A 71,474-nucleotide genomic window follows, 5' to 3' on the forward strand; every position below is an offset into this window, starting at 1 on the left:
GGGTCTCTCAAGCACCTCTCAGGTCGCTGTCACAGGAGGAATTTCTTCTTCTCCAGGGAGCCTCTCAGCCCAGTTCTAAGTTCTTTCCACTGATGGACTGGATCAGGTCCACCTGGGACATCCCGGATAGTCTCCTTTACCTGACATCACGGGCTTTAATCACATCTACCAAACACCGCCACAGCAATACCTAGATGAGTGTTCAGGTGAATAAGAGGACTGTGGCTTTGCCAGGTTAACAATTCAAATTGCCTTCAAGTTGTCCTTCACAGTCTTCCTTTGAAAATATGACCCCCAAATCCTGGGAGACTGAAGGTGGTGGGAAAAAATAAATATAACACATATCTGACATGTATGGATATGTAGGAGGTGCGTCTATGTAAATATATATTTATATGTAAAACATATATATACATAACATCGCCCTCCAGCCCAGATGGACCCGTTGACTCTCTTTTCTTTGGAAATCAACTCTGCATGAATGACTTAGAGGTAATTTATGTGTTCCCCTAAGTCACAAGGGTTTGCCCATATAATTAGCAATAATGATAAATAAAAATAAAATGTGGGATTGTATGTGGCCATTTATCCATAATAAAGCTGTAATTCTATCTGTGGGGATCATAAACCACTGAGCATGAGTGGGGTCTCCCGGGAGGTTAGCTCCTGTCACCAGAAATGACATGAAATGACAGCTGACCATGTAAAAATGTGACACACCTCGTGTTTGAATGATGCAGTGGCACCTGAGGTTGCAGGGAGCTGGGGCAGCCAAGCCCTCCGAGAAGGACAGGAGGCCCGGGTACCAGCACTCCTGCCACGTCCCCTGGCTTCCTCCTGCAGGCAGTGGGCACAGGCAGGTGGAGACAGTCACTCCAAGGAGCCAAGCTTTCTACATGCACCATCTCATCTAATCCTTCCAATGAACATGTCGGATGGGCACGGCCATTCCCCCATTTCACAGACCAGGCAACTGAGGCTCAGAGATGTAAGGCCATTTGTTCAAGGCCACACAGCTCACTATGGGCAGCACAAAGAGTGGGCAGGGCAGTCTGACCCTATGCTCTCAACCAACACCAGTCAGCATGCCCCAGATAGAGATCGTGTCATCAGCACTAGCATTGATACAGTGTCTCCCTGGTGCCAAGGACTCTTCATGAGACATGACCAGCTCTCCACTGTAGAAGGGAGGAAATTGAGGCTCAAAGAGTCCATGTCACTTGTCTCAAGGGTCCCAGTAAGTGAGGGTAGAGCTGGAGGGGGCACTCAGGTCTGTCTGGCAGCTGAGCTCTTAACCACATGGATAAATGGCTGCCCCTTGCCTGTCCCAGAGAGCAGCTGGCATGTCACAGGGCCCCTGGGATGCTGAGAAATGGGCCCCAAAGATATCAGGTCCCAATCCCTGGAACCTGTAAATGTGATCTTATTTGGGAAAAAAAGATATTTTCATTAATGATTAAATCAAGGCTCTTGGGATGAGGAATTTATCCAGCATCATCTGGGTGAGGACGGATAATCTCCCCTTTTTATTTTCTACGTTTTGACCCTAGCAAGCAGTTTAGATGGGCAGTGGAACGCTGCATTCCTCATTCCAGCTAAAGAGGAAAAGATCTCACAAGGAGAAGGGAGTGCCAAGAGACAGCAAGACCTACAGCCTTCCAAAGCTCCCCTAGGGCCCAAAGTCCTTTGGCCAGCTGAGTCAGTTCCTTTTGTTTTCCATTGGCAGAGGAAGGACAGGTGAGAGGAGCTGGGGGTAGTCATGAACACCAGGGTTCTGCCTTCGGCAGCTCCCCAGCTTCTTTGAGAGAGCACTGCCTCTGAGCTCCAGCAGTCTCAGCTGGTAAGACCCAGGGGTCCTGTTCTTTTCTGTAGTCCCTTGAAGATGAGGTCCAGCTAAGGTAGAGTAAGCAGTCATGCCATCTCAAGTGTCAGAACAGGGAGGCAGAGGGAGATTGGAGTCGGAGGAGGAGAGTTTGATGTGACTGCAGGGGCAGATTTGGGAGTGATGTAGCCACAAGCCACTGCAGGAAAGCCTGGAGCCACCAGAAACTGAAGAGGCAGAAAGGATCCTACCCTGGAGGTTTTGGAAGGAGCATGGCCCTGCTGCCACCTTGACTTCCACTTCTGCCTCCAGACTGTGAGAGTCAATCTGTGCTGTTTTAAGCCCCCTAGTCTCTGATCATTTGTTATGGCAGCCCCAGGAGACTGATCCAGGGTTGGTGGTGTGTGAGTGAGGCCAACCTGCTGCCCTGCCCCGCTCTCTCTCCTGTGTCATCTCCAGGGGTCCCAGGACTCCTTAAAGCATGCTGGTGCCAGACACTGTGACTCATGCCTGTAATCCCAGCACTTTGGGAGGCTGAGACTGGTGGATCACCCGAGCTCAGGAGTTCGAAACCAGCCTGGCCAACATGCTGAAACCCGTCTCTACTAAAAATACAAAAATTAGCCGGGCGTGGTAGTGGGTGCCCGTAATCCCAGCTACTTGGGAGGCTGAGGTGGGAGAACCACTTGAACCCTGTAGGCGGAGGTTGTAGTGAGCTGAGATCACGCCACTGCACTCCAGCCTGGGCAACAGAGCGAGACTCCATTTCAGGAAAAACAAAACAATACAAAACAAAACAAAAAAACAACAACAAAAAACATGCTGGAGGGCACTGTGGCTGCTATCACAAATTGTTACAAATTTCGGAGTGTGAGGCAACACAATTGTGTTACCCCACAGCTCTGGATGTCAGCATCTGTCACAGTCTCCTGGGCTAAAATCCAGGTGCCGGCCAGCCGTGTTCTCCTCAGGAAGCTCTAGGGTAGAATCCATTTCATTTCCTTGTCTGTTCCACCTTCTAGAGGCTGCTGGAAGGAGGGGTGGTGAACCTTGCCTGGTGGGGAGGCCTGAGGAGTTAAGAGATCCAGAGTCCCTGGGGAGAGACCACAGAAAGAAGCAGGAGGGAGGGGCCGAGGCCAGGGTGAGGCAGGTGATGCCATTGCCTTGGGTGCAAAATTTAAGGAAATGCTAAAAAAGCACAACTCCCAACACCCTGTAATCAAGATAGAGGATATTTTAGTGTGACTTTGAAAAAATCAAAATCAATGCAAAAAATTAATGACACACAAAATATTAAAGCTTTTTTTTCTTTTTTTCTTTTTCTTTTTGAGACAGAGTCTCACTGTGTTGCTCAGACTGGAGGGCAATGGCGGCTTGATCATGGCTCACTGCAGCCTTGACCTCTCTGGACTCAGGTGATCCTCCTGCCGCAGCCTTCTGAGTAGCTGGGACCACAACCGTGGGTCACCACACCTGGCTAATTTTTGTATTTTTTGTAGAGATGGGGTCTCACCATGTTGCCCAGGCTGGTCTCCAACTCCTGGCCTCAAGGGATCCTCCCCGCTCAGCCTCCCAAAGTGCTGGGACTACAAGTGTGGGCCACCTGGCCTGGCTTAATATCAAAGCTTTAAACAACGACAGATAAATAACAGCTCTGGGCCCAGCCGTATTGCAGCCCTAGGCAAAAAGACACATCAGTACTACTGATCCTGACTTCATTTACAATTTTGATTATTTTGTTCTTGGATATGCTTGCATTGATTTTGAATTTTCAAAATACGATTTATCTTGAAGAACGATTTTTTGGGCTCCCCCTTGAATTTCCCACCCCGTGTCATCCCCGCTCCTGGCTGTGGCGGTGGGGGTGGGGCATCTGGCAGTGATCAGCAGTTCCGGGGGCCACTGGCGCGCGAGAGTGTAGATGCTGCGCCGTCCCGCTTCCCCGAGCCCTGTCCTCGGGACAATCCTTTGCAGGAGGTCGTTCATCAGTGTTCCTCAGCCTGCGCCAGGCCGGCCTCCCGCCTTTAAGGCGTGCATTGCTCTTCAGCCTGGCCCCTGTGAGACCCCAGTGCGTGGCCGCGGAGGGCGCTTCTCCCACCCGGTGCGGGAGCAGCGCAGAGCGGGTAGCTGAGGTCCCGCCCGGCGCCCGGTTCCTGCAACTCCAGGCGTGGCCAGCAGGGGGCGGCGAGGGCACGCTCGAGGCCCTGCCTGGGACCCGGGGCATTTCCTTCCCTCTTCCGTGGCTTTTGCCTTCCTGCAAACGACCCTGACCCGGGGACAGCCCGCGTGCTGCTCTTTAACCCCCTGCTGCTCAGGTCCGGCTCCTGGGGAGGGAGGGGCTCTGTGTTCTGGTCTTGCGGGGCAGCAGCGTGCTTTTCTTGGATCTGGATTGAGAAAACATGAGCAGACCCAGGCACTCAGTGTGTGTTGAATGTTCCCTGTATCTCCAGACTCTTCACGCAGCCTAAAGAGGCGGTCGCGCCTGTAAGTCTCACTTTGCAGATGTAGACGCAGAGGCTCAGCAGGGTAGATCTCCTCCCGAGGTCCCGGGACCATCAGGTAAAAGGTTGAGTCATGCTCAAGTCTCCCTGCTGCACATCTGAATCTGAATGCACGGCCTCTGTCACCTTGTCTTGTGAACAAGGCTGGTGTGGACCCAGGATGCAGGGTCTCCACTGAACTCCGGGGGGTTGCCGAGGTGGGAGCGTGACCAGGAGCCAGGCTGGAGTGCATGACCCTTCCCTTGGGGCCCCTGTCCTGTTTGTGGCAATGAAGAGTGAGGGAGAAATACGGAGAGAAGAGGAAGCATTTTGTGAATGGCTGCAGCAATATGAGTCTCCACTCCTAGGTCCACCTTCCAGTCTCCAGGGGGAGTCCCTAGAGAGCCTAGAACATGAATTGTCTGTGTCCCCACCTCCAAGCACAGATCCAGCACTGAACAGCACCTGCCCTGGTTCTGCCCAGTTCCCTGTACTCACCATTCCAGTCCAGACCCACATGCCAGGAAGCTAAGTTCCCCCAAGAGCAGCCCCCAGCCAATGATGGTGGGAATGGAGGATAAATACCCTAGCTCCCTTGCCCCACAGGTGAGATAACCCTGAGGGTGTCCAGCACCTCTCCTCTGGGGCCCATGTGGCAGCTGGCCTTGATGACACCTTGATTAGCCTCCTCAGTCTCCCCTGCCTACTCCTTGGATTTCCTGGGACCACCTCTCTTATAAACTACCTGCCCTCAAATCCTCACTTCAGGCCGTGCCTCTGTTAAGCAGAGACCCTTGATACCACTGTGATGGTGGTGATGTTAACATTCATTGGTGCTGTTTCTTGAACACTTACTGTATGCAGACATTGTGGAAAGGGCTTTGTGGGGTGAACTTCATCGAATCCTTGCAACAGCCCCATATTGTGATGAGGATGCTGGTGAGGTGGTCACGGGGCTGCTAGGATTCGAACCCAGGTCTGGAATGAGGGAGTGAAAAAGTGATGGGGGCCTGGATTCCTCCCAGGACAGTGGCTTAAGATGGAAACTAGACATTATGGAATGTGGGCATGTTTGGGGAAGCCAGGAGCACGTCCCAAGGCTTTCAAGAGTCACTCCCACAGAGGGCGGGTCACTTTCTCAGTCCCGGCCAAGTCTGGCAGGGGAACCCTACTTTCCTCTTTGTGTGTTTTATACCTCATTCATTTCCTACAGTAGGTAAATGTGCATTACTTTTCATAATTTGAAAAGAAAACCATAAAAAAGTAAGACTTTCCGATAAAAGCACACTTGGACATGGTAGCTGGGAAAATGTAGCTAAAGGGAGCTCCTGGCAGGATGCTTGGTCAAGGGTGGTTTCTGGGATGAAGATGCAGCCGATGACCGAAAGGCTGACTCGAGCTGATCCGTGGAGAAGCCACACCTCCCAGCCTGCACCCCGTGCGTGGCGCCACATGGTAGTGGTGGCTGAGGCTCAGCAGACTGCCTTGGTGAAGGAGATGAGACCTGTGAGAGCTGCTTAGCGATTTTTGTTGCAAACTGAGGAAGTATCTGGGGTGGATTAGGGCCCAGCACTAGGGAGGGAGCTGGGATTGCTGTACTTTCACAGAGGGTTTTCTTTCCCAGGGTATGGGGCCAAAACTTGGTCATGGGGCTTTGGTTTCTCCAGGTGTAGGGAAGGACCCTTGGCCCCTCTGTTTCAAGGCAAGCCCGTTGTGTCTGGCCCCAGGCAGCAGGGGAGGTTTCGGGCCCACTACCCTGGTGGTCCTCCCCGGGGTGAGGACAGAGGCATGAGAGTCCCCCACTTGGTGAGGGGGAAGGAGGGAATTCTGGGAGACAGGAGGGTGACAGGCCCTGGCAGGTGGGGGTCTTGGCTAGTGCCTTCCTGCCAGAACAGGATTCCACAAGCCAGACAGATGGGGGAGAAGGTGGGGGTGGGGGAAGACTGACGGCAGGTGACGGTGATGGCTGAGCTTTCTATTGGCGTCTGGCTGGTGACCTTTTGGGGGAATGGATTCAGAAGTGACTGCTATTTGTCAAGGCCCAGTTCAGAGATGCCAGAGGAGGTCACCTCCTCAGGATTAAATGTCAGGACCCTACTGTTGCTGGAAGTGGGATATACATCCCGGCAGGACACAGGCTGATTGGGGCTTGGCAGGCTCCTGAGCCCAAGCGTGTCTGCAGAAATGCAGGTGTGCCTACCTGATGTGCTGCGATGTTAATTTGTGACTTGCTCTTGTGTGTGTGTGTGTTTTTCCTTTGTCCTCTTCCCAGAAGGCAGTGGAACTCCTTCATCAGGGTTTTGTGGTATGGAGTGGGAGACTGAAATTGCCCACTCCTGGTTTTTATTTTCAAAAGGAGGATGCCTTGTGGGGGGCATGGCTGAGATAGTGCGAAAAACAGCCACCAAGCTGGGAGGGGGTCCTAGGGCTGGGGGACCACAGCCCAGCCTCACAGCTTCCTGGGCAGATGGCAGAGTCTGCACTGGTAGGGCTGCCAGGAAATTCCTGCCAGGCCAGACCCCGGATGCCCGGGCCCCTGCTTCTCCAAAGCCCCTCTGCCTCCACCTCTTGGCCTCTGCCCTCAAGAGACCCTTAGGGTCTGTGTATATCAAGGGCCTAGGGACCAGAGCCACACCTCAGGGTTTGAAGTAGGCTCAATCACTTTGCTGGTGGCCTTAGGCGAGCCTCATCTGCAATAGGAATGGTGCCCATCTGTAATCTGCAGTCAGGATTATTTAAACACATAAAGCACTTAGAGCAACGCCTGGCATACAGAAAGTGCTCAATAAATAGTTGCCCTTGCTGTTCTCGTAAGTAATGACTGACCATTGTGAACTGAGAGTTCGGGGCTTCCCCAAGAGTTTGGCTCCATGCTAGGCCTCTGGGGCTTTGAGAAGGTGCGGGTGTAACAGCAGCCTCCATTTGGCTGGAACTGAATTTCTCATCAGCCCAGTGACATGGGGGCTGGAGGCGCTTCCAGAGGGTTTGAAGAAAGTGGGGAATGAGTATCTCGAGAGCCCCAGTAATCCCCAGACTCATGACCCCCTCTCATAGGAGGCTCCTCAGATTGGGCCTGTGGTCTCCAAGGGTAATGGTGGGGACAGCTGGCATCCACTGCGAGAACCCACCCTGTGAGTCATCTGAGTGGGTCTCCCCAGGGTCTTTTGAAGTCAGCTATGAGACCCCCATTTTATAGGTCAGGGCCCCATCAGGGGCTGCCCAACACTCATGGCTGGAGAGTGGGGGACCAGGGATAGAAGTACGATCACCTCCTTCAGGGCCTCTGCACATTGGACTCAACTGCCCTTATGGGGACACTGACTTCCCAGGGGGCACGCGGGCACTGGGTCTCCGCTGTCAGGACCAGCTCTACTCAGGGCGCAAGCCAAGACCTGGTGCCCCAGTCCAGCCTAAGTAAGTGATGGAAGTGAGACCTGAACCCAAGCCAGCTCCCAGCTGGTGACTAACATAGGGAGTATCACCACCGTCCCCCTTGTCCATCCCGTCACCCAGGGACAGAACAAGTGGCCACACCAGGATGCTTCTCTCTGGACAGATGCCAACCTGGAGTATGGGCATCATCTGGGCCTCTCCTGGGTAGATGGGGCTGTGGCCCCTTCTCGAGTGATGGCTGCTGTTGGAGGAATAGGGACAAGGCACAGCTCCTACGGTGCATGCCTGCTGGGGCATAAACGCAGAGTCCATCCATGTCCTCTCCACACTACAGGGAGGACACAGACGAGGCCCTGATCCCTCAAGAGGAAACCGTTCACCTGGGATAATGGGATGGAGTGGCTACGGGTGGCCAGTGGGGACTTGAACCCATGCAGTCCGGTTCTGCCCAGTTGCCCAGCGTGCACTAGGGCTGCTGGGGGAGGTGCTCCTGTCCTGGGAATGCAGATTCTCCCTGTACTGAAGTTCAGAGAAAGAAAAGGAAGGAAAAAGGGAAATCTTCTTCCCCCCCATCCCCTCCTTTCCCCCTTTCTCGCTTGCTCTCTCTTCCTGTTCTTTCAATGTCTTCCTCCCTTTCTTTTCTTTTTCTGCCTGCCTGTATTTCTGTCTCTCTCTCTCCCTCGTTTTTGCCTCTACTTGTCTGTTTTTCTTTCCCTTCTCCTCTCTTTCTGTCTCTGTCCCTCCCTCCCTCCCTCTTTTCCTTCTCTCCTCTCTCCTCCCACACCCTGGGGCGGGGGATGGAGGTGGGGGCTGTACTTGTGCTCTGAGCCTGCCCGCTGTGGGGACCTGACCTTTTCTGCACTGAGGGGAAGGAATGGGGTAATTAGCTTATATAATCCCCGGCCTGCCTGCTGTTTGCTGTGGATGTGGACAAACTCCATGAAAATGTGGCGTTCTGGGCTGCTGCTGTGGGATCCCTTCAGAGGGCTCGGTATGCCGGCCTGGCTGGGTCCTGGGAGGGGAGCAGGGGCTCTGGAAGGCCACTCTGGGTGCGGTCCTTTCACAGCCTTTCCTGGGCTCCCTCCGAGGTGTCTGTGAACTTGTGGAGGGAGTGAGGGTATGGGGAGGGACAGCAGCTTCCCCAGGGACTCAAAAACACACCAGTGCATTCAGATTCTTTCCAAACAATTAGAGGAGCATGTGCCCTCTGCAATTACGTTTCTTTTCCCTGATTCTAAGCCTGAGAACGGCTTTGGTCTGGGCCGATGACGTTCCCATTCTCCATTTGCTTTCTCCTGAAAGAAAGGAAGGAGCTTTGTGGTTTCGAACTCTCCTCTCCTCGTGCTGTGAAGGTACAGTGACAAGCTGCACTCACACCCGCTTTAGGAGCTTGGTCTCCAGATGTGCTGGGGTAATTTCTGTTTGCACAAAAAAAGTTATAATAAACCGTTGAGATCCACGTCTGTACAACATCCCACAAACTCAACTCTCGGGCGTCTTGCAACCTGAAGCCAAGGCCTGGGCCTCCATTTCAAAGGCTTGGCAGGAAATTCAATGTATCTGATGGATTTATGCATTTATTATTTCTTTAAAAACTTCTCTAAAGCTGAAGTAATACAGGAAAGTGCATGAGCGATTGTGCAGCCCCAGGAGCGTTCACAAACTGAACACATCTGTGCCGCCGGCATCCAGATTCAGAAACAGGACGTGACCAGCACAACCCCCTTCATGCCCCTCCCAACCACCACCGCACAACGACCCCACCATCCTGGCTTCTGTAGCATTGATCAGATTTGTCTGTTTCTGCACTTTATATAAATGGAATCATACAGCCTGTTCTCTTTCGTGTCTGGCCCAACATTCTGCAGATTTATTTTTATCTCTGATCCCACCAGAGCAGTTTTCCCGAGGCTGGGAAAGATAGGCAGGTCTCCTGGGTGGGGACCGCCGGCGGAGTGACGACCAGGTGACCCGATGGGCACCGTCGTGGATGATGGAGATCTACCGCGGCAAACCGGTGCCTCAAGGGACCGTCCTGGCTCTGCACTGTGTCGAATTTCACCCGTGCAGTGGGTGAAATATATTCCAATATGTGTATCAGAAATTGGGAAAAATATGTAAAAGAATAATTTCACGCACATCACCCAGAGTTGACAACAGTCATGTTTTTTGAGGTGAAATTAACATGACATAAAATTAACCATTTTAAAGTGCACGATTCAGGGTCCTTTAGCACGTTTACAATGTCACACAGCCATCGCCTCTATCTCTCTGTCTAGCTCCTGTTCGCTTCCCAGCCCCTGACAACGGTGACTCTGCTTTCTGTTCCTAAGGATTGATTCCTTCTGGATTTATATCAACTGGACCATGCCATAGGTGACCTTTTGTGTTTTCTGGCCTCTTTTCCGAGCTTATCCACGTTGTAGTGTGTATCACGACTTCATTCCTTTTAGTGGCTTCCAGTCATTTTTGCTTCATGTCATTTTTTTTTTTTAGAAAAATAAATGAAACATTGGTAAGCTCGATGAGTCTGCTCTTCTATAGGGTCACTTGTGTTTCCCAACTTCATCTCTGGGGGAAACGACAGTCATGAAATTTGTCCTTCAGAGTGTTTTTTTGTTTCTTAAATTGGGAATTATATGACAAGATCAGAATCTGTTTCCGTCTTCTTTTGGCCAATGAGAAGGTCAGGCTGTAGTGGAGCCCCACTCCACAGCAGCCATTGGCTGCAGCTTCCTGGCCCCGCCTCTCAGGTGGGCTTGAGTTCTGCCCACGGTCCTTGTCCCACGGCCCCACGTGGCCCAATTCACTTGTCTGCCGCTTCCTTCCCAGCCTCTGAGTTTTAATCCCTAAAGGATTTCACAGTCCAGTGGTCCCCAAACACTTGTCTGTGCCCCACAGCAGCCTCTGCTGAAGTTTCCTCTTTTTGCAGATATATGAAGAAAATAAAGACATCACGTCTTTTCCATCAAGATCTGATTTAAGGGTGAGCCTCTATTCTAAGATACCATTTCTCTACCTTCTCAGTTAAAAATGTTCTTTTTTTTTTTCTTTTTCTTTTCCTTTTTTTTTTTTTTTTGAGACAGAGTCTTGCTCTGTTGCCCAGGCTGGAGTGCAGTGGCGTGATCCAGGCACACTGAAGCTTCTGCCCCCTGGGTTCAAGCAATTCTCCAGCCTCAGCTTCCCGAGTAGCTGAAATTATAGGTGCACAGCACCACGCCCAGCTAATTTTTGTATTTTTAGTAGAGACCGGATTTCGTCATGTTGTTCAGGAGAGCTCAAATGATCCGCCCCCCTTGGCCCCCCAAAGTGTTGGGATTACAGGCGTGAGCCCACCTTGCGGGGCCCAAATGTTCTTTTATGAGATAATTGTGACAGTGAATGAGTGAATCTAGGGGTGCACAAGCTTTTTCTGTAAAGGCCCAAAGTAAATATTTTCAGTTTTACAGGACCTGAAGTGTTTGTTGCAACTACTCAGCACTGCTATTGTAGCGTCGTAGTAGCCACAGACAATATACAAGTGACAGGCTGTGTGCTGGCAAACCCTAATTTACAAAGAGGTTTTGGGCCGACTGTGGCTGTTGGGCCATCGTTTGTCCGCTGTTGATCTAATAGATGGTAGTGGTGGATATATATTTTTAAGTGTTCTTTACTAGCAAAACCCAAAATTTAGCAATGGTAGAAGTTACTAGTCCCTGTGGTAGATATTACGAGTGCTGATGAAGACTTCCCATCCCCTTGAAGTTAGGCAAGGTCAGGTGACTTCCTCTGGGCTATGAGATATGAGTAGAAACAACACATGTCACCTCCAGGCTGAAGCATTTTCAGGCTGGTGTGCACTGGAAACAACAACAACATCCCCCATGGCCCACGCTGTCTGCCATCATGGCTGTCTCTACCAGAGGTGTGCATCACAGTGTCACAATGCCTGTTCTTTCACGGAGATGATGGTGCTGGCAGGGGGTGAAGCAGAGAGTTATGCTGAAGGATGGTTGGGGAGGTGGGTGGGGCAGAGGGAGCTGAGACTTGTGCGTGGGCTGGGTGTTGAATGAATGCTCCGGTCACTGACTCACCTGTGAACGTGACGAGGAGCCAGAGGTGTGCTGGAGTCCGTGTGGGGGTGGACGGGGCGGGGAGATGCCTGCTGGAATCAAGAGTTTCATTTTTGACATGTCAAGTCTCAGATGCCTTTCAGAGACCCAAGTGGAGAAGTCACAAAAGCAGTTGGAAATATGAGTTTATTTCAGAAATTATTGATTGGGGGCTGCTGGCTTATCGGGTTTAACTTGCATAGTATTTATTTATTTATTAAATAATATTTATTTATGGAGACAAGGCCTTGCTCTGTTGCCCAGGCACATGCAATGGCATGATCATAGTTCACTGTAGCCTCGACCTCCCTGGGCTCAGGCGATCCTCCCAAGCAGCTGGGATTACAGGTATGCACCACCACACCCTGCTATTTTTTTGGTATTTTTTGTGGAGATGGGGTTTCACTGTGTTGCCCAGGCTGGTCTCAAACTCCTGGGTTCAACTGATCCTCCCGCCTCAGCCTCCCAAAGTGTTAGGATTACAGGTGTGAGCCACGGCACCCGGCTTACTAATAATTAAAAACATTAAACATTTAAAAAACATTTTAAAATCAGGAGATTTTACATTTATAAAGTCCAAATTGTTCGGCTTCCTTTGGAAGCTGGAAAGATCTGGCTGTGCTGGCCCCTGCTTCCCCAGGCAGTGACCCGTGGCACTGAAGGGCAGCTGCCCTCTCAACAGGACATGGGTTCTACAGATGCCATTGTCTCTGCCACGCCCTTCAGGATCCTTGATCATGAATTTACATGTCTGTTGCCATTTATTGTTTTGTTCAGGACTCAGCTTTCTTTGTAGTAGAGAGAAATCTTGACTCTTTCTCCACACCCGTGTCTCTACTGAACGTTGGAATAAAACAGTGCAAGAGAGGCATATTTTAAAGAAAGGAGAACGGCATATACTTTTTTCTTGCACTTGCTGTGTGTTGGAGGATAACCCCTGCCGTAGCAGCCAGCAGATGAATTTGAACTGCCGCCTGAGAGTGCAGCTGCCACCTGGTCTCTGCACCCCCGAGATCGGGATGGGCCCGGCACCGTCTTAGTAGTTCTTTGGTTTTTGTTGGTGCAAGTATTGGAATGTGCTTTGTATTTTTGAATAAGTATTTTATAAAAATGAGTAGAGAAAACAAGAAATTGCTAAAACCAGAGATGATAAGTAAAGGTGTCTCACACCACTGTTGTCGTAACCACGATGAATGTCATTGTACAACATGGCACATCCGTGGCCCATGTGGAAGCTCAAGGGAGGCAAATCCAATGGCTTCCTGTTTAGTCTTCAGATTCAGCACCTCTAAAGAACAGGTGTTGAGCTGAAACATGGCACTCACTATTACATCTAAGGCAAGGGGAATGAGGAAGTTTGTAAAAATGTTTTCTCTTTATGAGAAGAGAAGCTCCCTAGTGACATATATGGGGATTGCTAGGATTTTAAACCCTTAACCTTTGTACATGTTTTTAGGACAGCATTATATTTGAACATTGGAGGTGATTGTAATTTTATCTATCTATTTATCTATCTATCTATCATCTATTATCTATCTATCTATCTATCTATCTATCTATCTATCTATCTACCTACCTACCTACCTACCTACCTACCTACCTACCTACCTATCTATCCATCTGTCTACCTACCTACCTACCTACTTATCTAATCTATTTATTTATTTATTCTTCAGACAGGGTCTTGCTCTGTTTCCTAGGCTGGTCTCAAATTCCTGAGCTCAAACCATCCTCCTGCCTCAGCCTCTCAAAGTGTTGGGGTTACAGGCGTGAGTCGTTGCGCCTGGCCTGTAATTTTATTAGAATGCGATATTGTGGAGATTCTATGGGACTGTGACTGTTTCAAGGGCTCAATGACCTGACTCCATCACCAGCAGTTTCTTCCTTCTTTTAATAAATGTTGAGCACCTATTATGGGCTGGGCATTTTCTTAGACACTGTGTATGTAATGGTGAGAAAAGTCAGACATGATACCTGGAATACTAAGTTACTAGGGGAGTCAGATATTTGTAAAAATATCACACAAAAATGCAAAAGTTTTGGGTGACAAACTATTACGAAGGAGTGGTATTTGTTGCTCCAATGGCGTGGAAGGTGTGGCAGGGCTGAAAAAGCCACTCTTAGGAAGGGCTACCAGCTGCCAGCTGGAGATGAGTGGGAGAGTGGTGGTGAAAAGGAGAAGGAACTGTTGTGGGGTCTGGGATTTCATTTTACTTTACATATAAGTTCGTTAAGTTAGAGTGCTACTGATTCATGGATGCTGGCAGAAGACATGAGACTCCTGGATCAGAGACAAAGGACTGCATGACTCACAGCACAATAAGTAGCCTGCACTTCAGCATATGTGTTCCCTTGCCCTCAAGTCCCATGGATGACATGGTGGGTTTGTGTTACAGCTGAGGAATGCGGAGCTTGGGAACCAACCATTTCATAGCAAGCAGGAAGAAGGCCTCCTCTTTGTCTGGAGGGAGACATTGCCTTGTCCCTAAAGGATGCTGGCTGCAAACACAGCCCTGAAAAGGGGCCCCAGGTGAAGAGCAGTCAGGGACTCACATCCTTGGCACCCGTGGTGCCTTTGCTGTTAGTTTTTTATTGCTGCTGTAATAAATTACTGCAAATTCAGGGGCTTAACACAGCATCCATTGATCATCTCACAGCTCCATGGGTCAGAAATCCAGATGGACCTTGCTGTTCTCTGCTTAGGCTCTTACTAGGCCACAATCAAGGTGTCAGCTGGCTTGACTTCTTAGCTGGAGTCTCTGGGGGAGAGCCCACTTCTCTCCCATTCAGGTGTTTGGCAGAACACAGCTCTGGTGGCTGCAGGATTGAGGCCCTGTTTCCTTGCTGGTTGTTGGCCAGGGGTGTTTCCAGCTTCCTGAGGCTGTGCTGCCTCCTCATGAGCTCTGCCCCAGCCTCAAAGTATCAATGACAGGTCGCACCCCTCTCATGCTTCAATGTCTCTGACTTCCCTTTCTGCCACCAGCCTGAGAAAACGCTCCACTCTTAGGAGCACATAGGATGACACTGGGTGATTGCACTTGGATAATCCAGGCTCATCTCCCTGTCTTAAGGTCAAAGATGCCACAGCCCCTAACATGACCACGGCAATGACATCTCTCCATAGTCACAGTTTCTGGGGATAATGATGTGGAATCCTGGGTGTGCAGTGGGGACACTTTTAGAACTCTACCTCCCACACCTGGCAAGAGGTGTAGGTGTGTGAGAGATCCCTGGAGGACAAAGGTGAGCTCTGGGCAGAGGGAGCAGCCTATGCCATGTCTGTGGGTGGTTCCCTGTGAACTTGTGTGATGCTCACATGGTTCTGTAGTGGCTCTGGAGTCATGCAGAGTAGGATTTGAGATCTGGCTCCACTGCTGTGTGACACTGGGCAAGTCACTTCACCTCATATAGCTTCTGTTTCTCCCCCTCAAATGGGGGCTTATACAGGATGGAGGATGCAGGGTTGCTGTGAAGGTGGAATGAGTTTAGCACAGTATCTGGCTGCTGGGAGCAGCCTGCTGGTCTGCAGATGCAGGATGGACCACCCTCCCCACAAAACCTTGTCCAATGCAGAGAGGGACGGGACGCACACCGAGAGGTAGGAAAAGTTGATTACTTGCATCATGAGGCTTCCTGGGGAGAGCGGAGCAGACTTCCCAGCAGGTTTGAAAATGGCTGGAGCGTGCAAGGAAAGGAAGCTGGTTGGGGTTTTTATGGGGGCTGAGGTGGGCCTGGAGGATGGCTGGAACGGCCCCCTCATGCCAAAGGGAAGAGCACCTGGGCTTTCTTACCACCTTCCCCAAATTTGGGGCAGACGGACAGATTTAAAAGGAGTCAGCAGGCAGATATCAAAAAGTAGGGTCAGACTCTTTAATACACTGACATGTGGTAGGACCTAATAAACGTGAGCCATTGTTTTTGTACCCTCCTCCTCAGTGGCCGTCCAGCACCAGCCCAGGTTCAGCCCTGGCCGTGCACCCCTCCTGCTGGGGACCCTACGTCCAGGCCTCTGGTGGGGCCGGCCCTGCCCCATAGCACCATGCTTCCCACGGCACGAGTGGCTCCTCCTTCACTCCTGGGTCAATACTGCCTGTGTATTCTCAAAGGACAGTTATAGTCGCACATTGAGAAGCAAGATTTACTTCCTAATTAAAAGAGAGCTTTCTGAACAGCAAATCAATCAATCATAGCCATGCACAAACACTCAGACAACAGTTGCTTACACTTGTGTTTAATTTCTCAGGGGGAGCAAGCAGCTCTCTCTGGGTGCCTGGGATTCCAGGTCTGTGGCTTACCCAAGAGCCCTCATTTGAATTTCTTCTAATCAGAATCATTACCCACCCAAGAAGAACACAGCTTATTAACCACACGATCATCGTCTAAAACTAAAGCCCTGTCAGGTCACCTCATAGTCATGCAATTAGGCTCAGCAAGCGTAAAATCCAGAAATGTTTTGGGACCCATTTTTAAAGTTTAAATGAATGGCCCCAGAAAGATATTAAATATTATTTTTTTCAGTGGGTATGAGAGAAGTTTATTTTGTGTTAGTTTGAAGGAGCACCCAGCTTTCTCTTGAGCCCTGGCAATGGCCAGATTTAAACATGGGTAGGTGCTGAAATAAATGTAGTTCACTTAATTGAAAAGCCTGCTGACGGCCTAACTCTGTGGGCAGTAGCATCATGTTCATTAACAACAACAACAAGAGCAGCAGCAATAAAAGTAGCACCAGCCAGTCTTTGTTGAACCTCTTGGCCACGCCAGATGTTTCAGCAGGTACTTTATCACCAGCGTCTCATTTGATCTTCACCCTGTTTCTGAAGAATCTCTTGCTTTGTTGCAAGAGATGAAACTAACATTGTGTCTGCATATCTGCTCTCTGCCAAGCCCTTTCCCCACGCATCCTTCCGTTACCCCCATGAGTCCCCATGTCACAGCTGGGGAAGGCAGAAGTCTGAGAAGTCCAACCACCTGCCCGAGGCCACACCCCTGGAGTGGGGAGTGTAGGGATTTGAACGCAGACCAGCCTGACTCCTGAGTCTCCTCCTCCCACCCGTTCTGCTGCCTCTGCTTTTCCGCTGACTCAAGAAAAGGCATTTCCAGCCCTTGATGGGCCTCTACAAATAATTTTTAGGTGATAACTTGGGACTAGGGATTGTGGATTATTTTTCTGGCTCTGTCCCCAAACTAAAAATGACAAATGTCACCTGGAAGGCTGATCCAGCTTCTGTAATTTTTTGAAACTTAGATAATTTTTACTGATACCTATGAGTAAAAATTGGGTCCTCATATATTGGTGGATCATGGTCTTGTCAATCCCTTGTCCTGGGAACATCTCCATTGAGCATCTCATGCTATTGCAGGTGGCTTCATCAGAGAGAGTGAGATGGTGAGAGAGAGAGAGAGTGGTGGAGAGAGAGAGAGAGAAGGAAAAGGAGAGAGAGAGAAAGAGACAGAAAGAGAGGAGCAAGCTGGCAAGATGAAAGTCAGTCTTTTGTAACCTAATCTGGGAAGTGACAACCTATCACTTTTAACATATTCTATTCATAGAAAGGAATCACTACATCCCACCCACCCTCAAGGGGCAAGGACTACCCAAGGGTGTGAATATCAGGAGGTGAGGATCCTGGGGCCATCTCAGAGGCTGCCTGCCACATTGGCCAAAGTGAATTGAAGCGATCTGATAAATATAACCACACACGAGGTCGTGAAAACTTCATTTTCAGGTTCTATAGCAGGCTTGTTTTGTTAACCGTCTTTACCATGCGGCTTCCATTCCCCCTACTTTTGGAAACCACCTTCAGGTTTCCATCTGGGGAGATGTCTTCCTCCGGTTTGACTTACGTGCCCTGTGTGCTGTGGCCCACTCCATCTCAGGGGTGGAGCCAAGGACTAAGCCAATCAGTGTACTTCGTTTCTTGGGCCACACTGATGGGTTCAGGAAGGGGTATGTTACCCAGTTGGAGTCAATGAGACTTTTGTTGGGAATCCTGGGAAACAGCCTCTGGGTGTTCTTCCTGTTCTAATTGATGCTAAAAGCAAGAGAAGTGGGGAGCTGCTGCACCTTTGTGACCACGAGACATGTGAAGTTCCGGTGGATGTTGCACTGCCTCCTACTGCAGAGTCATGATGCAGTGTGGGAAGGGGTTGGCTTGTTTGGCCCAAGGGAGATAAAGCCATGATTTACTCAGGAATGAGGATACGATACATTTCTGGCCAATGAGACCCTCTGGAAGAGTTGCAGGGATGAGTGGGAAGCCTTGCCCTCTTTCTATTGCCAGAGGTAAGCAAGAAAGCATGTGGCCTGGGCCACTGACGGTGCCCATCCTACAGCCAGGAAGAAAGCCAGCCTTTGGCGAGGCTGGCACTGGGAGTGGCATGGCTGAGAGAGGTGGTTAAAAGCATGCAAATCCTTGCTGAATTTAAGTTACTAGACTAGCCCTGGTGCTCTGCCTACCTAGGGACCCCCTGTCTGTGATCTAAGAAATGGCCTTATCATTTCAACAATGCTGAGCCATGTTACTTGCAGCTGAAAGCAGTCAGATAGACCAAACCGAAGGAAATTGGAGCAGAAAAACCCTGGGTCTTGGTGATATTGCTTGAATCCCTGATCAAGCTGTGCCTGAAACCAGACCTACTTTTGAGTTTTCCAGTTACATGAGTCAAAACATTCCTTTTGTACTTAGACTAGGGGTTGAGTTTCTTCCTCTTACAACCAAGAGAGTCCTGATCCAAGTTCATAACTAAAGGCAGATCCGAAAGAACCAACCTTACAATATTTTCTGTTGATGGCAACATTTTATGTCCAAAATCTCTTATCAGTTTCGAATTCTAAAAAGCTCTAAAACCTAGAAATACTCTTATTAGTTTGACACCAAGATTCATTTGTTGGCAGAACCTGAACCAAACTCATATGTGGCTCCTTTGAGTCTTTATTTCATTGAGTGTGAATATTCCTCAGTTTTTCTATAAAATATTAATGGATTTCATTTCAAGGGGCTGCCTCAGACCTTGCCAGAGGGGTTATATATAATATATAGCATATGCAGTTTCTAAAATACACAAAATTGTAAATTCCCCAACAATCTGGTCCCAGGCTTTGGGTACTGAAAACCCAGAGTCCATCATGGCAATGATACTCAGGTGTGGGTCGATGTGTAAGGGAAGAGTTGTGTTTTCCAGTAATTTTATTTTTTAGTTGATCATGTCATTTTCTTCTAACTCAAATTTAAGAGTTTCTAATTTGTCTTGGGCTGAAATGTGCTTGTGACAGAATCCATTCCGAGTCTCCAACCTAATTATGTTTTGCATCATTTCAGAGATGGTTCATTTTGACCGAGGCCCGTCTGGTGGTTCATTGCTGTGATGTATTTCGGCATCGTCGACGCAGGTTCACCAGCCTCATCTCGACCTTGGAAATGTTGTGGTATTTTACAGTGTGTGGTGACATTTATGGGCCCATTTGGACACCCACAAAGAGGTTGATTTCCATAGATTAAATGTCAAGTTTGAAGCCATCCAGGGTAATTGAATCCTTGAATGTTGTCCACTTCGATTCTCAGCTGGGGCCGTTGACTGGACATTTGTGGTCTGTTACAAACTCACGAGTGCAGCCCAAATTGCTTAATGCCAAAAGGTCATTCTGTGAGTCCAGGGCGATGGTGTCGGTAGGGAGGACCATGGCATTGGAATTTGATACCTGCAGAAATGTTGCCTTGTTTTTATTTCTTTAAATGCAAGCACATATGTGGTTAGTTGGTGAATACATTACTGGGGACAGAAGGAAAAAAAACCCGCCAACTAAGACTTCCTAGATGTCAGTTAGTTGAAAATATCTAACCATCTATGTATTGTCAAGAGCAAAAGTCCAAAAAAAAAAAAAAAAAACTGCACTGTAATATCTTAAGTAGGAATAGTTTTAAAGGGCATTAAACACATGTATATAAACTTGGAGTGAGCTTCATTTAAATTGAAGGGTAGCAAAAAAGCATCAAATAATTTGTGAGATATTGAAAGGTATTCACCTGCTGATTGTCCAGAGAACATGTGTGTCTTCAGACTTTGGATCTGAGTGTCTTGAATTTTTGTCCTCACAAGGAACTGGAGTTAAATGGATACAACACGGGTACACCCACACCCATTTCCTCCACTTGTACGCTGTGGCCAGGAGGCATGGGCCAGCCTCAGAGGCCTTCCTCACTGGGATTTCTGGCTTTCTGCAGGTTCAGCTGTCCACACAGTGGCATGGCTTTCTCAGGTCCACTCTGATAATTTCCACCAGAAAGATCTGCTGGTTAGTTTCCCTAAAAGTCAGGGCTGTTGGTCAACATACACTGGTTAGTGAAAACCAGGGCGAAAGTTAATTCACCCCTGAGTTTCAGTAAAAATGGACATGTTGGTTTCCTGTCCAGGCTAGGGGTCAGGACAGGTCAAGGGAGCCCACCTTTTGGGCTAAATTTTTGCTGCCACCTGTTGTGGGCATGCAGATGACATGGATGATGAATCCTAGATTTGTTTTGTGATCAAGAATTAGAACTAACAACAACCTGCCGTTGGAGGTTCATCCCCCACCAAGGTGGGTGCTGTCTCTACTCTGGCAATGGGACGGAAATGCGGCTGAGACAGAGGTCAGTACAAAGCAATCCCGCTTTCCGGCCGCTGCTTGACTGTGGTGGAGGTATCTGATCACAAGAAGAGACAAATGTTCCTCCATGGGCAGATGCTTTGCCTGCAGCAATGACTTGGATGCCAAAACATTAGGATTTAATAGGGACAGGCTTGGCCAAGCATTCAATTGTTTAGTCTACATCAGGCTAAACCTCTGGGTGATTAGAAACATCTTCGGAGTTTGAGGGGCCATGTGATCTGTCTGTTATAGACTCAGCCCGGGTCAAGACCAGTGAAAGACACATGGTCAGAGAGGGATGTTTTCTGAGTAGGGGAGGAGAGAGGAGGAGGTAACATGTGTTCAAGGCTATCTTCATTTCCTGGGGCTGCTGTACCCAGTACCCCAAATGGGGTGGCATAAAGCAATAGAAATGTGTTCTGTCACCGTCCCAGAGTCCAGAAGTCTGAAGTCAAGTCATCGGCAGGGCTAGGCTCCCTCTGAAATCTATGGGGTAGAATCCTTCCTCGCCTCTTCCTAGTTTCTCATGGTTTGCCTGCAAATGTTGGCATTCTGTGGCTGGTAGACGCATCCCTCCCATTTCTGCCTCTGGTGTGGCATGGTGCCCTCTCCTGCATGTCTATGTCTCCACATGACTGTGTCCCCGCTGCGTGTCACTCTCTCCTCTTCTCATGAGGACACCAATCGCACTGGATTAACAGTCCACCCTACTTCTATAAGACCTCATCTTCGTCTAACTAATCACATCTGCAATGACCTTATATTTCCAGGTAAGTTCACCTCCACGGGTACTGGAAGCTAGGACTTCATATCTTTCTGGGGGTCACAATTCAACCAAATACCTTGCTCCCCCTTTTCTCAGAACCTAAATAGCCGTGATGTTTCTTGATGGCCCTGGCCCCTATGCCCAGCGATGTGTGTGGGCACCATGCTCAGAGGTAATGAGAAGGCTCCTTGAAGGGCTGTTCTCTTGGGTATCAGCTCTTCTGGGTTGGGCAGCCCATGCCAATCTAGGAGTTTCCCACTTGGGTTGGAGGAGTGGTGTGGGGAGACAGAGAACCATCTAGGTGGCTGGGAGAAGGCTTCTGCTATGTGGCTCTGTTCTCAGCACTGAGTAGTTGGTGTCTGCAGCCAGACCCTTGGAAAGAGGAAGGCTGGTAGTTTTTACAGAGAACAGAGTCCCTGAATAAGAGAAGCTCTTCTGCTGGGGCTTCTGAGATTTGGGAGCTCTGAGCCCACAGCTTGCAGAGGAGGGCCCAGATTTGATAGGAATTTTGTCCCCTGATATTTAGTGACCCTCAAATCATGGAGTCCCTTTAGGAACATGCCAGAGGGGTGGCAGCCAGTGTTCAGGGCTTAGAGGACTTAGGTTCTCAGAGGCCTTAATGGAGGGATTCCTGGGTTGGCTCCAGCACACCCACCCATGGCTGGACAGGAAGGTGAACAGGACATGTTTTGGTAGCTGGGCCTTGTCAATGGTCTTACCCAATGGAAGTCCCCTCAGGCCCCAGTCAGCCAAATAAATGGAGGAATCCATCCCAGGAACAGTGAGGCCTGACCAACAAAGGGGAGGAAGGCCTGTGCTTCCATGGAGGGTGGGTAACTGAACACAGCCCCTCCTGCCCTGTCTATGCCGGGTCTGAAGAGCGTGCCAACCCCCTACTCCTTGGAAATGAAACACAAACCAGCTCCCACAGGCTGCTGCAAACTCTGCTCTCCTACTTTTTGGGGTCCAGTTCATGAGGCCTGAGGGCATGCTGGCTTTTCCTTCTGGCCAGCTGGACACTCCATGTCCCCAGCCCCCATTTGTAGGAGTAGGAGAAGAGAGACAGCTAGACAGTGTTTAGAAAGAAAATGGTAACTGTGGTGTTGATGTACTCGGGGAAGGAAAATGACCCAGTTGGGCAGCCTGGAGCTTTCTGTGCTGGACCGGGGGTGACTGGGACAGGTCAGCAGCAATGGTTTTCTTAGAGGGATTGGGAAACCCATTTTTCTCCTGTGAATCTACACCCAGTGGCAAATTTTGGACTCAGTTCTGCCTTTAAAGCTGTTAACTTATTGCAAATATCTTGAGCAAGGAGAGCCAAGGGATTCTCTAAGTGTATTATTCTTCCTGAAAAACAGGCCCAGGGATATCTGGATAGAGAACCACCTGATCAACAAGTTCATTATAAATAAGGATGGTGATAGGTGCAATGAAAAGCTACATTGAAGGACCTAGACACATATTTTTAAAATTGAATCACTTATTATTTTTTTAAAGCCCTGCATAGAAACTCCCAAGATATCAAAAACAAATGAGAGAAGCGTTATTCATTACCAAGAATGGGTGTGGACGTGAACATTCTGGAAGGGAGACGCGGATGAGTTGAGAATGTCTAAGGCACACTTTGTGTTCTTTGCAACATCCCATGAGCAAGTACGCAGGGGACTGTGTCCTCGGGATTCAGGGGAGCTCTTCCTTTCCCTGGCATGGCCCCGGGTGCCTGGTGACCGACATGCAGCACCCCTGGGCAGAGCTCCATCTGAATTCAGTGCACGCCCTGCTTGGGCCAGCACAGCTCTCGCGCAAAAGCACCTTTGCAGCTTCTGATCTCATTGTCGAGCTCCAGGCACTTGTTCAGGCCTGGCACTGCAGATCTCCAGCCGATGAAGCCCTGGGTGGTCTGTGGGACTGGAGGGGACGGAAGGACCTGAAATGGAAATGCAGGGGATTTAGTGACCTTCGGCCACAGAGACACGAGGCACCCAGCATTGGCATGTGAGGCAGGGGTGGAAAAGACAGAAAGGGAAGCCAGCCTCCCTGATGTGTACTGAAAACAAGCACATTCCAATCAGCTGGACTCAGAGGCTCTCATCTTTCCTGGAAGTGAGGAACATCAAACATGTTTCTTTATCGTGTAATGCCTAACATATTTAATTCATGACTTCCAGCAAAATAATTTTTATTTGGTAAGAAAGCAAAGAGAAAAAAAGGATGCAGAAATATCAAGTGCTACAGTTTTCACTGCCTTTTATAAAATATATGGCACTATCGTCAGATGCCATGGTGGCAGGTGTACACCACCCTGTTTTGATGAGAAGGCTGTACGAAATGCATCTGTATATACACACACACTCCAAACCGTGGAGATCACAGGAATGAAAAGCAGCTGAATTTACTTTTCAAAACCAAAAGGAACATGGGCTTCTATCTGGAATGAAAAAACACAACTTCATTTGTCAATTCCTTGGACAGATTTGACATTTTGGAAAATGAGGGTAAACGTTTAGGCAGGTTTTCCCCTTCTTTTGAAATAATCTGCTCTGCATAAGGGGATTTGAACAAAGGCAACAGTGCGGGACATTTGTTCTAGCAGAAGAACTGAGATAAAGAGGTTTAATATGCTTGGGGTTATGAGTTCACTTTTACTAATGGAACCTGCCGGTGAGGCAGTGGCAGAAGGGGATGGTCCCGAGTGGGCTGGCTGCTGCTGGTGGACGAAACCCCTTAACATATGTTCTTGATGAACTCCTAAAATTAGTCTCCTGCAAGGCTACATGTAGGGCGGGTCATCAACGAATGCCAGAGGGGCCAAAGCTTCCTTGAACCAGCTACAAGAAGAATTGTTCAGAAGGGAAGCAGCTCTCAAAGCTGTTTGTCCAGCCAGGCCTTTGGGAGCACACAGACTAACTTCCAAGTCTTTATCTATCTCGTAAAAGAAATGCAGTTGAAATCCACTGTGACACATCATGTTTCACCCAGCAGAGGGGCAAAAAGATGAAAACACCACCATTAACAAGAGCATTATAGGAGCAAGGGCGATATGGCAATTATCTTTTTTTTCTTTTTTGAGATGGAGTCTTGCTCTGTCATCCAGGCTAGAGTGCAATGGTGCAATCTCAGTTCACTGAAACCTCCGCCTCCTGGGTTCAAGTGATTCTCTTGCCTCAGCTCCCGAGTGGCTGGGATTACAGGTAAGTGCCATCATGCCCAGCTAATTTTTGTATTTTTAGTAGAGACGGGGTTTCACCATGTTGGCCAGGCTGGTCTCGAACTCTTGACCTCAGTTGATCCACCTGCCTCGGCCTCCCAAAGTGTTGGGATTATAGGTATGAGCCACCATGCCCAGCCTGGCAATTATCTTTTGAAAGTGCTGATGCAAACACCCTTTGACCCAACAATCTACTCTGAGGCATTCATTCCAAAATATCCTGATAGCTACACATGTACACACCCATGGTGGTGCAAGGGATGCCTTGCGGAGCTGTTTTTAATAGCAGACGACTGGAAATAAGCTGCATATCCACCCACGGAGGCTCATTCACTATGGCCCGTCCACACCGTGGTGTGCCTTGCAATGATTTAGAAGGATGAGATAAACTTCTAAGAGAAAAGAGGTGCACAAAACTATTCAAAGTATGGTACAAGCTGTGTAATAAGACAATGAGGCCAGAGGCCCATGGATGTCCTTGTCTATGCAAGAGTGCATGACAAGTGGGTGACAGTGGCTCCAGGGGTCAGAGGGAGGGAGGCAACTCATCAGATGCCCTTTTAGGTATCAAGGTTACCTATTAAAAATAAATATATTTTTAAAGGCTCTGGTCACCAATGAGAGGATGGGAAGGTGGAAGAAAGGTGGAAGAAGGAAACCAGTTACCTTTTTTTTTTGAGATGGAGTCTCGCTCTGTCGCCCAGGCTGGAGTGCAGTGGCGCGATCTCGGCTCACTGCAAGCTCCACCTCCCAGGTTCACGTCGTTCTCCTGCCTCAGCCTCCTGAGTAGCTGGGACTACAGGTGCCCGCCACCACGCCTGGCTAATTTTTTTATAGTTTTAGTAGAGATGGGGTTTCACCGTGTTAGCCAGGATGGTCTCAATCTCCTGACCTTGTGATCCTCCCGTTTCGGCCTCCCAAAGTGCTGGGATTACAGGCGTGAGCCACTGCGTCTGGCCACCGTTACCATTTCTTGGGCAAGAAAGGAAGTTTGGAGGGAAGCAGAGGCTGGGGACCTTTCTCGCCTGAATCAAGGTTCTTGTCCGTACCCCTGCCACCCCACGGGCTCTGTCTGCCAGCCCCCGGGCTCTGTCTGGTGAGTGTGGCTTTAAGAGCTGGCCCTTGCTCCTAGACAGGAGTCTCTCACAGGAGAAAACCATGTTTTGGTTTGTTCTGGTGCCTGGATGGTTCCTCCCTGTTTCCCATCCTCCAGGAGGGGCACCTCTCTGGTATCTAGGTGGGGGCGCTTTCTTTGGAAAGAGAATAACTGTGGTTGTGCAGAGCAGGCCCAGGGGCCCTGGTGGCAGAGGGAAAGTCCAGTCTCATGGGCAGGCAAGGGATCTGTGGGGACAGCGTGTGGGTGAGGGACATTACAGACACTAAGCAGATCCAATGCCACCGTATTCTTGGGATGGAGGCAGGTGGAGGCAGGGAGTTGGCAGAATTAAAGCCCAGCTCTGGAAAAATGTCCGACCTATATCCCAGTCTCTCTTCCTCTGTTTTCTGGCCAGCCCAGTGTTCTAGGCCACAGGAGAGCGAGCTCCTTAAATGTGTGCATTTCATCTGAACAATCACCTTTGTAGGCACTAATACCAAGAAAATTACGGACCCAGAGCAAATTGCTGCGTCTACAAGGGTGTTCCTTGCAGGGTTATTCTTCCAAATCTCATGCTGGATACAACCTCGATGGCCAGGGATAGGGGGATGGTTAAATAAATTATGACATATCCACACAGTGGAGAAAAACACAGCCATTAATATAATAGCGATTTAGAGTGCTTTTTAAACTGCATGGAAAGATGTCCAGGGTATGTTGTAGGTGGAAAAATGAGATTACAAAGCAGCCTGTGTAATTTGATTTGTAAACATATACCTAAAAAGTATGTGTGTGTGTGCACAAGTGTGTATATACATATACATGAACATACATTTGAGGAATATTTGAGGGTAACATTTAAAAGCAGGGCTCTGGAATCAGACACACTTGCTGTGTGGCCAGAGAAAGGAATTCAGCTTTTTTTAGCTTCAGCTTTCCCATCTGCAAAATCGGTTTGAGGATGATAATATCTGGGGCTGCAGTGGAATAAGATGAGTCACCCCATGTAAAGCAGTCAGCACGGTGAGCGGCTAAGAGATGATAATAAGAGCTTGAGCTGGCGGGGTGGTTACTCTTACAGGTCAACGGATGTGTAGGAAAACCTCTGGAAGGAACTCCCTCAAAATGTTAATCATGGGTAAGAGTCTATATGCGGGTTTTAATTATCTTATATTTTGCTATATTTCTAAATAATTTTTAGCAGTGACTCGATATTGCTTTATATTTGGGGGAAAAACTGTCAACATAACTCAATGGAACTCATTCATTCATTCATTCGTTGGGGCTCACAGATGCATACCCCCCAAATGCTCACTGCGTGCCAGCTACCCCATCAGACCATGAGCGTGCCAGGCAAAGGGCTGCAGCTGAACTCCCCCTGCCCTGCGGCCTTCATCTTGGGTTTTCACCTGCTATCCGCGTCCGCACGCAGAACCACCTTCTCCATAGCTCGGCAGAGGGCAGAACTCCCGGCCAAAATGACAGACCCATGAGACATATGGAGCTCAACAGTTTCTAGAGGGATCTGAGCCGTGTCCGCTGCGGTGTAGGCTTCAGGTGAGAGCATCGTCTAAGGCCTCTCTGGGTTTGGCCCGGTCACTCCTGTCCCTCTCCCCACAATCTTTTCTCCACTTAGCAACCAGAGCCATCTTTCCAATAGGCAGGTCTCACCTTCCCACGGCCCTACTTACAACCCTCCAGTGGCTTCTGCTCTAAATTGGGCTCCAATTGCAACTCCTTCTTCTAGCCTGCCCACTTCTCCACTCATATCCCTTCTCCACCCACACCTTCTCCTCCTGCCCCCACCCTCCACCCAAGCTCCCGCCACATCGCCTTGCCTTGCTGTTCCTGAAACATAGCAGCCTGTGTTCTGCCTCAGGGCTTTCGTACATGCTGGTCCCTGTGCCTAGAATACTTTTCCTAGGGCTGGTGCCTGGTCATCCTTCAGTCCTCAGCTCAAAGGGCACCTTCCCTGACCACCCTGCCCTCTCTTATCCTGTGACACACCACCAGCCTGTTTCCTCCATGGTGCTAGCACAGCGTATCCAAATGGTTTTGATTTTCTTGGTTAACGTTGGTTCTCTGGACCCAGACATGTGGGCTGGGGTCTTCTCGTTCATTACTGTTTTCCCAACCAAGCTGTGGCACCTTAGTAATAGCTGACTGTCATCGGCACTCTCTAAACATGCTGGGCAGCCCGCTGAACCCTGATGGCACTCCCTGAAGTAGGTGCTTCATTAACCCCCATTGTATAAGAGAGGCAGGGGAGACACAGAGAGGTCAAGCCACTTGCACAAGACCACACAGAAGGTGGGCAGCCTATCAGCACAGGGATCTGGTGGTTTGATTCCAGAGTCCCTGCCTGGGTCTGCCCTGCCTTCCTGCCCACATCCTGGAAATGTTTGCTGAAAGAACGCATGAAGACCCCATTTTCCTGCCTTCTCTCTGCTTCTGCAGAGCAGGAGGTCATGGCGCTCGCACGTGTAGACTTTAGCCTGGCATGTTTCCCATGGCTGGGTTTGGGAAGGGCGTGGACCTGGACTCTGCACCTGGCACCGCTGTGCTCTTACCTTCAGTGCTGGCTTTGCACATCTGGAGCCGTCAGTTTCCATTGGGGCTTATTTCTTACTTAGGAAAATGAGTATTTAAAAACAAAATTTCGAACCTTGATGTACTTCTCTACTGGGGTCACCGGCCGGATGCGGAAACGCTCAGGAAGCTCAATTTTGGGCTTTGGGGTGGGGAGGTCTTCTTCACACTTGATCAACTGAAACAGAATCCCCAGAGACGGGAAGCCTTGGGATGAAGCTGGGGGAAGTGTCCTCCCCCTTGCTTCCCCTAGAAGGCACATTTTATAGACACAGAAGTGGGGCATGGAAATGGGAGGCAGGGGCTTGTCTTAGTTACACCGTTAGGAAAGTAGGGTGGAGACCTCAACGCAGGCCTGCTGCACCCAAAGCCGAGACACATCTCCATCCCTTCCTCTGCTCACCACAGCCTCCTGATTTACATCCCCTGTGGGGGAATTTGAGAAAATGTTACCAGTTATGGACTCAAATTTTAAAATGCCCAAAAGGGTTGAGCATGGTGGCTCATGCCTGTAATCCCAACACTTTGGGATGCCGAGGTGGGAGGATTGCTTGAGCTCAGGAGTTCAAGACCAGCCTCGGCAACTTAGCAAGACCCCATCTCTACAAAAAATACAAAAATTAGCTGGGCGTGGTGGCGTGTGCCTGTGGTCCCAGCTACTTGGGAGCCAAGGTGACAGGATGGCTTGAGCCTGGAGGTGGATGCTGCAGTGAGCTGAGATCTTGCCACTGTACTCCAGCCTGGGTGACAGATCCAGACCCTGTCTCAAACAACAACAAACAAACTAACAAAAAATGCCAAAAAGTTTTCAGGACCAAACTTTAAAATATTAGAGGAGAGCCTCCACTCCCCTTTTTAATTTTTCAAGCAATATCAAGCTTTTTGAAAACCCAATTTAATTACATATAAAGAATATTAATATAGACTCTTTATGCATATTCTATTACTAAGAACTCATTCTATGCATAAAATTTCAAATTGTGGAACCCTCTAAGAATTAAAAACACCCTCATTAAGAACAGCATAATTTCAAAGCTAGTAGAGTGGGATGAATTACAAATGGGGTTTACACTGCTGTGAATCATGGATACTTTGACTGATGTGGTGTTTTAATTAATTCTGCATCTCTTGTGTTCTGTCCTGAAGTTTGAGAGGTTGCAGATTGGTGGCCACCACCCCACCACAACCCACATAAGCATTTCATTCTAGACTGAGAAAATTTCAGGTAAACATCTGGCTTTCTTGACTCTCTTGAGTGATGGGAATATGCACTTGGCTTTCCCATATGGTTGCACTTGGCTGGGCTCATGCTGGCTGCCTCTTTGGACAGGACCAGTGGCCTCTTTACCTAAGTCCCCACCCCTTCTGATTATGCTTGGCCCTGTCTCCTGTTTCTGTCACCTAGCTGGTCCCTGTCGACTTCTGGACTTGCGATCTTTAGGGAATACCGACAGCATTTTCCCAAGAATCTCTCATATGCCACTTGGCCTCTAGGCCAGGCGAGGTGTCCATGGCCTTCTTGTATCTGCACCTCACAGTCGCTCAGTTAGGCAGGTGAGGACTCTCATCCCACTTTACAGATGGGAAGTCTGAGGTCAGGTGGCTGTGACATCAGACCCACTTGCTTCTCACCTGAGTGTGGTCCTTATCAGTTGTGTGACTTTGCAGGTCTTAGAGCTCAATTTCCTAATTTGTAAATGGGCATAAAACAGCACCTATCTCTGCACCGGGGTTCTTGTCCAGATTTGATCAGCTGGTTCTGCCGAAGCACCTAGAACATGCCTGGCATGTGGTCAGTGCCTAGGAATCTGTGAAAGGCAGGAACCTTCTGGTTTAGGAGTTAGTGATCTTTGCCTACAACATGCTCTTTAATTTTATTCTTGCAAATTATAGACTTGGTAATCATTCATGCTTTGAAATGATTGATTCTATAACCTCGGGGCTCACACAATTTATATTTACCTCCGCAAAAGGGGTTGCTAAAAACCCCCAGCTCTGGGGCCAGTTTTGCCGTGCTTCCGATTCAGCCTTCAGACGGTATTTCCTGAAAAAGAAAGTTCCTGAGTGCTGGGCAACATGGAAAAAGGTTCAAGGGGTCTGTGGGGGACGTTTCCATTCTCCACGAACATTGACTGGATAGTGGTTCTGCACCAGGGACGGAGTGAGGAGCCAGAGAGCGTGAGCACCTCCGACACTGAGCACCTCCCACCAGCAAGGGAGACACACGGCTAACCAAAGAGAGATGCTGGTTGGCTGTTACGGCTGGGAGGGTATGCTGGGTAAGGGCCAGTCCGGGGGCCGATTCTGCCTGAGGAGACTTCCAGGTACCAGACCTCTTATTTTGGAGGCCCTTATGACTCAAAATTTGAGGAGGTGCAAAAGTAGAGGAGGCGCTCACTCCCTGCTTCCTGCAAGTGCAGAGACAGCATCTGCATAACCTTGACATGGAGCATTTCCTAACTATTGCAGCCCAAGTGCCTCACTTGCCCCACCCTAATCTGGCCTTGCTTTTGCTCCATGCTAATATCGTTTATATCTAACTACCCATGAGCTGAGTGGCATTGCAGTAGACGAGCCCACGTGCCACATTTTGCAAACATGGAATTAAACATTCAGTCATTTTGAGTTTTCTAGTTTCTTATATTTTGGAATCAATATCAGCATATTCCTACCCCACATTTCTGGAGGCCCTGGTCAACTCTTTGCCCTGGGCAGTGAGCATCTAAGGCAGAGTCTACTTCAATCAAGATGTAACATAAGCCACAAACACAATTTTAAATGTTCTAGTAACTACATTGAAAAGAACATAAGAATAAACAGGTGACGGTCTTTTTTTTTTTTTTTTGATGGAGTTTCGCCTTTTTTTGCCCAGGATGGAGTGCAATGGCACCATCTAGGTTCACTGCAACCTCCGCCTCCTAGGTTCAAGCAAATCTCCTGCCTCAGCCTCCTAAGAAGCTGGGATTACAGGTGTGAGCCACCACACCTGGCTGACAGTCATTTAAATAATCTTTTTTTAAAAAATAAATCTTTGTAATTTGTTGTGCAGTTTACACTTACGGCTTAACCCAATTTGGACCAGTTACAATTTAAGTGTTCAGTAGCCACAGGCCCTGTTCAAAGAGGAGGGGTCATTTAGATTTGGGTCTTGAAGGATGAGCAGAAGTTTGTCTGGTGAAGAAGAGAGGAAGGGGCATTTCAGACAGAGGGAACAGATCCTGCTGTGGTAGCATCTCCTGTCGGGACGCTTGGATAAAGATTTTGTAAAAAGTAGTTGTGCATTTTATGCCAAATGATAAAGGTTTTCTATTTATGAGAGTGATATAAAGTTTTCCATAAAATAAATTCATCAGGTGAAAACAATTTAAAGACACATATGAAGTGACTAATATAGGTTTTACAAGGAAATGGTAAAAATTATAGAGAGAGTAAACAGGATAACTGAAGTTTAGAAGGTAAACAAGTATGTTTTATTGTTACTACAAGTTAGTCACTTGCATCTAAATCAGTAACTTCCCATATGAGTTAAACCTTCAAAGAGATGCAATAATACGTAGCAGATAGCATGCCAATTAAAATATCCATGACAAATGTCTGCTAGACAGACATCTTTTAGAAAATGGATCTATCTTTAAAGTTAAAATATATTACTTAAAAACCCAGGAAAATCAAGGGATTTTCATGTATTTCATTCAAATTTAACAAATATTAGCATTTTTGCTTTCTTTTTTTAAAAAAAAATTTGGCCAGGCGCGGTGATTCAACGCCTGTAATCCCAGCACTTTGGGAGCCTGAGGCGGGTGGATCACGACGTCAGGAGTTCAAGACATGCCTGGCCAAGATGGTGAAAGCCCGTCTCTACTAAAAAATACAAAAAAATTAGCCGGGCATGGTGGCGGGCGCCTGTAATCCCAGCTCCTTGGGAAGCTGAGGCAGAAAATTGCTTTAATCCAGGAGGCAGAGGTTGCAGCGAGCCAAGATTGTGCTACTGCACTCCAGCCTGGACGACAGAGCAAGACTCCATCTCAAAAAAAAAAAAAAAAATCATCAGTCTTAAAAACATGAACACGTTCTGGTTGGATTCTGAGGTCTGAAGAAAAAAAAAAAAAAAGAAAACAGAAAACATGAACACGTTAGTTGGATTTCAACAAGCAAATCTCTGCTGATTGTTGAAAGCCAATCTCTCACATCATGGTGGGCCCAACAGGAGAGGGAGAAGGAGAGGGAGAAAGGCCCTCCTGTCGCTCTCATGTCCCTAAGATTGACCCCTTTCCTCAAGGCCCCTGACCATCCTCAGCGCACGCCCCTCGGCCCCTCGAGTTTAGTGGTCGACCACCTCCTGGACTTGGTGGGGAAACTGAGACCCCAGATGTGGACACTTCAGGTGAGAACAGGAGCCCACCGCGTTACCGGATCCCAGGCGTTACCAGATCTCATCCTGAGCCACAAGGTTCATGCGTTCAGCCGCCGCGGTGCTGAGCGGTTTCTGCGCCATGAGGCCTGGGGGCTCCGTGCGCCCCGCAAGCTCTGGCCCTGGGCTCAGCGTCTTGCGTCTCCAGGGAGACCGGTTGCCAGGCAACGCAGGACTCTGAGGCGGAGACGGCGCTGCACCTGGCGAGGGTGGGGTCGCTGTGCTTTCGCCGCGCCCCTTGGGTCCGGGCTTGCTGCCATCCTTTGCTCACGTCTGGGCCCTTCGTCCACCTCTAGGCCCATTTGCTCATCTGCGGAAAACCTTGGGGAAACCTCCAGACCTAACACCCTAGACTTCTTTGAAAATTTAAATCCGCAGTGGAAGTATGCACACCTACAAGTGGACGGACTCTCAAGTGTACAGAGCTTAATTGAGTATGTCAAAGAGAAGGCTCGCCTGTAACCACCACCTGGAGATTAGAAAACAAAGCATTGCCGGCCTCCCCCAGCGGCTCCCAGGGTCACCGTCCTCCCTGGCTCTCATTGACTCCCTCTGCAAAGATTAGCTTTGCCATGATTTGAACTTTGTGTGCGCGGAACCATCCAGATGTTCTCCTTTATGCCTGGCTGCCTTTGCCCAGTGTCATGATTGAGAGAGCATCCGCATTGCTGTGACTGGCCCTAGTGTCCATTTCTGCTCCTGAACGGTATTTGCTGATGGGCGTTGCACTGAGTTTTTGGCCACCACAAAAGTGCTGCTATAAATATTACTGCACATGTCTTTGGAGAAAATATGCGTTTTGGTTGGCGTCCACTCTTTGTAACAATCCCTAAATGAAATTCACGGATAATGTTACCTCTGGACCCCACCACCTCACACTCTTTCCCTGCCTATAAGCAGTAATCACTCTGTCGCTGGGGTGCTCAGCCAGTGTTTGTTGATTGACTCATTGACCCCCTAGGTTTCCACCATACCCCCACTGTTGTGGACCCAGAGCTGGAAAATGGCTCTGGGACAACAGCAAGGGGATCATCTACACGAGGTAGGGGGACATTTTTCTGGCTGAGCAGCCTTGAGATGAGCAGGTGTCCAGAGCCTGCCTCGGGGGACTGAGAGAGGAGGAAGCATGACTCAGTTGAGCTACAGGTCACCTCCTAGATAGTTACCAGGGCACTGGTCTGGGAGGATGCCAGTGTGTGTATCCACCAGCTAGGTATCTGAGACTCACCCTGGTCCATCTCCATGGCCTCTTCCCTTATCAACAGATTTGTACTTATGTGCGGAGAGTGGGGCTCAGCTGGTGTGTTTTCCCTTCATAGCACATGGTGCTTTTCTTGGCTGTTGGGAATGCCTGGCCCACGCCCAGTATTGGGGTGGTCCCAACTGTCCCTCAGCTGGATTAGTGAGTGGGCAAGCAGAGGCTGGCATTGGGGCTGAACTGATTAATTAATGAATATATAACATCCCAGGTCCACGGCTGGGCCAACTGCAAGCTAGTGGGCTAGCAAGAGGTGGACAGACCTCTCGGCAGGAAGCTGGGGTTTTCTTCCTGGACTGTTTTCCAAGGTCACCATTCCTACAACAGAGGGGAAGATATTCTGGGAGGAAATAAGTGGATGGCTAAGAATAAAGATCCATTATGTAGTAAGAACAAATTCCGCTTTCCTCGCTGGGAGGTTTTGAGACATTTCTATTAAGATGATTAATTAAGACTAAATTCATTAACAGTGCCAGGCATCGAGGGTTCCTTCATCCTATGGATGTGTGTTGAGAGCTTTTGATGTGTCTGGTGCCAGGAGGGAGTCAGACCTGCAAGCTCTCTGCTTCCCTGGAGCTGGCACATCGAGTGGGAAGACAGATAATGAAGCCAGGAAACAAATGCACGTGTGACCTGGTGCCAGGGAGAGAGGCATGACGCGCTAGGAAGAGAGTCACACCAGGGCATGAGGCCAGTGGGGGCAGGGACAGGCCAGGGGCTGCGGGGCTGTGTTAAACAGGTGGTCAGGGCAGGTCTCTCTGAGGAGGAGACATGTGGGTGCAGATCTGGTGTGGAAGATCAGAAGAATTTCCCACGGAGCGGGTGGTGCGGGGTATAGTTCCTGAGGCAGGACCAGCATGCGGTGTTTGAAGAATGCAAAGGGGGCTGGTGCAGCTGGAGGGTTCCATGGAAATGAAATGGGTGCAGAAACGGAGAAGCAGGCACTCTGCGTCCCCCAGGAGTTCAATCTAGCAGGTAAGCAGATGTGAATGCAACTAAATGATCACGCAGCCTTATATACGAAATGACATAGGGTATATGTGATTCAGAGCCAGCCCCAGATGAGATGGAAGAGGACAGAGGAGGTGATGAGTGAGTTGGGTTTTCAGGGATGAATAAGAGTTTGCTAGTCTTCTCCATTCTCCTTGGCAATATCTGCCCAGGGTAGCCTGGGTCCAGGACTAGAAATGGGTAAAGTACCAGATAAATGTCCGGATTTTGGGATCTGACATAGCTCAGGTCTCAGGTTTGCTGTGTGCCATCTCAGTGACCTTGTGCACATTGCTTAACAACCCTGAGCCCCCATTTCCTCATCTGGAAAAGGGGATCGTGACTACACCTCCCAACTGTAGGGATCTGCAGAGGCTGAGAAGAGCAAAGGCAGAGAGATCTGCAGGAGCCTGACAGCGGGGCTCCCAAACAAAGGAGGGCTTCACTCCTGGTTTATCACACTTGTCGTCAGCGTGCAGGCAGGTCCCTCAATCTAAGACACTAAGATTTGGGGGAAGGTGTGGGAAGATGGAAATGTAGCTTTGGGTGGAAGTGGGGTTTGCTTCTTGAGGATGTCAGTGTTGAAGGAGAGGCTGTGGATGGCCGGTGGCTGGAGGCTGTCCCCAGGGAAGGCTGGGTTCCCTCTTTCCCAAGAGGTGAGAGGACCCAGTGCTGCACTCACCAGGGACTGCTCCTCTGGGCTCTGCCCTGAGCCTGAGGCTGTCCTGGTCACCCTCAGGGCACCAGCATTCCCCAGCCCCCGCGGGCCACTTCCCTGCATGCTCTGATTTGATGGTGAGATGGTCTGGATCTGTGTTCCCTGCAAATCTCATGTTGAATTCTAATCCCCAGTGTTGGAGGTGGGGCCTGATGGGAGGTAATTGGATCATGGGGTGAATTTCTCATGAATGGTTTAGCACCATCCCCTGGGTAGTGTCATTGCGATCACGAGTGAGTTCCTGCGAGATCTGGTTGTTTAAAAGTGTGCGGCCCCTCCCCCGGCCCTTGTTCCTGATCCGGTCTGTGATGTACTTACTTCCCCTTTGCCTTCTGCCGTGATTGCAGCTTCCTGAGGCCTCCCCAGAAGCCAAGCAGATGCCAGCATTATACTGCTTGTACAGCCTGCAGAACTGTGAGCCAATGAAACCTCTTTTCTTTGTAAATTACCCAGTCTCAGGGATTTCTTTGCAGCAATGTGAGAACGATCTCATACAGATGGTCACAGCAACCCCTTGCAGAGGGCTTTGTGACCATTTTGCAGAAGGGAGAACTGGCTCAGTGAGGAACCCTGGCCTCAGAGAGCAGCCCTTCTTCCTTCCGTCCTAGGGGCAGAACTCCTGAGGAGGATGGGGAGCCCACGTTTCTGAGTCTTCCTCTCTCTCGTAACTAGGGAAGATGCCTTTATCTTCCGAGATGACTTTCAAGGCTGAAGCATGGCTGTGAATCTCAGCAGTACGTGAGGGTTGAGGAAGCAGTGCAGGTCCAGCTTTTTCTGAGGTGGTGTCTGTAAAAGGCAAAGTTTCCCCTTATGGCAGCACTGGTGGGGTCATATCGGAACCTGCCATATCTCACTGCAGCTGACATGCAGACTTAGACACCCTGAGACGCCCACATCCTGGGTCTCCCCTAAGACTCCTTCCTTGTTTCAACCAACTATGAACGGACCCACAAGCTGGCTCTGTCCAATCAGGATGTGCGTTATCAATCCTTCGTTAGCAGAACCACCGGGAGCCCCTCTTCCAACCACTGAAATACCTCTCCCACTCGGCGGTGTGGCCAGATTCAGCAAATAAAAATACAGGATGCCCAGTTAAACTCAAGTTTGCATGGGGGTGTACTGTACTTCTACTAGGAAATCACTGGATTCAAATTGAGCTGGGCATCTTGAACCTTCGGTGCCACCCCACCCTCAGTGAGTTTCTTCACTGGTCCGTGCCCCATGCTCGGCAAGTTAAGACATTCACATACATCAAACTCTATTTTTAGCTTTAAGCTCTGGTGGTCTTTTTCTTTGTTTTGTATATCCTCCTTCATTTTCCTCGCTTTGGGGGTTGAAACCCCCTCCCTCTGATATATGAAACCAATTCATGAGTCCCTGGCAGACACAATTTCTTCAACCTAATATATTTTTTTTTTCTGGCAAAATTGTTATTCCACATAGATTTCCAACAGGAAGAGTGGAGAGAGAAAAAGAACTGCCGTACTTGCTGACTACATGTGGGAAACTAAGAAAATATTTACAGCTTGCAGAAGGTTCGCCATGTTCCCATGTATTAATATTTTTGGCCCTCTCTCAGTTCTCTGGGACAGTTTATTTTTTATTTTTTTCATTTTGCTGTTGCTTTATAAAACATGTCGACAACTGGAGCCAACCGCTTCTTTTTTAGTTTTTAAGCTTAAACAGCTTTTTTATTTTATGATTTTTTTTTTTTTAACCAAAGAATGCTTTGTGCCGTGAGTGGTTTCTGCCAGCCTGCGTGCCTTTCTCACAGCATGGGTGATCATTACCTCGACTGCACAACAAAAGCATGGAGGCTGGAGCTCAAAGTGCCAATTTGTAGGGAATGTATTTGATGGCTTAACTGAGCTTCAGCTTAAGGGACCCAGAGGTTCTTCTCTTTTCACACTCATTATGCCCTCTTTAGTCACAGCCCACGAGCTCCCCTCCTGCTTCACAAATAGTCTCCACTCCACACACCTAAAGTAACAATTAGCATCACTCTCTGGGTCTTATTGAAGAAGAACAAAGCCACACCCCTCCTGCTGCACCCAGGAAGCTCCCTCGTAAGCCTGCCCTCTATTTGGCCTAATTATCCAATACTGCCCCAATGAGAGGCTGCGCACCAAGCTGAGGGTGGATTTCATCCCGCTCCCTCCTCCTGACATCTCTCAAGCCAGCTCTTGGGAGGTGAGAAAAGCCCAACCCCTGTGTGAAGAGATAGTCAGCTGACGCCAGGGGAAAAGAACCAACTTAGATTTCCAAGTGTGAATCCCACTCAGTGGTCCTGGCCATTTAAGGTGGGAAATGCCCAGGAGCCCTCTTCAGGCACCATTAGTGGTTAAGGCGGAGAGGGCATTCTGAGCTTTGGCAATGGGCAGCCCGTTTCCATCTGCCCTGAAGTTTCCATGCCTGGGAAGGAAACTGGCTGGAGATATGGACAGTTGGGGAATGGAGCTTTGGCCTCTGAAGGGTTAGATGTAGGTTTCAGTCACAAATACTGAACTTGACTGGGAATTTAAGTGCAGTAATTCTCCAGGATTCCAGACCATTTTACTTAACTGGGATGGCAATGGGGAGGACTCTGTGGCCCATGGAGGGTCAGACAGAGGGTTTGGAAGGAAAACTGGATCATTGGGTAGAAGTGGGCGGAAGGAGGTTCTTTTCCATAAAATTACAACACCCGTTCATTCGTTTACTCAACTGCGTGGCACTAGGGAAACTTGTACTACTGTGTACATGGTTGAGCTGTCAATCTGATGATGACAGTAGCAGAAGTAATAGCTGAAATTTATTAAGCACTTCCAATAATAAGTACTTCCCAAGCATCATTGCATTTCATCCCCATAATAGCCCAATGATGTAGACTATGATCATTCTTATTTTGCAGAGGCAGATACAGAATCAGAGAAGTTGAGCCACTTGCTCATGGTCACACAGCTATAAAGATGGAAACCAAGGTCCAGATGCCCTCAGTCATCAACAAGACTAATTTCAAGTATGCCTGGAATATATCTGTCTAGGACCCTTAGATGGATAGTGGACAGGAATGTGTCATTTCCCAAAAAACAGTCTCAACAATTTGAATGATTATAAAGAGAGTGAATGGCATTACTATTTTCTGTGTTTTCCCACTCTCTCTCTCTGAGAGTTGAGTGAAAGGTATTTCAGATGAAAACGTGTGGGTATTTAAGGGCCTACTGTGTGCCTACCTCCCTGTGTGGTGTAGGTCGGCACACAGAGTGAACAACGGGCAAGGCTGTCCCCGAGTGGGTGGTCTGGGGTCAAAGTCTCACTCTTCCTTCCAGACCCTGCCCCCTGGAGAGTGCTCAGCACATAGTGGGCCCTGCTTTGTCCAGTGAAGGCTGTTCTATCCATTCTGAGGATGGACACTTCACCCAGGACATGAAATGGCATGAGTGGTTAAGAACTGTGGTCTCCATCTTCATGGCAAGGAGAGCTCTTTTCCTATCATGGACGTGGAGACGAGACCCACTGGGACCCTGTGTGTTTTATCTAAAAGGCAAATGGATTTGTGGATTGATCTCTTTCAGCAGCCTTCACGCTGGTGTCTGGGGAGACATCTTTTTGAGAGTCCTATTGTTCATTTTCAGATAACTTCATATAAAATAGATTTTAAATGAAAGCTTGGGGGCTCTATGAAATCCAGAAGGCTAAGTTGGAAATACCTATTATTTCAGATATTTGCTGGCACTGTGATTACAGAGGAGCTCCGTACGTGCCAGGTCTTTTAAACTCAGTTAATGAGAATCGCAGCTGCGACGGCTCCAAGTTCCTGACCGTCTAATCATGGCAGAGGATTAGCAGGGGCGCTGGGATGGGAATCTGGGGGGCCTTCAGCAGGTACAGACTTGAGGGGCTGTGATCTGCAGTCGGCCTCACTGCGTTTTTTTTTTTTTTTTTGTGATTGGGAGAGAGAAAAAAAGGGAGAGTGAGCAAGTTGAGATTCTTGGGTTTATGAAATTTTTGTGATGCCTTGACACTGTCCACGATAGAAGAGAGGTCCTGAGCTCCAAGCTCTTGGGGTCACCTAGACATACCCAAGGAAGTTGCAAGTCCTCCTGGGTCACAGGAGGTTTGGAACCTCCAAGAAGAAAGGAAGCCCGCTGCTGGAGTCTCCCAAAGACCCCCTGATGAATATAATAACCCTGCATTTGTCCTGCTAATCAGCTGGGCCTTTGTCCTAGCTGGGTGCCTTTGAATGGCTTTGGTCTGGGAGGGGCACACTGTGACCTGTTCTATGTAGGTGCCTCTGGCCTGGAGAATGGGCTGGGAAGCAACACTGGAGGTCAGGGCCTAGGAGGGGGTTTGCTGATGTGTAGATGTGTGGTGATGAGGCCCAGGCCAGAGAAGTAGCATTTGGGTTGGAAAGAAAGATACAGGGGGTATGGGAGAAATGAGGAGAATGTGTCAGCCAGGACTGTCTTACCTGAAAGGGTTAGATAGTCAGCTCAAATCAGCTTTGCATGAAGACGGGATCATTTAGCTCTCATGTTTGAAGAGTCCAGAGGCTTCAGGTAAGGCTGCATCCAGGGGTTCAAGGGATGCCATCAGAACCAGATCTTCTTGACTCTGTGCTCCCCTGCACTGGCCCATCTAAGGCAGGTCATTCTGTGTGCCGACCTACACCACACAGGGAGCTAGGCACACAGTAGGCCCTTAACAAATACCCACACATTTTCATTTGAAACACGTTTCACTCAAGTCTCAGAGAGAGTGGGAAAACACAGAAAATAGCAATGCCATTCACTCTCTTTATAATCATTCAAATTGTTGAGACCGTTTTTTGGGAAATGACACATTCCTGTCCACTATCCATCTAAGGGGCCTAGACAGATATATTCCAGGCATACTCGACATTAGTCTTGTTGATGACTGAGGGCATCTGGACCTCCAGGTTGGATGGAGGTTGCTGTCCTCCCCATTGCTCCTCCGCATGTCTCAGGGTTTACTCCGACTGCACTGTTGTGGGTCATGTGCCACCATGGTCACCATGGTCAGAGGACAGAAGCTGATGGGCTGGCTGGGGCCCCATGGCCACTCCAGCCACATGGATCCAGAGTGAGGCACGTTGGTTCCTGAAGAGACGACCAAGGTGCGGCAGGCAAACCTGTGCTACTGGGGTGTGGAGGCCTAGGGATGTTGGCGGGGGGTGGAATCCATGTCACAGGTGGCTCTGAGGTGGGACCAGGGGCTGGGGCTTGATGGCACGAGTGGAGCCTCCCGAGGATCGGGGCAGACACCACAACATTTGGACTGGATTAAAGCAGAATGACTCCGTGGCTCTGCCTGAGGTGGGTTTCCCTGATTTATAGATGCGCAATGATCTGGCTCTCGTTTGCCTATAACTCAGCTGTCACTTCCACTTTATCTCGTATTTAAGACCCTGTCACGGCACGATGCATTCATTGCTCCTTGTTCAGGGAAAAAGGGTGACCCCGTGCAATTTTGCTTTTATCTCCTGGGACAATCGGCTTTATCACGCTGGCCGTAATCAGAGCAGGTTTTACAGGAATGTATTTTTTTTCTTTTGGGTTGAATGCAGAAGATGTTTTGCTGGTGAGTTCATTGTGCTGGGGGCCTGTGGAAACCTGGGCTCAGGGCTGTCCTTGGGGGCACTGAGACAACCTGGCCATTCAACTCAATTGTCCAGCCCACTCCCCACCCAGTGTGGGAGGCTCAGCCCGCCTCTGGCCCTTTGCTGGTTCTTCCCAAAACCCATTTTACGTCCACATGGTCCTCACTCTTCAAGACTGATCTTGAGTTCCTGGGGATCACAGAGTCCCCTGTTGTCCTTGAGGCCTCTGCTTGAAGGGAGGAGGGACAGCCCCTCCTGAGCCCCACTCCTGTCCCTATGTGACCATGTGCTCTGGGAAGGCAGCTCCATCTGCTTGGTTCTGGTTTGGCCCCAGTGAAGGACCTGGGCTCAAAGGACCCTTGGGTCCCACTGCTCCTGGCTCTGGTCTCTCATCAGGATGCCCAGACAAACAGGATGGCCCCGCGGGAGCCCTGCTGCCGAGCCAGGCGGCGATTGCCAGTTGTCACTCATTGTCTGGGTGGCTCTCTGCCCTGGCCATGCTGGCACTCCTGCTTTAGAACAGATATTTCGTATCATCCCCTTCACTGTCCTGTGATAACATTCAGAGATAATATAATGCCCTAGCTAGGAAATCGAGGAGAAATAAGAGGAAAGTAATATGGACTAAGAAAATAGAATGATGGGCATGGAATCCTCCAGGCTTTGCTACATTACGAGACAAGGGGAGTAGGCAGGTGGCCAGGCCTGTGGGTGGGATCCTCCTGACTGTGCCACCCCCCCAGACTGTGCCACCTCGTGACTGTGCCACCCTGACACTGTGCCGCCCCAGATGCCATTGACTCAGAGTAGAGCATATTGGCCACTCAGCTACCACAGTGACATTGCTGTTGGTGATGGGATTTTGTGAAACAACCCTTGGTTTTCACTGAATGCATCCAGCAGTTTTATTTCAGAGAAACTAAAGCCAAATAAAGTGGCATGGGAAACTGTGTGTATTTTTATGTGTGAGAAGACCTTGTACTTCTATGTGAAAGGGAAGGTGGTTCCAGGTTTAGATAATGTGAAGCAGGATTTTCACTGACAGGCGCATCCAGTGGGTTATTCCCAAGTCCTTGGGGTGGGGACTTTGCTTTGGGGTCCTGACTGCCTTGTATGTTGTCGGAAAGCCTTTTCCCTCGAACACCAAGTGGTGCTAGCGTTGTGAGAATCCCCAAACAGCTCCCTAACCCAGCATTTCTAAAATTCTCCCCCAAACCTCTTGAGAACCCCTGCACATTATATTCAACACTCATAGCAGTCCCGGGGTGGGGGTGGATATTTCTGCTGCCAGCTTACAGAGAGACCTAGGAGGGGAGCAAAGATTCCCTCTTGGTGTTAAAGGCACTCACAGGCTGGGCAGGTTTCAGAGTCTTGTGACATTTGCTAGTAAGAATCAGCACTTCTAAGCCCAATGCACGCATGTATCCAATTATTTATCAAACACTTAGTGACAGCCAACATAGATTGATCAGCACCAGCTCTGCTCTCAAAAGGTAATTATCTTATAAGGGGGTGGACTGGGTTGAATGGTGCTCCCTCCCCCAACTCCTGTCCACCTGGAACTTGTGCATGTGATCTTATTTGGAAATAGGATCTTTGCAGATGTAATTAGTTAAATTAAAATGAGGTAATACTGGATTATCAGGTTCCTAACCCAATAACATGTCTTTATGAGACCATGTGCAGACAGAGACACAAACACACAGGGAAGAAGGCCATGTACAGATGGAAGCAGAGATTGGAGTAAGTCTGCCACAAGCCAAGGATTGCCAGCAACCCCCAGAAGCTGGAAGAGGGTGGGAAGGATCCTCGCCTGGAGCCTCTGGAGGGAGCACAGCCCTGCTGATGCCTGGATTTTGTACTTCCAGCCCCAGGAATGTGAGGGAAGAAATCTCTGTTGTTTTGAGCCACCCAGTTTGCGTTGATTTGTTAGGGCAGCCCTAGCAAACCAATTCAGGGGCACACACATGGATACTAACACCCACAGTACAGACTGCTGAGTGCCTGGACAGACTTTCATGGGCACAGTGAGAAGGGGCCCCTGGTCCAGGTTTCTAAATCCAGGAAATCTTCCTTGAGGGAGGAGACCTCAAACAAAACACACAAACCAAATGCCCGGCATAACAGGCTCTGGGAGGGATGTGACCAGCCTGTGAATGGTTAGACAAACTCCAGGACTGGGACTGTCCTGGCTCAATACACTCCGACCTCCCCCAGTAGCTGAGGGTGCAGCTTGGAGGAGGGGCTGAGTATGGTTTGATGGCTCCAGGGTGGGGTCCTTCAGCCTCACGAACCTGGCTCCATATCCCAGCCCTGCCAGCCCCTGGCTGCGAGCACTCAGGCCAGCCCCCTAGTCTCTTTCAACCTCAGTTGTCCCCATAACATGGGCATGATAACGGTACCCACCTCAGGGCTCAGGGAGGAGCCAGCGACTCGGCGCATGAAACGTCTTGGGACGGAGACCAACCTGTGCCATGGGAGGGTGGTAGCATCTTCCCGAGCAGAAAGGGCCACGTCCTCACCAAGCCTCATGCGCGGGAAGTGCATGGGTTATGTTTCACGAATGGGCCTTCCCTGAAGGTACAAATATTGGAAATAGGAAGGAGAGAAAGACCGAAAGATGGAGATATTAGGGGAGAAATGCATGACCGTTGCCAAGGGGAAATTAGGCAGGACTCCGAGATTTCACCTGCCTTGGGGATCTTCCCAGAAATACCTGCCTGGAATGTTGTGACTCTTCCCAGGAACCTGCCCAGCCTGGTGCAGAAAGCATCTCAATTTGCACTGGGCTCTCTTACGTCATTCATTTCACTTGTAAAATGGCAGACATTAGTTCTCTGTAGAGCTTCCCCAGGATACAGGGATTTCAGAAAAAAATTCTGGGAAAGACTAGAAAACAGCATTGGCTTTTTCTATACAGGATTGCAAATTTTAATCGCTGCAGCCCAAGTTAAAGAAGAGCCAAAGGTTCTTCATCCAGGATTGTCAGTATTGGTTGGGTACTTACTATGTGCCAGCATCGTGCACCTGCAATATTCTGGAGTTTTAAAATGAATCCAAGGTGGACATTATCCCATAAAGCAGATGAGGAAACTGAGGCCCAAGATGGCTGTGCTACTGGCCCAGGACAGCTGATCACTGCCTATAATGAAATCTAAAATGTCTTTGGTTATTAAACACTATTGCCTTATGTACCATAAAAATACCATGGCATGGAAAGGGGGCTTGCATATCAGTACACTTAAAGTTGACTTTGTTGCAGGAAGACTTGGTGGAGAAGTAGCCAGGCAAGCATGATCCCTGAGCTCCTGCTGCTGCATGGGAGGTGTGCAGGGCTGGGCACAGCTGGATGAGGAGCACCTCAGAAAGGGCTCAGGCAGAGGACCCTGCCCTGTAATGCTCTACCCACGCATAGGGATGGAGGCCAAGGGATGTCTAATCCAGTATTAGTGACCTTGTAGAGCAGGCGGCCTCGTGCCCAGCAGCTGGTAGCAGTCTGTTCTCCCTGGAGACAACTCAGTGGTGTGGAGCTAGCTCCTTGCTAACCTCGCAAAAGAGGGAGAAAGTGAACCTCCCAGGCCATGCAGGTGTCTGTCATCACTCCGGCCTTTAAACCCAATATCCATCAATCAATCATGAGTTGCATCCCAATCTCAGAGAAGTTAAATTGTGAAATAACGTGTGTTTTAAAATCAGTGAAATAAAGGGTTCACCCCAGGTCTGGTGAGCACAGAGAGCCTGTCTCTAAAGTATAAAGGCACCCACCCTGGCCAGTTGCCTCACTGGCCCAGGAGGGCATCTCCCATCTCTCCCACTCCTTGCTCTTCTGCCAGATCACATTGCTGCAACCTCACGGTGGATTTCTGGGCACCCTCCTGGGCTGTGACTGAATCTCTCTCTCAGTGGGCTGCTAGTGGTGACAGTGAGTTTCAGGGTCTTAGCGGCAGGGGAGTGGGGATGATGGAGGACAAGACCCTGTGGGGGATGCTGGAGACTGGAGGTTGGTGATAGCAGGTGCACGAGGAATTGGGCCACAGAGAGGGAACGCTCAGTGCTTGTGGCTGCAGGTGTGGTCAGGTGATCATAGGTGGCTCTGGCAACTTGGCAGTCTCCTAGAATCTCAGCTTCCTAACCAGAGAAGTGTCAGACATCCTTGCTGTCATCACCTCTGGAAGCTTTAAAAGTGCACGACTCTGTGCTTTGTCCAGTTTAGTTCAGTTCACAGTGAAATTCATTCATCCTTTCATTTATTCGTGCATTCATTCACAAATATTTGTGAGTGTCACACGTGCATGTACAGCAGCAAGCAAGTTAGCATGGTCCCATTGTTATGAATCTTTCTTTCTGTCAGCCCCAGTGGGTGGTGGGCCCCATGGGGCACAGGGGTGATGAGGGAATGATGGTATATATGCCCTAGCCTGAGACTCCAGGGCTCCTGGCCTGTGGGGTGGAAGGTGGTGTCCAGTTCCACATGGGCATTGAAGGAGGGGCCCAGAGCTTCCTTGAAGATCTGCCCTGTCCTGGCACAGCTGAGTGGTCAAGGGGACGTGCCGCTGTATCTGAGACACAAAGGATAGGGACTAGGAGGATGGTGGCCCTGGCAGAGGGAACCATGGACACAGGCACTGGGGTGGGAAGTAGCGAGTTCACACCCCCTCCCCAACCTGGTCAGCTTCCACCCAGCCCTGCATGGATGCACCACCCTTTCCACTGCCCTCCACCCGGCAGAGAGGGCTGGACAGTCGTGAGCTGCCTGTGCTTGCTGAGGGCAACGTGTTTGCTCTTAGGGTAAGGCCGAGGCTTCTCCTGGTGGACACAGGCCCTACCTGGGCTGACCCATTTACCTTGACTCTCCCTTCCACTCTCTCAGCCCCTCCTCACAATCTGTGCTCCTGCCACACTGGCCTCGTTCCCATCTAGGAAACACTTCAGGCAAATTCCCACCTCAGTGCCTTTGCACTTGCCACCCCTATGCCTGGCGTACACTCTCCGTTTCTTCCTCTTCCCTTAGAATACAACTCTGCTGTCACTTCCTCCAGGAAGCCTTCCCAGGCCAGGCCAGATGCCCACCCCATTTCTTTGTGCCACCCTGTCCTCTTCTGACAGTGTGCCTTCCTAGCAGGTTTTCACAGTTGAGTTTTCGCAACACTGAACTCTCAGAGTCTAGGACAGTGATGGCTCTTGGTTGGCACTCAACACATATTTGATAGACAGATGAATGAGACAACGCGCGAGAGAATGGGGGTTGTTGGGGAAGTGTTAGGCTGCTGTTCCCAGCACACACTCATGCCAACGGGCTCCAAAGAACCCATGAATTGATTGGTGTCCTGAGTGTTGTGTTTGCAGAAATCAGGACAAGGCGGGAGCAAAACAAGGCCCTATCTTTGTGTCTTTGTCTTCCCTTCCTCCCTCCTTTAGGGTTTCTTGCTCACAGCCATGAGTGCTGCAGACCCAGGGAAGGTGCCCACCATACCTGGGCCCTCACAGCCCTCATTGAGCTGCTCCCCAGCTCAGCTATGCACAGTGGAAGCAGGAGAAATATAAAGACCCAACTTCGTGTTCCTTGGCTCCTGTGGATTTAAGTCAAACTCTTAGTGTTACTTCAGAGTAGATTTTTTTTAGGAGGTGGTGAGGTGGGGTGGGTATATTTTATGCAGAGCCTGTTTCAAATCAGAGAGAGCATTTCCCCCCTTCTTCCTCTCCCATGAAAGGCAGGGGGTCTAAGACATTTTAATAGCTTTCATATTCCTTGCTCCAAATATATTATTTCAGCACAATAGTTTCTTTGCAGGAGAATTGCTTAAATGATTCAAAATGGATTTAAAAATATATTTCAAGTTTTAATTTTATGCACAGCACATTAATGAGCGGAGTGCCTTAGAGACTGCCTGTCAGTTGAACATATTCACAATATTCTCAGCACAGATGTTATTCCATCTAAATCCTTTTAGGGGGAAGAAACCAGTACTTTTTTTCTTGGGGGATGTCAGAAAATATATTATTTTTGAAATTATATTTTGATCCCAGAATTCTGCACAAAATATCATTGTTAGGGTCTGGGTTTATCAAGTGACTTGGACACCAAACTTTTAAAAAGTGGGGAAAGGAAAAGCAGCCCAGGATGTTGGATTTGTTTCTCGCCGTTGTCTTCTCTGGACGAGGACTTTGCGCTGCAACACACGGGATGGGACGGGATGAAAACTTTCCTGAGCTGTGCACTTGGAAGCTTCAACATCTTTTAAACAATGGCAAAGAGTTGGAAGGAACTGGGTTGGATGCAAAAACATTTAGAAAGAGCGGCTCTCATTTTTTGTTTTGTCTGCTGGAAGATGCAAACTCTCATAGTTAATGCAGCATTATCGCCTTTGCTTCTCAAATGATGAATCAGGCTCAGTCATTTTTGTGTGTGTATTTGCAACACTCATGGCTGGGAGCGCTGAGTTCTTTTGTTTGTAAATATCTACATGGGAGAGGTGCAGATTCAGAGCCGAGTATTTTCCTCCAGGGTGGGGCGGGCAGTGTATTGCCTTACTCTTCCACTGAGCAGTGATCAGGGCCTGGAGCCGACGGGGGAGCTCCAAGTGCCCCTGTAAGCTGGGTGGTCATGGGTGAAAGAATTAATCTCTCTGAATAGTTGTCTGTAGAATTTGGGGATGACAGGAGTGCAGGAACAGCACAACGCCTGGGACACGGCCAAAGTCCCGTGAACTTGACCCCTTTTATCTGCGCTGTCAACATTTCCCTCCCTCTGTCCTTCCTGACAGCGGTTTCCCACCTGCAGTCCTGTGCACAGTAGAACCCTCAAAGAGAGAGCTCCACCTCACTTTGTCTGCAAGAATCAGCCAGAGCTGACTCTTATTCAAACTGGCACCACATCTGCGGGGTTCTAGCAAGAATTGCTGGGCTCCTAGCCAGGTAACTGGCTGAGAAGTGCTCACTCTATAGAGCCCCCACCGCCTCCCTGCTGGCTTACCTGAGGGGGCTCAGCAGAGGAGCTGAGCTCAGGGAGGTGGGGCTTCTGGAGTTTGAGACTTGGTCCTCTCCTCCCACTGCCTTCCCTGGCCACCAGTTCAGGGAGGCTGTGAGCAGAAGAGGTCAAAGTGACAGAGGTACCCTCAGCCACTTTCTGTTTCAGATGCTGGCATAGCTTAGCTTTTGATATACAAGAAAGAGACAATTTAAAGGATCCCTCCCTCCCTTTAAAAAAAGACCTTAGTTTTTTAAGAGCAGTTTCAAGTTCACAGCAAAACTGAGTAGAAGGCACAGAGATTTTCCATAAACGCCCTGCCTCCACACAGGCACGGCCTCCCCCACTATCATCAACATCCCCTACCACCTCCCCCACTATCAACATCCCCTACCACAGCGGGACACTCGCCTCCCTAGTCATGTCTGTTTTTGTCTTTTGAGCATCTTTTCTTTGTTTTGTGCCTCCTCAGTGTGGTCATAGAGTTGGACTCATACAGCGTGTGTGCTTTTCAGACTGACTTCTTTCGCTTAGTAATATGCCGTCAGTTTCATCCACATCTTTTCCTATCTTGATAGCTCGTTCCTTTCTTAGTACTGAATAATATCCCAGTGCCTGGATGTACTACAGTTCATCCATTCACCAACCCAAGGACATCTTGGCGGATTCTAAGTTCTGGCAATTATGATGAAAGCTGCTCTAAACAAATCTTCTGGGTAAATATCAGGGAGCACAATTGCTGTGTGGTATGGAAAGAATATGTGTAACTTTGCAAGAAGCTGTGAAACTGTCTTCCAAAGTGGCTGCACCATTTTGCATTCCCACCGACCAGGAGTGAGAGCCCTCGGTGCTCCATCCTCACCAGCATCTGGTGGTGCCACCTCCCCCAACTTTTTTTTTTTTTGACGTGGAGTTTTGCTCTTGTCACCCAGGCTAGAGTGCAGTGGTGTGATCTCGGCTCACTGCAACCTCCGCCTCCCAGGTTCAAGCGATTCTCTTGCCTCAGCCTCCTGAGTAGCTGGAATTACAGGCGCTCGCCACCATGCCCAGCTAATTTTTGTATTTTTAGTAGAGACAAGGTTTTGTCATGTTGGCCAGGCTGGTCTCAAACTCCTGACCTCAAGTGATCCATCCGTCTTGGCCTCCCAAAGTGCTGGGGTTACAGGCATAAGCCACCACACCTGGCCCCCTTTTTAATAATAAAATATTTTATTTTTTAAATTATTGAAATAATGCATACTCAAATAAAAATATAATCTTAGAGTTCATGTGGAAGAAGAGATGCCCTCAGAATAGCTAGGAAATGTGAAAAATAAGAAGAGTGATGGAGGATTTACCTACCCAGGTATTAGTACCGGCTCTAAAGGTCCTGTAACCAAGTCAGTATTGGTGTTGTGAGGGCAACTAGATTAGTGAAGCAGGAATTGAAATGTAACTGCCCTTATAACTCAGAAGGTATATACGGAGAGAGCTGATGTTCAAGACAGGAGGATGGATGAACCTTTTGATAAATGGGAGAACATGAAAATGGAACCAATGGTCCATGGATACAGAAATCAGCTCTAGAGGAATTAAATACTTACAAGTAACACAATAATCACAACAGTATTGCAAGATATGTGTGATACTGCAGTTACAACCTAGGGGCCAGGGAGACCTTCCTCACTGGACCGGAAACCCAGAAGCTATAAAGAAAAGATGGATTTTTTATTTTATTTTATTTTATGAAGTTGAGAAGTTTTACCTGCCCAAGAGATCACAAAGGCAATAAACAAAAGGCATTCCAAGGAAAACATTTATAACCAAGATGTCAGACAAAGGGTTAACTTCTATGCAATACAAAAATTCAAATAATCCAGATGTGTTTAAAGCAAAATGTGAATGTGTTCCCCCTGCCTGCAAGCCCCTTCCCTGGGGGAGGTCACTTTTAATGGTTTGATGAATTTCCTTCTGGATGCTTTTTTCCCCCATCATGCTGCAAAAGGAATTAATTTTAGTTTTCCTCTGAGCTGAAGCACTGGGAGGGCGGGAGAGCCAAGCTGACTTTTATTTTTATCGATTGCCCTTTTCCCCAAACCTGCCATTTGCATCTCACCTGCCATATCTGTGCCATTATTTACTTAATCCTTTCTTTTACATTTACACACTTTTGAAAACATACAGTTTTTTTAAAAAGGAAGCTTCAAGTCATGACCATAAGTGAAAAACCAGTGCCATTTGACCTATGTGGAAGGCAATGGTCATAAAAATAATGAAAGCTGATGTTATGAAATTCCAGTTCGATGCCGTAGCTGTTCACTCTCTCTATTAAAAAGGGTGGTGGCAGCACTGGGGAGGTGCTGAAAACTGAGTAGTCCCCATTGGGGACTCTCCTGGGCCAAGCAAAGGACTAAAAAGGAATGGCTCTGTCAGCGTGTGTATCTGTGGTTTTGATGCTACATGTACCTCCCAAATCACCTTGTGCCCCCCAGTTTGGGATGTGCCCTCCTTTCTAAGAACAGCTAATTTGATGGCACTGGATAGAAGGAGAAAAAAGTAGGTCTTCTTCTTTTTTGAGATGGGGTCTCACTCTGTTATCCAGTCTGGAGTGCAGGGGCATGATCATAGCTCACTGCAGCCTCAACCTCCCTGGCTCAAGCCATTCCCCTGTCTCAGCTTTCCAAGTAGCTGGGACTACAGCCATGACCCACCATACTCAGCTAATTTAAAAATTTTTCTTGCTGTGTTACCTAGGCTGGTCTTAAACTCCTGGGCTCAAGCAATCCTCCCTCCTCAGCCTCCCAAGGTGCTGGGATTACAGGCATGAGCCACTGTGCCTGGCCGAAAGTAGGTCTTCTTGAAGTCAGCACAGTTTAGAAGTCAGTCTTCAATCTTCCAAATACCACAATTTTTCTTTAAATAAACATGCATTCAGAGGAGAACTCAAATGGAAGAAAAACATGCATAATCCCACCACTAAATTTTCCAAAACTCCTAATGCAGTTTTTTATGACTTGAACTTATCAATATAGTATTTTGAGATGCACTGAAATATTTAGAGAAATTTGGTTGTAACCAATGACAACTAAATACACTTGTCTGTTTTTTCAAAAAATTAAAGAAAGGAGTAATAATTTGGTGAAGTTTTCGGAGTGGTTGCCAGTCACTGCTAGGAAAGACGTCGTTAGTTTCTGGCAAGTCAGAAAAGTAGGATGAAGAATCTGATCTTGAAATATCTTTTTTTTTTTTCTTTTTCATCTTGCTGCTTTTCTTCCCGACACTAAGATTTGTCTTCCTGACAAATTGATGTAGAAAGCAACACACCTGTGACCCAAAGAGACCCTTGAAAACGTGTGTCCTTACCGTGCGTTCAGATATTGTAGCTTTAGTGTAAGTTTTAGAAACGATTTCAGTAAAAGATGCCTCTTCTAGGTCATCCTGGGATCAGCTCAGGGTGGGGCCTTGGGGAACACAGGATGTGGTCTGTGAACAAAAGGAATATTTGTGCCCGCAATTGACTGCAGTGGGGAAGGGCTCTGATTTCAAACAGAATATTTCAAAAGGCATTGCTTACTCTTGGTCTTAGAGCTATGCTCTGACTGGCTGTATTCCAAAGAACTCCAGAAAGAGAAGGCGATATTTCAAAGTATTATTTCTTTGTTGCATTCTTCACTCCCTGCAATTACATGTTTCTGTGTATTATCATGTGTCTAATGTCTGTCTGGCCAGCTGCCCTCCATAAGGGCAGGGCTCTTGCCCACAGTGCCTCACTCTGCCTGGCACACACAGCAGAACGAAAGAAAAATGGAAATGAAGGTTTATATCCCAAGATATAAATACATAAAACAAACGAGTGTGTTCTGAGTGATTAGCTTGGTAATTGCAGACAGTGCGTCAGCCTTCCTGTGGTCTCCTGAGGACAGTTCAGTATCTAAAAATCTCCCAGCGTTGTCAAAAGCAAGTGCCCTAATTAAGTTAATTCAACTAAGGCAAAGAAGAGAGAAAAGACGGCTGCAGTTTTTTGCAAAGGAATCAAGGGGGATGGAAATAAGAAAATAATTCGCTAGGGGAATCAAAACTGCAAGCCCATCTGAATGAGATTCTCATTTTCTCATACCAGCTTCCCCTCGAGAAGCCAAGTTCAAAGCCATCCGCAAAATGATCACTCAGCATCCACCGGACAGATTGGCGGGGGCCGGTTGGGGGAGGAGGCAGAAGGAAGCGAAGAGACGACACGAGTATACACTCACTGGCTCTCTAACTCTCTGCATTCAACAAGTCCAGAAGGATTTGGTTGTCTGGTACAAAGCCTTACAGGGAGAAAGTTTGAAAGGCCTTTGGAAATGTTTAGAGGCTCTTCTAAGATGGAATGTTAAAAATTACTTATTTGGATAAAATATGGTATTTTATAGTTCCATTTTGAACATATTTGGAATAAGTAAAGACAAAGAAAAAAAGAAAGAAAAAGAAACAGTGAGGAATTTCGATTCTCAGGGGAAGTGGACTGAGATGCTCACCCTTCCCGGCTTCAGTGAGGCCTGGGGAGCCATCGGGGGGGCCTGTGGACATTGTTCTGGATGAGTTTTGTTCATTTTGCACGAGGTCTAAAAACAAAAGCAAAACAATTGTGCTTTGAACCTGAAGGCGGCTAGTGTTTCTTTCTGTGCCGCTCCTGCCTCCTGCTTCCTGGACCTGAGTGTCGATTTCATCTGCGGCTTAGCAGTGGTGCATCCTGAGCGCGTCCTTTCATCCGTCTGAACCTCAGTATGCTCAGCTGTGAAGTGGGGATGGTGAGAGACCTGGCTCGCAGCTCAAAGACTGTTACAGAATGGAATGCGGTGAGGTTTGTGAAGCCGTCACTCAGAGCCATGGGCCAGCCACTTCTTAGCTGGGATTACAGCTCCTGCACAGCCTTGCCACTTCTGGTAACTGATTGTGGAATTGACCTTCAGAAGTAAACGTATGGAGGGAAAGGGAATACAGGGGAGACACAACCCAAAGCAGAAATGTGAAAATACTCTCCAGTTTTCTGTTGCAATTATTAGCACAATAGCTCATACTTAGCCTCTGCCTCAAACTACAAAGCACTGTAACCCATTATCTTGGGCATGTGTGTGCGTACGTGCACAGTCATTCCTACTTTATACACCAGGACACTCAGGCTCAGAGACGGGAACTTACTTGCCTGAGGACCCACAGCTAGCTGGTTGAACTGTACCTTAGACGCCAGCTTTCCTGGCTCCTTACTCCTGCCGATCTGGGGACACCCCTGACAAGGGTGGCAGTCTGATTTCCTGGAGACAGGAGCTCAGAGGAAGATTAGTTTGCTTTAAGGGAAAAAAAAAGAAGCTGACAGTTTGGGGGCACTGGCATTTTGGCTGCAGATTTACACACGGGGCACTGGCATTTTGGCTGCAGATTTATACACGCGGCACAAGCCCTCAGGGAATCGGCTTAGAAATCCAAGGCGCATTTGCCAGTTACCTCCAAAGGGAGAGGAGAAAGATCTTAGTCTCTGCCCTAGCGGTGCTCTGTGTGTTGTAGAAAAGGAAAGATGTGGTCATGGAGGCAACAGGGGAGCAGGGGACAGGGTGGGGTGGCGCCAAGATGGGCTGTTCTGAGATGGAGGTGAGTGAGTGGTGGGTGGGACCCTGGGAGGCCAGGCTGTCTGCAGCTGGTGGCGCAGGCCTGAACTGGGCCAGATGAGAGCAGAGCGCTGGAGAGGGCTGCGGAGGGCCAGGCAGGCCCCCAGCCAGAAGTGGGGGCTTCTGCGTGGGCGGCAGCTCCCCCTCCCTTCCTCGTCGTTGGTTGCTGAAGTTCTATGGCAACCTTCTAAGCCTGCACACGATCTCCTGTGGGTGCAGCAAAAAACCTTAAGGAACTTTGGCTCAATGAGATCCTTATTCACAGCTCAGAAGTCAAAACTTGAGTTTTGAGAGGGATTGGGAGGAAGAGCTGCACTTTTAGACTCACTAGTCCTTACCTTGAATTTCTTTCCAAGGTTGGCAGGTGGAGGCCAGTGGGGTGATTCTGACCCGATATTGTGCACGATCAGCCTGCCAGTCAACCACAGGCTCGCACAGCCCTGAGGTTGGAGCTTCGGAGAGAAGCAATTTTGACAAACCAGGGCTGAATGAGTGGAATGTATTTTGGTTGGAATCCATGACTTTTTATTCCCACCGATTAAACGGGAAACAAACATTTTGAGCAGGTTCCAATCCACAGCTGAATGTGGCTGCGCCATCCGTATATGGGGACACTCGGTCTCCAGCCATTCTACCGGGACACGGGAGGGCCCTGGGAGGCACCCAGCTGCCTCAGTGTTCCAGTTACTAAAAATGAGACTGGATTTCAAGGCAGTGGATCTGGCCTGGCTTTCTGTGTCCAGGGTGGCCTGGAACTGGATCTGATTAGGCAGGTCTAGGCACTGACAGCACGTGATTTGGTGTGCATCTCTGGGGACGTGTGAGGGTGGGGAAGGAGGGGTGCATGAGCTGAAGGGCGGCATGTGGAGGCTGAAGCCCAGTGGGCTGAGGATGCTGCAGTGGGGTGGCCTGATGAAGTGGGCACTCCCAAGTGTGTCCACCTGCCGTGACCTACTAAAGCACAGTGGACCCACTGCCTCGGTGGACACCTTGAAGGACTGCTGTTCTGAAGGCACCTTGGCCTAACCAGATGATGACAGGTCCCACCCTAGGGGCCCCTGAGGCGCTGTGGTCACCCCTAATAAGGACACTTGGGCTGGTTATTTTCATGAAGTATCGGGATGGGCACTGCTCCTCCTGCTGGGCTCGAGGTGGTTGGGAAGGGTTTCCCCCAATGTTCTGCCTGAAATGTCCCAGCCAGATGTAACACCTGCCTCCCTAACTCTCTCTTCCTACTCCCATCCCTTGCTCCTCCCGCTTGTGTAACTAGAGTATAGGGTGGCATAAGCAAAGTCTTCCTAGAGGATGGACACCTTTGAGATGGCAACTATATCTTCTTTATAAGCCTACACCCTTCTGTGTAGAGCTTATTCCACACATCCATCCACCCACCTCCCCACCTACCCATCTATCCATCCATCTGCACATTCATACATTCATCTGTCTGTCATCAATCCATCCATCCATCCAACAAATGTAAATTAAGCACCTACCATATGCCAAGCACTGGGGCTTGGTACTGGGAGTGAAAGAACATAAATGGACCCTGCTAGGACCCCAGTGCCTGGTACACAGTAGATGCTCGGATATGTTAATTGAATAAATGCATGACAAAATCCCCATCTTCATGCCATAGCTCACAAAGAATTGGAAAAAGGAGGGCTTTGGAATTTTGGGAGCAGTCACTTGTCCAGCTCACATGGGCTGCTTCTGGAGGCCCCTTTTTTGGTGGAACCAACAGGAAAAAAGAGGCTGCACCTCTGAGACCGTGACCAAGTTCCGTGAAACAATGAAGCCAGCAGTAAGGCATTTCCCTCCCCACCCGTCCAGCTGCCAGAGCGTGGCTGAGACTCGAGAGTTTAGAATAATGAATTTCATCCCCACTGTGCTGGTGACAGACAGAGCTGGAGATCTCAGGAAAGCACATGTGAGGCTGAGAGTGGAGGTGGGCAGATTTCCAGGGGTGAGCGAGACAAAGGAGAGGTCTGTGTGAGGGGCTGCCCCTGAGGGAAGTGAATAACATCCTTGGCAGTGATTAGCTAACCACATCAAGCTGGGAGGAAGAGGGAGTGGGGAGGCCTTCTGCCTGCGGGCAGAGTAGCTCCCATCTTCCACCTGTGGCAAGCCCAGTGACATTGTCTTCAGAGCCAGGAAAAAGCTGGACTGTTTCCCTAATGAAAATGTTTTTGCTATATTCATGCATGACTTGAATACGGACATGCACATGTCCCTGGCTTTGTGTGTGTGTCTGTGTATACACGAATGTGTGTCTGTAGAAACAGTGTGGCAGGCCGGGTGCGGTGGTGCACACTTGTAATCCCAGCACTTTGGGAGGCCAAGGTGGGCGGATCACTTGAGGTCAGGAGTTCGAGACCAGCCTAGCCAACATGGCAAAACCCCATCTCTACTAAAAATACAAAAATTAGCCAGACGTTGTGGCAGGCGCCTGTAATCCCAGCTACTCAGGAGGCTGAGGCAGGAGAATCTCTTGAACCTGGGAGGTGGAGGTTGCAGTGAGCTGAGATTGCACCAGTACACTCCAGCCTGGGAGACAGAGGAAGACTCTGTCTCAAAAAAAAAAAAAAAAAAAAAAAAAAAAAACATAGCAGTGCACATGCAGTGAAACATCTGTGTGTGTGAACACAGTGGCCTTGGGTGTATGTGCAGAGGTCTGAGCATGCCGTATATACCTGTGTGAGAATGACTGTGTGCAGCACATCTGAAGAGGCTGTTTCGGGGTATGTCTGAGAGCTTAAATGCCAGACAGACTGAGTTTAAACTCAGCTCTAGCATTTATCAGCCATGGGGTCTTGGCATATGATTTAACCACTCTTTGTATTCATTTTCACCTTTGCAAAGTAGGGCTGATAGTAGCACCAGCCCCGCCTCTCCTATAATTTCAGCTGGGCCTGCCATGGATTCCATGAACATTTTGACTCATCTTACCATCTTAGCATCTAACCTCAATGTGTCCCATGTAGCTTTAACAAATGCCTCTGCCCCAGGGATTCTTGGATGCTGCAAATACTGGTGGGAACCTGCCCATCAAGCACATATGTGCAGCCTGAATGTGCAGGAGAGTGAACACCCCAGGGGAAACCTCCAGCAATGGGGGTTGGGAGCTGATGGATAAAAAATTCTCCAGGTAGATCTTTGGGTAGACACATCTGAGAGATGTTCTCTTTTAGCACTTTAAAGATGTCATTCCACTGTTTTTCTAGCCTCCATTGTTTCCAAATGAGATGTCAGTGCATTCTAAGCCTTCTTTCCCTAAACCCCAAGTCTCTGTTTTCTTCTGATTGCTTTCAAGATGTTTCTGTCTTTCATTTTCAAAAGTTTAACTGTGGTGTGACTAAGTGAATTTCTCCTTGTGTTCATCTTGCTTGGGGTTTGCAGAGCCTCTTGGATCTATAAGTTTATATTTTCTATCAGCTCTGGAAGGTTTTAACCATTATTTATTCAAATATGTTTGCTGTTCTAGCCTCATTCTTTTCTTTTTCTGGGACACCAGATACACATATGTTAGACTGTGTGATCTTGTACCACAGATCAGAGACTCTGAGTTTTTTCTTCAATCCCTTTTCTCTCTTTTCTTCAGGTTAGAAAATTTTTAAATTAATCCATCTTCACATTTACTAACTCTTCTGTCATGTTGAATGTGGTGTTAAATACCCAGAAATTTTTAATTTGAGTTATTGAAGTTTTATGTTCTAGAATTTCTATTTGGCTCTTTTTTACAATTTACATTTTGCCCTTGAGATTGCCTATTTGGTTTGTTATTAAGACCATATTTTATTTTAATTCTTTTAACATATTTATAAATGTTGCATTAAAGTTTTGTCTACTAAGTCCAAAATCTAGACTACCTTGTTTCACTTTCTATTGACAAATTCTTTTTTTTTTTCCCTATGAGTTACACTTTTATCTTTCTTTGTGGTTCCAGTGGTTTCTGGTTGAATCTTAGAGATTGTGGAAACAATAGTGTATAGACTGTAGATTCTGTTGTCTTCCTCTGAAGGGTGTTGATCCTTCTTTTGGCAGGCAATCTTCTTGAGCTTTTCACAGGTTTGGTTTTATGCTTTGCTGGTATGAGTCTGTGCAAAGCCTAAGGTCTTTCTCAAGCCTCTCTAATTTAGTTAAACTTCACCTCTAAACACTGCAGATCCCCTGCAGATTTTTGTCAGAGCTTGATTTTGGGCTTTGTTAGGCAAGTTCTCAAATAGGTCCTACTCTAGGGTGTGGTTCTTACTCTTAAGAATAGCATGATCTCTCAGCTGGATGCCAGGTGTGTTAACGAGCTGTTAGTAAGATTTCTCTACTTTGGTGAGGGCCGGAACTGCATCTCCAGTACTGTTCAACCTCTGATAGATCTCCACTCTCAACCACATAACAGCTACTACCTGGTAGACTTCAGATGGCCTACTGCCTATCCCTCAACTAAGGACACATCACTGTATGTACTGGGGCCTCTATCTGCACAGCTTTCATATTTCTGATGCCCAGATCTATAGGTTGTAGCTGCTTCAGTTGCCTTGAACTGTGTTTTCAACTCTGTCCCATAGCCAATGACTGACTGATGTATGACTACAAACATCCAGCTCCTTTACCTAGAGACAGAACAAACTCTAGGGTGTAATTTATGTCCCAGAGCTCCCTGAGGGTCCAGGCTGTGCTGGGGTTTCACTTGGAATCACTCCTCAGCATGGCTCTCCCTCTTTTCTCTTTTGCTGCCATTGCTCCTGGTAACTCCTGACAGCACAGCTTCAATAAATCACTTGACCCTGAATCCTCAATTGAAAGCACTGGAACTTGCTTCAGGGCCTTTGCATGTCTTATTCTCTTTCTAGAATGTTCTACCCTCCCTTGCCCAGATCTTCCCACATCTGGCTCTGTCTTATGCAGAGCTCTGCTCAAATATCACCTCCCTAGTGAGGGCTTCCTTGACCACCTTGTCAGAGCAGTCTACTCCTTTCATCCCTGGTTGCTTTTGGCACAGCATTTTGTTTATTACCTTACCACACTTCTATGCAAAAATTATATCATTGCTTTTTGGGTGTTTACTTGTTTATTTTCTCTCCACCTTTCCCTTATTATTGCTTATTGTTACTGAGTTGTCATTGCTTCTAGGTCATCTCGGTTGATGGAGCAAGGAGATATATGTGTGTGTATACACTTATCTATAAATATTTCTGTGTGTAACCATCTGTATCCATACTAAGCTAAACATGAGTTCACGTTGATGCCTCCACATTTAATCCATTACCGCATGGATCATTCTAGTTTACTCTTCTTGCTTAACTGTAACCTCTCACTCCAACGATGGGAAACCGAGATCTCCCCATTCACCATTCATTTACTTAATTGTTCAATTACAGAATACATGTATATCAGCATCAGAATTGCTAACCTGTGCCTCAGTGGGAAACACCTTTATGAAGTAGAATACACCGCTTATGTACAGTTCATTTAGTCTTACAGATTCCACTTTTCCACTTACTTCCAGTGTTACATAGGTCAGCACCTTATTTCTCTACTCCCTTCTGTGAGGTCGCTTCATTTGTAATACAGGTAGGTTCCCTTGTCACAACCTACATTCATTCCAAAAATCTTCTGACATCCTAAATGAGTTATTTTTAAAAATTCCCACACATTAAGGTTTACTCTTTGTGCTCAAAAGTTCTGTGGTATTGACAAATGTATACTATTTATGCTTCATTATAGCATCATACAGGATAATTTTACTGACCCCTAAATTCCCTGTGCTTTACCTGTTCATTCCTCTCCCCAGTCCCAAACTCTTGGGCAACCACTGATCATTTTATTGTCTCTACAGTTTTGCAGTTTCCAGAATGTCATATAATTGGAATAACACAGTATGTAGCCTTTAAAGACTTGTTTTTTTTTTGTTTATTAAATGCACTAATGGTTCCTCTATGTCTTTTTATGGCTTAATAGTTCATGTTTTAAATCAGTGAATAATATTCAATTTTACAAATGTTCATAGTTTGTTTATTCATTCACCAATCAAAGGACATCTTGGTTGCTTCTGGTTTTTGTCAGTTATAAATATAAATGATATTTGAATGCTGTAAACATTTGTGTGCAGGTTTTTTTTGTGGATATGTTTTAAAATCAAGTGGGTGAATACCTAGGAGCATGACTGCTAAATAATATGGCAAGGCTATGTTTACCTTTATGAGAAACTGCCAAATTATTTTCCAAAATGGTTGTACCATTATACATGCCCATCAGCAATGTGTGAGAGTCCTCTTGTCCCATGTCCCCAGCAACATTTAATATTATCAGTATATTTTGGATGTTAGCCGTTCTAAGAGGTGCATAGTGGTATCTCATTGTTGTTTTAATTTGTAATTCTTTGCTGACATATGATGTTGAGCATCTTTTCATATACTTATTTGCCATCTGTATATCTTTGTAAGTGAGATGTCTTTTCAGATCTTTCACCCATTTGGTTTGTCTCCTTATTGTTTTAAGAACTCTATGTTTTGGATACAAGTCATTTATCAGGTAAGTGTTTTATAGTCTCTTCCCCCTGTCTGTGGCTTGCCTTTGCCTTTGATTCTTTTAACAATGTCTTTCACCGAGCAGAGGTTTTAAATTTTTTTTTTTTTTTTTTTTGAGACTGAGTCTCACTCTGTTGCCCAGGCTGGAGTGCAGTGGTGCGATCTCGGCTCACTGCAACCTCCGCCTCCCGGGTTCAAGTGATTCTCCTGCCTCAGCCTCCTGAGTAGCTGGTGCGTGCCACCATGCCCGGCTAATTTTTGTATTTTTAGTAGAGACAGGGTTACACCATGTTGGTCAGGCTGGTCTCGAACTCCTGACATTGTGATTCGCCCACCTTGGCCTCCCAAAGTGCTGGGATTACAGGCATGAGGTTAATTTATTATTAGACCAAAGAGTCTAATGTATTATTTTTTCTTTCATGAATTACGCTTTTGGTGTTTTATCTAAAAACTCATTGCTAAACCCAATGTCACTTAGATTTTCTTCCATGTTATCTTCTAGAAGTTTTATAGTGGTGCATTTTATAGTTAGGTCTGTGATTCATTTTGAGTTAATTTTTGTGAAGGATGTAAGGTTTGTGTCTAGATTTTTTTTGTTTTTTGCATATGGATGTCCAATTGTTCCAGCACCATTTGTTGAAGAGACTATACTTTCTCCTTAGAATTGCCTTTGTTTCTTTGCTGAAGATCAGTTGACTATATTTGTGTGACTATTTCTGGTCTCTCTATTCTGTTCGAATGAGTTATGTCCCTATTCTTTTGCCAGTATCATGCTGTCTTGATTACCGTAGCTTTAAGTCTTGAAGTCTCATCTTCTTTAGTGTCACGTTGGCTATTTTGGATCTTTTGTGCTTCTATAGAAACTTTAGAGTCAGCTTGTTGATATTCAGAAAATAGTTTCCTGATTTTTAAATCAGTGTTACAATGAATCTGTAGGAAAAAATTCAGAAGAATTGATATCTTAACAATATTGAGTCTTTCAATCCATGAATATGGACTATCTGTCTATTTACTTAGGTGCTTGATTTTTAGTTCCACATACGGGACCTGTACGTATTTTATTTGACTTATACCTAAGTATTCCACTTTTTTGGTGCTATTGGAAAAAATTCTTCTGATCTTTTCATTTTTATTTTATTTTTAATTGACAAATTATAATTGTATGTATTTATATGATACAATGTGGAGTGATTAAATCAAGCTAATTAACATATTCATCACCTCACTTACCTGTCACTTTTAAGGTAAGACATTTGAAGTTTACTCCCTAAGTTATTATAAGAGATACATCATTATTGACAATAGTCATTCTGCTGTGCAGTAGATCTCAAAACTTATTCCTCTTGTCTAGCCGAAACTTTGTACCCTTTGATTAACAAATTCCCATTCCCTCCCTCCTCACCTCGCAGACTCTGGTAGCCATCATTCCACTCTCTATGAGTTTAACTTTTTAAAGATTTTTTGATGCTATTGTAGATGGTAGTGTGTTTTTAATTACCAAAGTCCAACTCTTTATTATTGGCATATAGGGAAACAACTTTTATAATTTATATTGTATCATGCAAACGTGGTATCATCACTAATTAATTCTATACATTTTTTGGTAAACTTTTTTTTTTTTTTTTTGAGACAGAGTCTCGTTCTGTCACCAGGCTGGAGTGCAGTGGCACTATCTTGGCTCACTGCAACCTCCGACTCCCTGGTTCAAGCGATTCTCCTGCCTCAGCCTCCTGAGTGTGCTGGGATTACAGGCACATGCCACCACACCCAGCTAATTTTTGTATTTTTAGAAGAGACAGGGTTTCACCATGTTGGCCAGGATGGTCTCAATCTCCTGACCTTGTGATCCACGTGCATCGGCCTCCCAAAGTGCTGGGATTACAGGCGTGAGCCACTGCACCCAATCATGTTTTTGTATTTTCTACATAGACAATCATGTCATCCACGAACAAAGTCAGTTTTATTTTTTCCTTCCCAATTGGTATATATTTTATTCCCTTTTCTTGTCTTATTGCACTACCTAGGACTTCTGGCACAAAGGTGAATAAGAGTGATGAGAGGGGACATCTCAGTCTTATTGCCAACCTTAAGGGAGAAGCATCTGTTTCTCCTCATTAAGTGTAATATTAGGTGTAGGTTTTTGTAAATGCTCCTCCTCCTCCTCCTCCTCCTTCTTCTTCTTCTTTTTCTTCTTCTTCTCCTTCTTCTTCTTCTTCTCTTTACTCTTCATTCTTCTTCTTCTTTTCTGGGATAGGGTCTGACTCTATTGCCCAGCCTGGAGTACAGTGGCAAAATCATAGCTCACTGTAACCTCAAGCTTCTGGGCTCAAAGTGACCTTCCTGCCTCAGCCTCCTGAGTAGCTAGGGCCTGTGCTACCACACCCTGCTAACTGTTTTTTTTTTACTTTTTGTAGAGATGGGGTCTTGCTATGTTGCTGAAGTTTGTCTTGAACTCCTTGCCTCAAGGGATCCTCTTGCCTCAGCCTCCCAAAGCAGTGGGATTACAGGCATGAGCCACCATGCCCAGCCTGTTTTTTATTAAGTTGACAAAGTTTTCCTCTATTCTTAGTTTGCTGAGAAACTTTATCATGGACACTGGATATTGTCAAATGCTTTTCTGGATCATTTGATATTATTACATAATTGTTCCCCTTTTTCCAGTCATGGTGGTGGATTACATTAATTGATATTTGAGTGTTGAACCAGCCTTGAATATCTGGAATAAATTCCACTTGGACCTGGTGCATAATTTTAAAAATAAAATGTTGGATTCAATTTTCTAATGTTTGTGCACAATTTTTGGAATTTTTATACATCAATAATTATGTCATTTGTGAACAAAGACACTTTTATTGAAGATTTTAATCTATATTCATCAGATAGATTGGTCTGTATCTTTCCTTTTTGTAATATCTTTCTATGGTTTTGATGTCAGGGTAATTCTGGACTCATAGAAGGAGTCAAGAAGTGTTTTCTCTGATTTCTACTCTATTTTTTTTAATTAAAACTTTTTTTTTTTTTTTTTTTGGTACAGATGGGGTCTCCCTCTGTTACCCAGGCTGTCTCCAACTCCTGGCCTCAAGCAGTCCTCCCACCTTGGCTTTCCAAAGCACTGGGATTACAGGCATGATGATTCTGTTTTCTAAATGAGAGCATAGAGAATTTTTATTTTTTCTTCCTTAAATGCTTGGTAAGATTCATCGGTAAAGTCATCTGCTCCTGGTGATTACATTTTAAGAAGGTTATTAACTATTGATTCAATTAATTAGATACATATTGGGCTATTTAGCTTGTCTACTTCTACTTGTGGGAATTTTGGTAGTCCATGTCTTTCCATCAATTGGTTATTTCATCTAAATGATTAAAATGAGGGGCATTGACATAGAGTTGTTTGTAGTATTCCTTTAATATCTTTTCAATGTCCATGGGGTCAGTAGTGATGACCCTTGTTTCATTTCTAATGTTGGCAATTTGTGTGTGTATGTGTCTCTCTCTTTTTTCTTGATTAGCTAGGCTAGAAATTTATCAATTTTGTTCATCTTTTCAAAGAACCAGCTTTTGGTTTCACTGCTTTTCTCTATTGCTTTTCTGTTTAAATTTTCATAGACTTTTGCCCTAATTTTTGTTATTTCTTTTCTTCTGCTTGCTTTAGGCCTAAATTGCTTAAATTCTTCATATAATTTCCTATAATGTAAGCTTGGGTTATCAATTTTAAATCCTTTTTCTTTTCTAAAATATACATGTAATGCTATAAATTTTCCTCTAGGCACTACCTTTGCTGCATCTCACAAATCTAGATAGGTTGTACTTTCATTTTCACTTAGTTCAAAATATTTCTTAATTTATCTTGAGACTTCTTTGACATGTGTTCCAAACATTTGGGGAATTTTCAAGCTATCTTTCTACTATGGATTTGCAGTTTAATTCCATTGTGGAAGCATATTTTGTATGATTTATGTTCTTTTAAGTTTTTTAAGGTGTGTTATGGGCAAGAATATTTTCTATCTTGGTGCATGTTCCATGTAAGCTTGAGAAGAATGTGTATTTGGCTTTTGTTCGATGGAGTATTCTGTATATGTCAATCAGATCAAGTTGACTGATAGTGCTACTTATGTCAACTACATCATTATTGATTTTCCTCCTGCTTGGGCTATCAATAACTGACATGACAGTGTTGAAATCTCTAGCTATAATAGTAGATTTGTCTGTGACTACTTTCACTTCTATCTGTTTTTGACTCACATATTTTGAAGCTCTTTTGCTAGTTGCATATTTAGGATTATCATATCTTCTTGGAGGATTGACCCCTTTACGATTATATAATATTCATTTTTAATCCCTGATAATTTTCCATCTTCTGAAGTCTACTTTGTCTAAAATTATTACAGCTGCTCCAGCTTTCTTGGTTTGAATGGTGTATTTTTCTCTACTTCCTTACTCTTAACCTATCAGAGTCTTTATATTTAAACTTTGTTTCCAATAGACAACGTGTAGTTGAGTCCTGTTTTTTATTCATTCTGCCAATCTCTGTCTTTTAATTGGTGTAATTAGACCATTCACATTTAAAGTGCTTATTGATATATACATTGATTAATATCAACCATGTTTGTAACTGCTTCCTATTTGTTGCCAGAAACAATGTTTTCTGCCTCTCTGGTTTTAATTTAGCATTTCATATGATTCCATTTTATCTCCTCACTTAGTGTATTAACTATGCTTCTTTAAAAAAAGTTGTTAGTGGTTGCCGTAGAGTTTGCTATATACATTTTTAACTAATTTAAGTCCACCTTAAAATAACACCTTTACACTTCATGTGTAATGCAGCTATTTCATAGCAGAATATTCCTAATTCCTTCCTCCTATCTCTTGTGGCATTATTTTCATTCATTTCACTTATCCATATGCTATAATCCCCCAACACAATGTTATTATTTGCTGTTGAATTGTGTCCCCTCAAATTCATATGCTGGAACCCTAACCACCATTGTGATTGTGTTTGTAGGTAGGTAGGGCCTAGAAGGAGGCAATTCAGCTTAAATAACGTCATAAAGATGGGTCTCTGATCGGATAGGACTGGTGTCCTTACAAGAAGAAATTCCAGAAAGCTCCTCTCCTTTCTCTCTCTCCACATGAATGCACCAAGGTCAGGCCATGTGAGGACAAGAAGCTTCCTGCTTCTGGCATTTCCTAGCAAGAAGAAGAAGAGTCCTTATCAGAAAATGAGTCAGCTGGAACCTTGATGCTGGGCTTTCAAGTCTCCAAAACTGCAAGAAAATAAATTTCTGTTGTTTAAGACACCCAGTTTGTGGTATTTTGTCATGGTAGCCTAGGCAGACTAAGATGTTATTATTACTTTAAACAATCTGTTATTGTTTAGATTAATGAAGAATAAGACAAATAAAAGATTTTATTTTCATTTGTCTTCTCTGATGATTTTTTTAAAAATGTAGATCCAGCTTTCTGACATCTGTCATTTTTCTTCTGACTGAAGAAAATTTCTTGCAGAGCAGGTCTGAGAGCAACACATTCCCTCAGTTTTTATTTATGAAAGCCTTTATTTCTCCTTCATTTTTGAAGGTTACTTTAGCTGGATATAGAATTCTAAGTTGTCTTTTCCCCATTCAACACTTTAAATATTTCACTCGACTATTCTTGCTTGCATAGTTTCTGATGAGAAGTCTGCTTACAATTCTATCCTTCCTCTAGAGGTAAGGTTTTCCCCACCTGTCTTCTTTCAAAATTTTCTCTTTATCTTTGGTTTTCTGCAGTTTGCATATGATATGCCTAGATGTAACTTTTTGGTGTTCTCTGAACCTCCTGGGCCTGTAGTTTGATAAATGCCATTAATTTTGGAAATTACTTGGCTATTACTACCTCAAATATTGTACTCCATTCTCTTTTTTCTCCTTGCATTTTAATTGCAAGTACCTTACATCTTCTGAAATGTTCCCACACTTCATGGGTATTCTGTTTTGTTTCTATTATTCTTTTGTTTTCTCTTTGCATTTCGGTTTGGGAAATTTCTATTGATATATCTTCAGGCTCACTAACTCTCTCCACAGCCACGTCCAGTCTATAGATGAGCGCATCTAAGGCAGTCTTCATTTCTGTTCGAAATGTTAGCATTTCCTTTTGATTATTTCTTAGAATTTTTATTTCTCTGGTTACATTATCAATCTATTTTTGCATGTTTTCTACTTTTCCCCACAGAGTCCTTAATGTATTAATAATAGTTATTTGAAACTCCCTGTCTGATAATTTCAACATCTGTGTCATATCTGAGTCTGGTTCTGATGTTTGCTGTGTCTCTTCAGGCTGTGTGTTTTTTCTTTCTTCCTTTTTGGTATCCTTTTAAATTTTTTGTTGAAACCAGACGTGGTATATCAGGTAGCAAGAATTGAGCTAAGTAGGCTATTAGTGTGAGGATTTATGTTAATTTTACTTAGAGTTGGTCTGTGTTTAATGTTTGCTATATCTGTAGGTGCCAGAGATTTCAAATTTCTTTAGGTCTTTATTTTTTCCCCACCCTTGACTTTGAACTTCTCCAAGCCCTCCTCAGAGAGAGTACTGCTTCTTGGAGCCCTTTCAGCTGCAATTCACTGCTGTTATACTGGAGCCCTGTTGGTGAGGTGGTAAATTGTGGGAAAAGGGGAGTGTTGTATATAATCTTTAGATTAAAGCTCAGTCTTCCAGGGGGTCTTGTGTCTGGCCTGTGACCTTCATAACTGTTTCTCCCACCTATAGGTGAGACAGGAAAGCTAGAGGGGACTGCAGTGAGAAAATGTCCTTCCCCAAGGTGGGATAAGGCTGGACAGTCTTTCCCCTGGGGAATGGGCCTTCATTATGGAGAAGGCTCTGGTGGATTTTTTCTGTTTTTATTTTTTAATTTTTTTATTTTTATTTTTTTATAAGAATTACTCTTCCTCTCCTTGTCAGAGCCAGGAGAGGCTCTTTCTAGAATCTTCTCAATAAGAACTTGGGGATTCCTGGAGGCAAAGCCCTTGAAATTGTGGAGTCCCCCTAAGATTGCAGCCCCTGGAGTTTCTCACTGAGAGCTGGTCTATATTCATCCGTTAGCAATTTGTCAAAATTGCCATGTAACTGTTCTACTAGTTACGGCTCCAGCAGCTTCTGTTCTGGGTAAGTGGATCTTGGCTGTTATTCTCTAGGTTCATCTGTCTCTCCAGATTTTGGGGTGGTAGTTTACCTTGAAAACTCAGTTCTCTGATGGGTCCATGAAAAGTCATTGGTTTTCAGTTTGTCCAGCTTTTTGTTGTTGTTGTTGTGTGGATGGGAGTGACAACTTCCAAGCTGTTTATGTGACAGAGCTGAAACTGGAAGTTTATGTATTTTTCATATCATAGAATGATTTTTCTCTTTTGATGTGTTCTCTCTGTCTCGCTCTCTTTTTACAGACCACAAGACAAATTTTGGAGGGAGGGAATAAATGTTATCAGAGGTGGAGTGTCTGATCTGCTGTGGTGGGGCTGACATTTATTTCATTTGTCATAACAATTCTGTGCCAAAGAAATTGACGTCCCCAACCAATAGTAGAGACCGGCGAGGCTCAGCGAGGTTGGGTCATCAGCTCAAAATCACACCTCCTGGGAGTGACAAATCTGGGATTTAAACATGGCTTTCTTGGCTCCAATGTCAGGGTCATACCAATGAATCTAAGCCACTAGCTGCTCTCACCATTGTCTTTGATTGAGATGCCACTGAACGAATAAAAATGGCCACCTTTCTAGGTGCTCCTCACGTCCAGCCTAGCAGGTCATGTCGTGGGGTTTTTCAGTATCAACCATGAGACTGGGCCAAGGCTTCCAAAGACATTGGTTTTATTCCCTGGCGTGGAGATCTGCAAACTTCTGTAAAGGATATACAGTAAATATCCTCAGTGTTGTGGGTCACGTGGTCTCTATGACAACTGAACTCCATGGTTGGGTACAAAAGCATAGACAGTATGTAAATGAATAGGCACAACTGTATCTCAATAAAACTATTTATAGACACTGACATTTATATTTCATTTAATTTCCACACATCACAAAATAATATGCTTCTTTTGATTTCTTTCTTTCTTTATTTTTTTGAGACAGAGTCTTGCTCTGTTGCCCAGGCTGGAGTGCATTGGTGCGATCTCGGCTCACTGCAAACTCTGCCTCCCCCATTCAAGTGAATCTCCTCCCTCAGCCTCCTGAGTAGCTGGGATTACAGGCACCCACCACCACGCCTGGTAAATTTTTGTATTTTTAGTAGAGACGGAGTTTCATCATGTTGGCCAGGCTGGTCTCGAACTCCTGGCCTCAAGTGATCCGCCCTCCTTGGCCTCCCAAATTGCTGGGATTACAGGCATGAGCCACTGTGTCCGATGTTTCTTTTGATTTTTCCCTGATCATTAAACTGTTATTAGCTTAAAAGGGGCAAAAGCATAGGTGGCTTGCAGAATTTGGCCCGCAAGCAGCAGCTGGGCCATCCCTTGCTCAAAACCTCACAGAACTCAGTGCTAGGTTTAGGATGAGGGCTAAGGGCTGCACTGGAGGGATGACTAAAGCTGTGAAAGTATTTAATAGAATAGTTGCAGAGAAATAATGATTGACAGTAATAGACAATTATGAGACAAACACTGTGCCAAGTACTTTATAGATATTATCTGTCTCAATTATCTGCATGGTCCTTAGAAGAAGTTGTAATCAAATGCCCATTTAACAGACGAGAAATTTGAAGCTCAGGCAGTCACATATGAAGTGACAGAGCAGAGATTCAGGCTGTTTGAATGGCTCCAGTCGGTTTCATTTTGGGGAGTGGGTGCAGGTGGGTTGGGAACATAATGGGGTGCGAATCCAGGACAGAATCTCTACCATATATTAAAAGGATGGACATAAAAGCTCTTCTCTGAACTCGGAAGCTGGGGCACTCCTGTTTTGCAGATTTCCTGGGCTCATTCTCTTCTTGGTGACTCCAGGTTTGTGAGGACCACACCTCTCCTCATCTTCAAGACAGTCTGTTTTCTCTGAATGATTGTCTTGGAGCCTACCTGGTTTGGCTAGATGTGTGATAGCATGAGAAGCAAATTGCCAAGCCCCTGAACACCATTGTGAGCATTGGAATTGCGTGTCTTATTACTGTTAAATGGCGGGTAAGCCACCAGCGCTAGAGAACGTGTAATTTCACGCATAATTTAACGGAAGCATGCATCCTGGTGCCTTAGTCCGGGTAACAGCTTCCTGCTTTTGTACAAGGCGCTTTGCACATTAAAGTAATTGCAGAAACTTATGAGGACGACAGGAAAGTTTACTCTTCCTCTTTACGAAGAAAACAAATGTGTTTTTCTGCAGATTCTGCCAAGGCTCAATTTTAATGATCTCGCAGATGGAGCTGGCACATGTGAGCCCGTGGGTGCAGCTGTCTGCTTTCTCCAGCCTGAGGGGCGTGTGACTGCAACCATAGCACCGTGTCGGCAGCACTGCGTCTCTGCCGCAGCACCACTCTCCTAACCCACCATGTCACTTAAGGGGAGGAGGGTATGAGACCTGTTGTGAGGCTAGAATGAGAAACACCCCAGAGGATACGCATTTGGCAAAGCTGACAGTTTTCTTGCTCTTTCACTGGCATTGGAGTTGGAGTCCCTTGCATGTGCCCTGCCCCTGCTGAAGTAGGTGTCCCTGAGCAGCCCATTACTTAGGTGGGAGCGTTAGGACAGAGCCTTGTTTTTCCCCACTACCCCTGCCTGGCTAAACACACACTCCATCAAATAAACCACGAAGCAGCAGAGAGAGGGTTGGCAATTTGCTTTTGAAAATTCACACGTCCACGAGGGTTTCAACAACTTTGGCTGTATGTGCAATTGTTCTTTCCATCAATTGCTTATTGTTTGGAACTCAACCAGAGTTCAAAACTCAGGTGCATTCCTTCATTGACCCAGCTTCAGTATTAATAGTTGAGAGGAAAAGAAAGCAAACATTTAAACAAGTTCAGGGCTGGGCTTTATGAAAAATACACTATTCAAAGTTGTGTTAGTTTCCTATTTCTGTTATAATGAATTACTACAAACTGAGTGGCTGAAAACAACATAAATGCATTGTCTTACGGTTCTGGTGTCAGCAGGGCTGTGCTTCTTCTGGAGGCTCTAGGGGAGAATTCATTTCCTTGCTTTTTGCAGTCGGCAGAATTCCCTTCTTCTGAGGCTTCTCTCCTTGGCTTGTAGATGGCTGTCTTCTCGCTGTGTCTTTCATAGTTGCCCCTCTGTGTGTGTGTCTACGTCCAGATTTCCTCCTCTTGTGTGGACCACCAGTCATATTGAATTTGGGCCCACACATATGCACTCATTTTAACTTAATTACCTCTGTAAAACCCTATCCCTCAATACAGTCACATTCTAGGGTACTGGGGGTTAGGGCTCCAACATAGGAATTTGGGGGACACAATTTGATCCCTCACGTTAGTTCTGTCCTCTCCTCTGAGAACCTGACTGCTCCATGGTGCCTTTTGTACATACCTTCAAGCAGCCAATAGAGACCATCTAGGCCCTGAACACCACATCCACATTCCTAGGGGAGGATAAGGAGACCAGCCTCATGCTAGACAATGCGGGCCAAAAAGTTAAGGGTCCAATAGTGTGCCAGTCAGGGGAGTCCAAATGCTGTGACAGACAACCCCCCAAATCTCAGAGGCTGAACACAATCACAGCCCAGTGTGTGGTGGCAGGGGTGCAGCTTCATGCAGCTATTCAGGGATCCAGGCCCTCATAGCAACTCTCTGTAGTAAACTGGGAAGTTGGACAGGCTCTGTCTGAAAGCACAGCTGTGCCCAGCTTAGGTTTCACAAGATAAGGTCTTGAGAAGTGATGTTTGATCTTGACTCTGAGAGGCACAGTCCCCATCGCTATTTTCAGTTATTTCACAAAGGGTTCATTTCCTCTTCCAGTTAATGAGCTCCCAAGGGGGCACAACTAAATGGCTCACCAAGTATCCCTTCTTGAGGGTGACCAGCTATTCTGGTTTTCCTGAGACTGAGGAGGACTCCAGGAGGCAGAATTTTAAGTTTTAAAATTGGGACAGTCCCAGGCAAGCCAGGACGAGTTGGTCAAGCCACTGTTTGTTGAAATACATATTTTCAATAACTGAGATAACTCTGATTCACCACCCTGGAATTAAGGGGAAGCAGAAGGAGCTCTAGGCACAACCACACCTGCTACTCTGATGACAAATGCCTGCTTTCCAAATCTCACTGGTCAAGCTCTTTTGTTTAAAAGAGTCTGAGACTCACTGGGTCAGGCACCTGCCTAGTGCTTTTAAAAAAATGTGAATAGGTCT

The 71,474-nt window shown here is 46.9% G+C and overlaps 1 protein-coding gene across 1 annotated transcript; it reads right to left on the reverse strand.

Moving 5' to 3' along the window:
• Positions 1 to 22,617: 22,617 nt before the first annotated feature.
• On the reverse strand, positions 22,618 to 32,619 carry C13H20orf85 (chromosome 13 C20orf85 homolog). Its single transcript, XM_003252980.1, has 4 exons — positions 32,496 to 32,619; positions 30,031 to 30,112; positions 28,145 to 28,246; positions 22,618 to 23,102 (listed from the first exon to the last, which is right to left on the reverse strand). Exons 1-4 carry the CDS (start codon positions 32,561 to 32,563, stop codon positions 22,941 to 22,943), a joined length of 414 nt encoding a protein of 137 aa, XP_003253028.1. The 5' UTR covers positions 32,564 to 32,619; the 3' UTR covers positions 22,618 to 22,940.
• Positions 32,620 to 71,474: the final 38,855 nt, after the last annotated feature.

The sequence above is a fragment of the Nomascus leucogenys genome, chromosome 13, assembly GCF_006542625.1.
Source record: "Nomascus leucogenys isolate Asia chromosome 13, Asia_NLE_v1, whole genome shotgun sequence".
NCBI classification, from domain to species: Eukaryota; Metazoa; Chordata; class Mammalia; order Primates; family Hylobatidae; genus Nomascus; species Nomascus leucogenys.

Bases quoted from the DNA above. Each gene is read 5' to 3' on its own strand.
- C13H20orf85 (XM_003252980.1), bottom strand. From the start codon at position 32,563: ATGGCGCAGAAACCGCTCAGCACCGCGGCGGCTGAACGCATGAACCTT. The intron at 28,247-30,030 runs GTAAATATAAAT...ATTCTGTTTCAG, and splicing joins TAGCAACCCCTTTTGCGGAG to TTGATCAAGTGTGAAGAAGA. The intron at 23,103-28,144 runs GTTCGAAATTTT...TTTCCATTTCAG, and splicing joins CAGTAGAGAAGTACATCAAG to GTCCTTCCGTCCCCTCCAGT.